Source organism: Cebidichthys violaceus, unplaced genomic scaffold, assembly GCF_023349555.1.
Source record: "Cebidichthys violaceus isolate CVI_PGR_0920_01 unplaced genomic scaffold, fCebVio1.0.p SCAF_5, whole genome shotgun sequence".
Classification (NCBI taxonomy): domain Eukaryota; kingdom Metazoa; phylum Chordata; class Actinopteri; order Perciformes; family Stichaeidae; genus Cebidichthys; species Cebidichthys violaceus.
In genome coordinates this window covers 86,634-153,824 of record NW_027176705.1, presented here as the reverse complement: position 1 = coordinate 153,824, position 67,191 = coordinate 86,634, and the positions used below count along the sequence as shown (strand labels likewise).

Below are 67,191 nucleotides of genomic sequence, written 5' to 3'. Positions count from 1 at the left end.
AATCATTATATAAATGCATGAATAATGTACGTCTAAATAAGTTCTTAAACATTTACTTACACTTTATAAATTATGTTATTAATCATCTACAACTCCTTAATAATTGGTTTGTGATATATATATATATATATATATATATATATATATATATGCTGTACTCTGCTTTACTCTGCTTTACTCCTTTATTGTAAAGCAGGGGTCACTAATCGGCGGACCGCAGTCCAGATCCGGACCCAGACGCCGTTGTATCCGGACCAAGGACCTAAAACCGATAGATAATTGAGAATCATTACATTTTGACGGAGCGTTTTTATTTTAATCGGCGCAGCTTTTACAGCCTTTACAGCCTTTACAGCACTTGTTCAGCGGCGTAAATCACATCACGTGATGCAGCTCAGCCGATCAAATATGGGTATTCTGACAAGTTTCCTGACTCGAGTGAGATGTAGACACACGGGGGAGACGAGGAAAGAGAACGAGGAGTAGGAGAATTATTACGTGAGTCAGAGAAGTTATTTCACATGACGTTCTCCAAAGAGAGAGAAGTGGTCAGAGAGACCAGAGTCTTTAAACAATAATGAGCTGACTCTTTCATAGGTTAATTCTTCCCACGGACAGTTTAAAACCAGTATGTCTCATATGTTCAGAGACCGTGGCGATTATTAAAAGCTGTAATGTGAAGCGCCACTACGAGACAAAGCAAAGAACTCTTTTGGGCAAACGTACTCACTCACATCTGAAATGAAAACACAAAAAATAAACCTAAGAGCCCAATATGATCAGAATACTAACACGTTAATTCACTGACCAACTATAATGTTAACAGAGATAATAGAGCTGAAACAAGTAGTTTACTAACCACAGATAAAGTCCATGCTCACATTTTTCTTGTTAGAAGATGAAAAAAATATAATATCGTGGCTTTTTCTTCACACCTGAATGAACTGAATTTAAAGCTGCCAGGCAATTCAGTGAAATTATTTTAAAATACTAAAATGAATTACTTGAATAAATTTTTAAATGCTACATCAGAATGTCTTGGTTCTCTCTGAATGAAACCTTGAGATGGTCTGCTATCAACCTTAGGTGAAATGATTTTGTATCTATGCACCATTTCCTCTAAAATCCCATCTGAAATTAGACAAATTGTCTCATGATTGTTATTTGAAGTTAGCTCATGCATGCGATTTTGAAGAGCTTTCATTTTGAAATGCTGCATCAGAATGTCTTGGTTCTCTCTGAGTGACACCTTGAGGTGGTCTGCTATCAACCTGAGGTGAAATAATTTTGTAACTATGCAGCATCTCCTCTAAAATCCCATCTGAAATTAGACAAATTCTCATGAATGTGATTTGAAGTTAGCTCATGAATGACATTTTGAAGGGCTTTAATTTTGAAATGTTACATCAGAATGTCCTGGTGCTCTCTGGGTGACACCTTGAGGTGGTCTGCTATTAACCTGATGTGAAATGAATTCCTAACTATGCACCATTTCCTCTAAAATCTAATCTGAAATTAGACAAATTGTCTCATGAATGTGATTTGAAGTTAGCCCATGCATGCGATTTTGAAGAGCTTTAATTTTGAAATGCTACATCAGAATGTCCTGGTTCTCTCTGAGTGACACCTTGAGATGATCTGCTATTAAGATGCACATTTTTTCAAAAGCTTTCTGTTATGTCAGTTATTCTTTAATCCAGCCCTTATTTTACTTGAAATGAGAAGAACATATATTTATGTATTTTTATGTATTATTTATAATCCATCCACTTCAATTTGAAAACTGAGAATAATAATTGTTAAAATATAATTGATGTGTACTTTCTTTATTTGATTTGACAGTTGTTGGCTACACAGAGACGTTGTTATTACTACTAGGCTTCTTGAATATATATATATATATATATATATATATATATATATATATATATATGTATATGGCACTAAATAGCGCAAGTTAGATATTATTGTAATGTTCCGGACCTTTGCCCGAGGAGATTTTCTCTATTTCTCCTTTTGGAATGTTAATTAAATACTCCTGTGCTATACTATGACTTTTTTACGACGTTTTCGACATACTATAGTATAGTATGTCGAAAACAGTCACAGTTTTGTATGCTATAGGTGACTCTTTTGATTTGTTTCTATGAGTTTCCCCAAACTAGCACACAGTCAGTGATGAATGGAAGTAAAAGTGAACAAATACGACGTGAAGAATGAACAAATCCTTCATTTTATACAGAGTTGTGATGAATTTGGACATTTTTGCTTTAACATGATGTTTATGTGGTTTATTATCCAGAATCATGCAAAACTTTTATTTATTTTATTTGTTTCACGATGATCAAAGATGATGAATTTAGTTTGTTCAAATCAAAATCACTCTTTACAAGTTGTGATTATTTTTAAACAGATGCTGAATTTGATCCAGAAAGACTCTTGTTTGACATTCAGAGGTTTTTCTTCACACAAACAAATGTTTCAAGACAACAAAGTTCAATTTTATACACAAAGTAAAACATGTTTCACAGCTTTTCTCAGACAACAGATCATTTCAGGTCATTACATGGACCTCGCTCAGCTCTTTCAGACATCCATCTGCAACACCACAAGTCCCAGAGAGCTCTCAACCCCCCAGAGTCCAGACCAGCTCAGGTACCCCTCACCTGCTCCAACTGCATTTACAACCACTGAGAGATCAGGTTGGTACTAACTAACATCAGCTGTGTGTGATCCTGTACAGACTGAACTATCTGGTCAGCAGAGAGAACGTTTCTCAAGCAGGAGGAGACTCTCCCTCCTCCAGAGAACACAGAGACACTGAGGAACCAGAACTCAACCTGTACCCAGGAAAGGTCCCAAACCCAAACCCAGGATAAAGAGGTTCATTGAATGTAATGTTGAAGGTGTAGAGGTGGATCAGTGTGTCAGAGGAGACTCTGTAGAAGGACAGAGAGCCAGCAGGACAGTCCACATAGACTGCTACTCTACCGGAGGAGGAGGAGGAGGAGGAGGAGGAGGTGATGATGGATGTAAATTTGTTATTGTGACGGACAGTGTAATAACCATCACAGCACCACAGACTACAGACGACCTGATCATTCTCTCCAAACAAACACTCGTTAGTGTCTCCTCTCCTTTTGATTCCTCTGTAACTCACTGATGTTTTAACTCCTCTTCTCCACTCGACCTCCCAGTAACAGCGATCAGTCAGACCAGTTCTACACAGCAGCTGAGGATTGATGTCAAATCTGTCTGGATGATCAGGATATGACTGATCCTCCTCCACAAGTGTCACCTTCCTGTTGTTGTCAGAGAGTTTGAGGTTTCTATGTACTGTGTTTGTGTCGAGTGTGAGTTCACAGGAATCTGATGGAGAGAACAAGACACAATACAGCTGCAATTAGTAATCTATCATCTGTTTGATGATGGCATCAGAGATGTGAATGAGTGATGTCACAGTTTGAAGATGCTTTGTTTTCATGAATCAAATTCAAAGCACACTTACACTTCCTCAGACCTGGTCTGAACCATCGGACTCCAGCAGGCTCCACCCTGAAAGGAGGAGGGGGGTCAGAGCAGCATGGAAACATGAACGTTACATCGCTCTCATACACAGAGCTTTGTTATTCAAGTTCACATGGAGCACTTATTATTAATCAGCTCATATTATTTTACTTCACTGGAGCTTCTTCTGATTGGCCCATGACGACGGCTCATTATGTTCACTTATTCATGATATATTATTATCAGTATTGTATTGACAATCATCATACATTTCAGACTCACTTTCCTCTACCAGTCAGTCAGTAAATCAAATGTTTGAACCTGCATCAATTGATATCATCATCTATAAGACAACATCTGACATCTTATCAGCTTATAAAGTAGTTGTGTCTAACATGATATCAACCAGCTGCTTCCATATCCAGCAGTTACACATCAATGGTTTCTGTAAAAATCATTCAACTTATATGGCTTTACTTTACCTTGTTGATAAAGTTATCTCTGCACTTGGTAATAATGAATTTACTTGCAGTATTTTCATAGCCTTTGATACAGTAAACCATAATATTTTACTGGAAAAGCTGCATAAATATGGATTCAATGACATTGCGTACAAATGGTTAAAAAGTTGTGTTTCCAACAGAAGACAGTTTGTTTGTGTTAACGGTTGTTATTCCAACAAAGCCAGACTAATATGTGGGGTTCTAGGACCTTTACTATTACTTTTTTATATTAATGATTTGTCTATATAAACATGAAACATGAGTAAAACAAAAAATTACAATTTGAAAGATGAGGTTTATTGCATTCAAAGCAAAAGTTAACAAAGGAACTGGAAGTGCTGGCTGATGACATTGCTGATGAAACATTCTGCAGTTGTTGTGAGAGAGAATGCTGATTGAGCTTGACAAGGTCTTTAAAGGCCAGCCAAGAGGCGGTAGGAACTCGTGGGGATGATGGTCGGAGCACTTCTAGGTTACCAGCAGAACACGACATACAGTACAGCGGAACATACAGCATGAATACAATGTACATATAATATCACTATAGGTCATAGTATAGTATGTCATAAAAAAGTCATAGTAAAGAATGTCAAAAACTATCACAAAAAGTTGTAGTATATAAGTCATAAAGCATGATAAAAAGACATAGTACGGTACTTCATAAAAGGTCATAATATAAGTGGTAAAAAAAGTCAGGTATGTCAAAAAGTCATAGTATATATCATAAAATATGATTAAAAAAGACTGTATAGTATGCCATAAGATAGTATGGTATTTCATAAAATTGTATTTAAAAAAAGTCATAGTGTAGTATGTCATAGAATATGAAAAAGACATAATTTCGTATGCCACTATATTGAGGATGATTTCTACAAATTTGGTGAGGCAACGTTTTTCACATCAGCAACAGCACATTTTATATTAAATATTAAAAAATAAATAACAGTATACAATGTCCTAAAATATCATTAAAAAGTCATCACAAATTGTATTATATAGTACATCATAAAATATCGTAAAAAATGAATAGTGTGCCAGAAAATCAGTCATAGTATAGTATGTCATGAAACATCATGAAAAAATACATAGTACAGTATGTCATAAAAGGTCATAATATAGTAAGTCGTAAAAAAATATTTCAGAAAAAGTCATAGTATTGTATGTGATAAAATGTCGTGAAAGAGTCGTAGCATAGTTTTTCATAGAATATAGACAGTTTCGTATGTCATAAAATTTTTTAAAGTACATTGTCATAAAAATTGTTTTTAATTATAGTATACAATGTCCTAAAATATAAATCATAGTAAAATATGTAGTCAAATATTTTATTATACAGTATGTCATAACATATTGTAAAAAATTAACAGAATAGTAAAAAGTCATAGAAATATGTCAAGAAATTACACAAAGTCATAAAATATAAAAAAGTCAGTGTGTCATACAAAATGTCATAAAAAGGCATAGTATATCATAAAAAAGTAGTCCTTTATAAAATATAAATGAACAACTCAAAGTCATAAATACAAAGCGTTGAACTGTCATACAAATGTCCCGGTATAGTATGCTATACAATTGTAATTAAATCATAGTACAGTATGTCATAAAAAAGTCATAGTATGGTATGTCATAGTGCTACGTTCTTATGCAAGTGCTCAGATTAACATTATCGCATGCATGAGCTAACTTCAAATCACATTCATGAGACAATTTGTCTAATTTCAGATGGGATTTTAGAGGAAATGGTGCATAGTTACAAAATAATTTCACCTAAGGTTAATAGCAGACCATCTCAAGGTTTCTCTCAGAGAGAACCAGGACATTCTGATGTAGCATTTCAAAATTAAAGCTCTTCAAAATGAGCTAACTTCAAATCACATTCATGAGAATTTGTCTAATTTCAGATGGGATTTTAGAGGAAATGGTGCATAGTTACAAAATAATTTCACCTAAGGTTAATAGCAGACCACCTCATGGTTTCTCAGAGAGAACCAGGACATTCTGATGCAGCATTTAAAAATGAAAGCCCTTCAAAATCGCATGCATGAGCTAACTTCAAATCACATTCATGAGAATTTGTCTAATTTCAGATGGGATTTTAGAGGAGATGGTGCATAGTTGCAAAATCATTTCACCTCAGGTTGATAGTAGACCACCTCAATGTTTCATTCAGAGAGAACCAGGACATTCTGATGTAGCATTTCAAAATTACAGCTCTTCAAAATCACATGCATGAGCTAAATAGTGAATAGTAAAAAGTCATAGAATAGTATGTCAAGAAATTACAAAGTCATAAAATATAAAAAAGTCAGTGTGTCATACAAAATGTCATAAAAAGGCATAGAATATCATAAAAAAGTAGTCCTTTATAAAACATAAATGAACAACTCAAAGTCATAAATACAAAGCGTTGAACTGTCATAAAAATGTCCCGGTATAGTATGCCATACAATTGTAATTAAATCATAGTACAGTATGTCATAAAAAAGTCATAGTATGGTATGTCATAGTGCTACGTTCTTATGCAAGTGCTCAGATTAACACATGCTGGCCTATTCATTGATTTATAAATAGCCATGTTAACATTTACAAAATGAAAATGAAACATTTATTTCATTCCACTGTTTTCCCGTCACTCCATCGATGAGATTGTCAGTCGATTCAGGCTTCTTAGATCAGATTGTCAAACAGTTGCCTATTCTGGGGTCAGCCCTAGTTGTGTGCTACCACTCTCTGGTTGTTGAAATAATAGAACAGTCGCTCCCGGGGTAAAAAAAAGAAGAACAAATATTTTTAATAATTATGTGTCTTTATTAAGAGGATCATTCCACATGATTTTACAGTCCTCGTGGTGTTTTGAAGTTCATTCCAATGGTTGGCTGAGTGACTTGAAGGTTGGAAAGGCCACCGAAATCCTAAAAGAGGAAGACAAATAAATCAGGATTTAGGGATGTAAGCAGGAATTAGTCATCACAGGGTTATTTATTTCATTAACAGTAATAAGGGGATAAATCCTGCATTCTCACCAAGTCAATATGACTTTATGTTAGTAGTCGACACTTATAATAGATCATCTTTTTAGTTCAGTTACTTCATACATAATGTTTTTATTATTCACTGAAACCAATAAAAAAAAATCTAGGTATCCAGTCTGAGGCCAAAGCTGGAAGTCTTCAGATCAAAAGGTTTGTCATGTGTCACTAAGAAACCAGCAGATTGTGTTGTCCACTGACCAGCATCTTGAGCATTTCCTTTGTGTCTGGATCCACTTCGATGAGCTCCTGGTCCAGAGCAGAAATCTGGAGGAAGAGACATTTAAAAAATAAAAATAAAAAAATTTGCCGTCTGAACTGTGTCTTTTCTAACATGTTCTATTAAAGTAAAACTGGGAAATATAAAATGGGATCAGTCTCATTCATTATCAAAACAAATAACTGTTATTAAAGCAAAGCCACAGATGTCGTGCTGCATGAAACAGTGAGCGGACCTCTGGGACGTAGTTGTCCCTCCTCTCTCTCTCCTCCTCCTGCAGCTTGATGGAGATTCCTCTGACTGGACCGCGCTGGATGCGCTTCATCAGGTGTGTCACATACCTGAGGGACAAACAGGAGCTCATGGTTATTACCTGTATAATAACACAACGATCATATTATTAGTACAAGGACGGTTTACATGCACTATACCAAGCGTGGTCCCTCAGCGGATCAATAAAGGCTCTTCTGATCTACACATTTACAGTAAATATCTCCTGCATAGATTATGCATTATGCATTACTGTAGCAAGTAAAAGTATCCAATATGGATTACAATTTTTTTATTAGTTTTATAAAATGTTTCATTGATTGATTACTTAGTTGTATTAGCAATTGTAAGACATTACTTTGGTAACTTATGAAGAACATTTCTGACAACTCGGTCATAACAATTGAAATATTTACAACACACCGATTGTAATAGAGCAAAACAAAAAGAACCAGCACCTCAGTTTCTTCAGCACAAGCACCAATTAAATAGTTTCTCAATAAAAACATCTATTCAAGGATAACTATTAAAGTTAAATGATGTTGGGTGAAATGTTGAATTTAGATTCATCACTGTGAAATATGGCTGCACTCACTTCCACTGACAACTAACATCTACAGCGGACTGTGACTCCACATTTTAAACTCTGCAGGCTCCAGCAAAGAGAACATTGAATGTGTCGGGTGTCAAAACATTAATGCAGACAGACAGCTTTAAACCACCAGGTTTCCATTCACACGGGTCATATATTGTATAGAAAACAATCTGAACATGAAAACTGTGATGTGGACACTTTGTCTTAAACTAAGTTAATTATCAGACCAAGCAGAACAACGTTAACACAACTACGACAAAATACTAAATATTTCACTTGTTTAATTGACTCGCATCACAAAAGACATCAGCTCCCGCCTTTTTTAAAGAGTTGAATCTGATATAAACCTCATTACATACAATGTTGGGCTCCACAGAACACCGTTTCTGGCCATCATTGGTTCACTGTGAGGACCGTACACTGTGAGGACCGTACACTATGAGGACCGTACACTGTGAGGACCGTACACTGTGAGGACCGTACACTATGAGGACCGTACACTGTGAGGGCCGTACACTGTGAGGGCCGTACACTGTGAGGACGGTACACTATGAGGACTGTACACTATGAGGACCGTACACTATGAGGACCGTACACTATGAGGACCGTACACTATGAGGACCGTACACTGTGAGGGCCGTACACTGTGAGGGCCGTACACTATGAGGACGGTACACTATGAGGACCGTACACTATGAGGACCGTACACTATGAGGACCGTACACTATGAGGACCGTACACTACTAGACGTCCTCTCAAACTCCACACCTGATGAAGACCGGGGCAAACGGTGGCAGAGGAGCCCCTTACTGCCTAATGAAACACATACAAGTGTGAAAGCAGGAAAAGATTTTCTCTGATTATTCTCACTACTGTGAGGGAGGTAAATGGGATCTTTTTTTAAAAGACATACTGGAGTAAAGACAGTAAAGACAGTAAGACGTTAACACACAACGTCAGGAGTCCATAAAAATACACAGAATACAGCTCGTCACATATTGAAGTTTAAGTGCAAATTTAAAAACAATAATAGGGTACAAATCCAAATGACCACAAACAGACAGACAGACAGACAGACAGAGACACACTAACAAAATCAAAAAAGTCAAAACCATGCAAACCATGCATTCCATTACTCATACTACCACACTATTTAGTATGCCAGAAAAACATTTAGTTTGTCCGAATACATAGAACTTCAAATGCAGTACGCCAAAAACACCAGGATGTTCTGCTGCAGCCCTCGTCAATTTCTTTGCATCCTCTTGCTGAAGAAATGACAGGTATCCCATCATGCAATTGTTCTCTGTTGACCCTAAACAGCCTGCATGCTGCTACACTTTCCTGTCACCACCAGGTTTGAGGTGAACTCACAAAGATGAACCAGAATGCAAACAACCAACCGACCACAATCACCTGCGCTGGTCACATCATTAAACACTGACGGGACGGCACCAGCTAGCAGGAGTGCATGTTTCTGCTGTGTGTATACACACACACACACACACACACACACACACACACACAGAAAACATAGCTGCAAACTCCACTTACCCTGCAATTTTGTTACGCAGCGGCTTGCTGGGGATGATGGCGATCTCCTCGCACACCCTCTTGTTGGTGTGGAAGTCATTGCCCAGACGCATGTAGTATTTCTCGATGATGACCCTGGAGGCCTTCTTGACAGTCTTGGTCCTGACTCGACCCTGAAGAGAAATTAAACGAGACACTTCAGTGTTCATGCAACTGAAAGATACAGTAATAACACACACACCATAGGGATAACATGTTAAGTTGCCTAGTTGATGTTCGTTTAAATGTACTTGACTGCGTATTAGTGGTCAAACTGGGGATCATTTTAAGCCAGAATGTTTTTTAGAAATCATCCAGCAATATGTCTTCATCATCAAATGTTTTTTTGTGTCAAAACTATCAGCAAAACTCTTTAGCAGAGACTTAACTGTTACTAACTGTAGAATTTGTCACCACTTCTACAGTTAATAACAGTCTGAACTCAAAGCAGCACATTGCTATTGATCCAATTCAATCAACTTCCTCACATGAAATCACAGTAATTAACGTTACATTTTACTGTCGTTTACCCACCTCGCAATGTAACTAATCTGTTTAAAAGCGATTTCATCACTGAATATTAGGAAAGTCGCACTTGGTGAACCTTGCCTTTCTAAAAAAATAAGTCTGTGACTGCTTACTAACCAGAAAATCATAGCACCAAATAGACAAATTTCAAAAATAAAATGTCGAGCTTTTATGTCATTAATAATGCAATTTAAGATTATTAGTTTTGACAGGATAACTCCAATAAAACCGGAAATAGTTGTAAAATGTGTTTGTGTTACACTCTCGTTATCATACGCTACACATTAGTCCTCTCGCGACGGTTAAACTGGTTGAAGGCAGTACTCAAATAAAAAGAATAACAAACTGAACCAAATCTGCAGTCACAAATACTTGTGTTCCGGTGATATTCTGGTTGTGTATTGGACCGTTTCGTTACCATTTAGCTCGTAACACGGAAACATTTAGTACGTGTTTACGTACATTTAACGCCACTAAAGTGCACCCAATTATAGCGCTAAGAAATATTTGGGGAGTTTACGTGCAAAGTGATACATGTAACCGCTTGGTGGACAGACAGACAGTGAGGATTGAAAAGGATTATGAGGGCTGAAGTGGTGAAGTGAACGCTGCGTTACCCACCATGTTTGACGCGGACCGGTGGAAGAGAGCCACCGGAAGTTCATACCGGAAGTTTATAGTTTACAACTGCCCGTCACACACGTCAACGCGCGGCCGACAGCGATGACTAGCGGCGGGAGGTGAGCAGTGCACTAATTGACTATCTGTACTGCTTGCTTGTAATGTTGAGTTAAATTGCCAATGTTGACATTTTTCAAATAAAATGTTGTAATTGTAAGCTTATATATATATATGATATATATATATGATATATATATATGATATATATATATGATATATATATGATATAGATATATATATATATATATGATATATATATGATATATATATATGATATATATATATATATATATATGATATATATATATGATATATATATATATATATGATATATATATGATATATATATATATATGATATATATATGATATATATATATATATATATGATATATATATGATATATATATAGATATATATATATATAGATAGATAGATAGATAGATAGATAGATAGATAGATAGATAGATAGATAGATAGATAGATAGATATAGATAGATATAGATAGATATATATATACACTGCCTGGCCAAAAAAAAAGTCGCCACCAAAAAAAAAGGTCACACACTCTAATATTTCGTTGGACCGCCTTTAGCTTTGATTACGGCACGCATTCGCTGTGGCATTGTTTCGATAAGCTTCTGCAATGTCACAAGATTTATTTCCATCCAGTGTTGCATTAATTTCTCACCAAGATCTTGTATTGATGATGGTAGAGTCTGACCGCTGCGCAAAGCCTTCTCCAGCACATCCCAAAGATTGTCAATGGGGTTAAGGTCTGGACTCTGTGGTGGCCAATCCATGTGTGAAAATGATGTCTCATGCTCCCTGAACCACTCTTTCACATTTTGAGCTCGATGAATCCTGGCATTGTCATCTTGGAATATGCCCGTGGCATCAGGGAAGAAAAAATCCATTGATGGAATAACCTGGTCATTCAGTATATTCAGGTAGTCAGCTGACCTCATTCTTTGAGCACATACTGTTGCTGAACCTAGACCTGACCAACTGCAGCAACCCCAGATCATAGCACTGCCCCCACAGGCTTGTACAGTAGGCACTAGGCATGATGACCCAGGTGGCGACTTTTTTTTTGGCCAGGCAGTGTATATAGATAGATAGAAAGATATATGATATTTTAGGTCATTAACTGTTATCCTAATATTTGTTTTTACTTAGATCAGCAGCTCTCATGATACAAAAATAAATAAACTTGTGACATGTATTGCTTTAATTTTGAGGCATGTGCAATCTTACCATCAACTGTGACAACTTACTTTGGGGAGCAAACTGCCCGTACTTCAAGATTACCTCCAACACCAAGTAATTTAAAACATTGTTTCTTTTATAGTCTAAATTAAAAGATTTTTGAAGCATTTGCGACACACTTATGGTAACTGTCGAGATGATGTTATGTTCCTAACAAAAGAAAAAAACAACCTGAGAACAATTATCTGTTATATTTGAAATTTCTTTAAAGCGAGAGTACAGCACCTGAAGCAATTAATACAAAATCACTTCACAGACGACATTCCCACAAGGTGGAGAGATCTTTTATTTTACATAAAAAAGGGTGCAAACTGGAGTTTCCCTTTAGGTGTGGAGGGAATAAAAAGTGATTTTATAAGGTTCATGTGTGACATTGTATTATATGAATCCAAGGAGAAAAACAAAACAAAAACAGGCATTTCAGATAAAAAAAAGGACCTTTATCTTTCTGTAAATTAAAAATATGAAACGATAAAAAGAAGAAATTTGGGTCCTTCATTCTTGAAGCCCTTGACTAACTCATTCAAATACATTTTTGAAGTGACATTCATATTTCAACACAATAATATATATTTACAGTTTTAAGATTTCTCTTAATCATAGCTCTGAAAAGAAAAGAAAAACAATGCTGAGGGGAGGATAAACTCTTGGAGCTGTACAATTTGAATTTCCACAGTCTGAGAGGGGAAAAAAATTAAAAAATCAAAGAATACATATTTTATATGGAATCCCAACAGAAAGAACAAAGAGTATAATTGTGAACTCTGTACAATTTACAAATAATCATCACAATATTGCAGTAAACGTCACCCTAAACCTCTCCCTCAAAGAAAACAATACAGTAAATCCAAGACGACTCTACAGTACAGCAACAAGGGAAAAGTGCCAGAGAACCCATAAAGACCTAAAGCCATTCACTCACACTTTCAACTGTCCTTCGCTTTGACACACAGGAATGTGACTTTACACACAACCGAAGCCATGAACACAAGTCTGACTGAAGCGCATCAGAAATGATGGGAACTGAAATGGAATGTGCGGTGAGAAGACATTTATTTTACACGAGGACTGGAAGCCGTAATGTCTCAGTGACCCAACAGTACGTGAGCCCTGCAGGCGAGACAAAGACAGAGAGAGAGAGAGAGAGAGAGGCCGCTCGCTGTCGTCTCCAGGTAAGCCATGCAGATACAAACCACACAGAGTACTCCTATATATCGCTCTGTGTGACGCCCAGAGAGTAAAAAGTAAATACATCAGAGTAATATATCTATATCTACCGTTTCAGCCGGACGACCCACACTTTAAGGAAGAAGCAGATGTTGCAAAGACAACCAGTTGCAAAGACAACCAGCCACAAATCCAACTGTAAAATAATAGAACTTGGTTGATAAATTTATACTGGTTTCAACAATAATAGAAAGAAACCAACAGAAGCGACTCATAACCCCCCCCCCTTCCCTCCCGACAACACTTCCTGGTACTGAATTGGGCCATGTTGCTTTGCAATGTTTCCAAAAATGACAGTTGACACGAGAAGGACACACGGTGGAATGCGATGTTCAAAAACACATTCAAGTTCATATTTTCCTGGCACAGGTAAAAGGCATGGGCTCGTAGTAGTCTCAGGAATGGCACTCTGGGACCTCGGGGGGGAACGTTGAAGGCTAAATAGTCTGGATATCCATCTCACTACACATTGAATACTTTCAACTTTTCTCAAGAAGCTGGAATGAAAACAGTCTGGGTGTCGCTGACGCTCTGTGGGGAGAATCACAGATGTTTGGTGTCTGAACAGCTCACCGACAACAGATCAAAATACATCACGGTGAACGTTTCACGGACACTAAAGCGCGACTCCAACCTCACAACCAACATCTAGCTGCACCTCCTCTGGGTGAAAACATGAACCCAACACTAACACCAGCTAGCACAGGACTCCACAGGCGAGTCCGACACCCGTCCAACACACTCAAGAGGCACTAAGACGTCTCAAAGAAATGAATACCTGTCATTCAAATAGCCTGTTCTCCCGCCATTCCCCCTCAAATCCAATGTGTGGACTTACTATGATAATGACCAAGAACCCCCCCCCCCCCCCCAAAAAAAAAAAAAAAACAGAAAAGGTCCCGTAGATTTTCATATTCAAGTACTTTCAATAACACAATAACTTAGACCCCAGAGTATCTGACGTGTCAGGGGTAAGAATAAACCGAAAGCTATACAGTGTAAATACACGCAACAAGCAGGTTTACATACGGAGTCATTGAGATAGTTTGCAACATCTACAACATTGTATTTCTAAAGATGATGGAGAAGGTCCACAAAACGGCAACTCTAACACTGCGCTGAGAGTTGATTCACCTAGGACTGACACGTGTGTGTGTGTGTGTGTGTGTGTGTGTGCGCATGTGTGTGTGTGTGTGTGTGTGTGCGCGTGAGTGCGTGCATTTGTGTGTATGTGCAGAGAGGGAAAAAAGGAAGGTTGAGGGGGAGGAGGATGTAATGGCACAAAAATCAAGGAGTAGGCGGGGATTAAAGTCGATTTAAAGTGTATTCCCTGCACCCTATAGGGAAGGCCTAGCGCACGAGGCAGCTACAATTAAAGTAATAAGCACGATTAAAGTACAGTATTAAGAAGGCAGGGTCTCGTCAGGGAAAGCCGGGGTCAACAAATGTAGTGCAGTCATGGTCTCAAGCTTTTTTTGTTACCCTCTCTTTCCCCATAAAACCATGGCTATTTGGAATGGAAAAAAAAAATAATTGCATTCAAAGAAATTCACATTAGCAAGATATAACATAAAAAAATAAAACACCTATGTACGGTAATTCTCTGTTAGGAGGATAGGCAAGGTGACATATCGAGGATATTGTTTCAAGGCAGTCCTCCATGACACGAAATAAAAATAAAAATGGTATGGACATGTTCACTCATCCGCCTTCGCCCACGCCGTCGTTCCTCTCTCAGCGTCGAGGAGAGGAACCGAGTCGTCCAAACTTCAAACGTCGCTTTGCAGCGCGGGGGTCTTCAGAACGGACACGCAGGGGCAGGGGCGTCCTAACACCGTTACACCGTTATTACACCAAACCTCCTCGTTTGGCATTGCTCTCCTCACCGTTACAAGGGAAGTCATTAACTGCTCCGATACTAGCTGGGGAACAGTCTGCAACTTTGGGCTTCATCCTACAGGTGACCCCAAAAAACTAAAAAAAATCATCATGCTGCCAACTCGTTCATCCCACTGGTGACGTGACGTGGAGGTCGACGGGTCGGTTGGTCGGGGTTAAGGCATCGGACAGTAGCGTCGAGAGGCTGTGATTCCATTCTCTTGTCACTCCAAAGCAACATCCCCCAGTGTCTACTGGTGAAGAGTCCATTGTTAACCATCACATTATTAAGAACATTTAAGACCCTCCCACCTTTTAATCCACTTAGTTTTGGTCTCACTTTTTTTTTTCCCCCCGTTCTTAAACATTGGTCTTAACTCCTAAACTGCAATTTCCTTCCCATGCACATGACAGATTATATAAATGCTCCAACGTAATTTACATTTCTGTCCATACATTCAGTGTGTATGTTTTAGAATAAGTAAGAAAACTGGTGGCAACCAAGACATAAATAGCATAAATAGCATGTTTTTGTTTTTTTTCCCAGCCCCATGTACAAGTGTCAGGTCGCTGCTCATTATCGCAAAGCCGACAGGAGCAAAACTGCAAACGAGACTGTAGTGTGTTTGACGGCGGCGTGGTTAAGGGGAGCGCTTTAACCAAGCAGCGTGAGCAGAAACCGTCCTCAGAGAACACAGTGCAGGAGGCGTCTCTGGTCTCCTGTTCTCTCAGGCCCCGGGTCCCAGTGCCAGGGTTGACCTCTTTGGAGGAAAAAAGTGCAGGGGCCAAATGGCAGACTGATGCTCTTTGTGCCTGGTGATGGGCAGTTACACTCTGGGCTCCTCGTGTGTTCAGGTTTACATTCAGTCCCACGCCAGGAAAGACCAAAAGGGCTTGGTGTCAAAATGAGTTAACTAACGAGGGGCAAACCGCTTTGAACCGGGACTTGACAGAGGGGAGAGGGGGGGGGGGGGGACGAAAACATGATTTTGAGAGTCAAACAAAGAAATCATAGTATGCAACAGGCCGACGGTGGCAAGCTTCCACGGGAAGATCTGTCTCTTCCTTTTTGCAATACCACAGAAGAGAAACAGGAGCAGAAAATATGCCAAAAAAACAGAGGGAAAAAAAATAAAATACAAATGCTGTGTCTTGGGGAGGAAAAACAAAAAGATTATCCTCTGCAAAATTCCAACAAAAAGGTTGCACGTTCGGACGACTGGCCTGCAAAACATTTCCACACATGTTGGAGGGGAAAACAAAAAGAAGAAGAAAAAAAAACGAAAAAGGACTCCCATCAAAAGACACAAGCGTCTTGTACATCTCAACAAACCACTTTTAACGGGTCCCTCCAGAGAGCAATTCAATCAAGATCTTTCAGTTGTCTCCCGAATTTATTCTGAATGGGACCTTATTGATTTCTGAAATCACAATCAACTGAGCCGGACGCGTTTGGGGCCGGTGGCGGAGGATCATTTGTGCCTCGGCGTGTTCTTCTTCCGTTTTCTCTTGAAGAAACAGCAGCACCTGCGGACAGAGACACAAATTAAACCGATATGTAGATGAGAGAGGCTTCAGATGAAGCAAAAAGAAAGAACAAACGACGAGCGGACGGCTTAAATTGGTTCGGTTAAATAGCTGAATTGGGAGTCTTTCAAATCTGGACAGATGCGTGTTTCTGGGATCACGTTAGTGAGAACTGCAGCTGGCAACGGGTTTTGATTAGTGGAACATTAGCATCAAGGACAAGACGGATGACGGTGCCAGCCGCCAAGTGTTTGCATGCTTATTCACCTCCCACAGAAAGATGACAGCGGGGACGTTAATACAAACTGCTGCAGTGAAGGCAATATTTCTCTTATGCAAAAAAAAACAACAAATGGAGCAGTGCACACAGAGCACGAGACACGGTCAATAAAAACATACAAAGACAAGAAAAAAATAAAAGCTGTGGATCGAGACATTGGACAGTGACTGGGTACTCTTAGACTGATTAGTAACAAAACATGGGGCACCATGCAACAGGAGTGTAAAGGCTTTTCATCTGAAGCCAAACGTGCTGCTTAAAGAGGGATATCCTTCAAATACTACAGGGGCTCACACTAAAGACGACTTCGTTCACTTTTATCAAAGCACTGATTCTTTCTGACCTGATTTGACTCGTTTTAAGTCAGTATGCCTGCTCACACGGCAGCACTGCTTATAATATTCTTTACTCATCCGTCTCTGCAACATCAGGCGATGGTGCAGAGACTCGATAGTGCACATATTAGACCGTGTTCTCAGGGGTTTACGGCCCTACTGTACCAGTGAGAGTCTAGTTAAAGTTTGTAAATAACAACTCCACTGGGCCCCAGCCTAGGCTGGTCCACTCCCTGTCCCATGAGTCTGATGTGGACTAGCAGAGAGGGACTCACCACAGGTTGAGCATTTTCACGCAGCTACAGCAGAAGAGAGAGAGGAAAGAGTGTAAAGAGAAAAGGAAGATAGATTAATACAGAACGACCAGGATGATGGGACTGGGCTCATGCCACACAAACATGCACACAGACACACCAACAGGACACCAACAGGACACCGGTGGACACGGAGAGGGAACGTTTGAGAGGTTAAAAAGGAGAAAAGATCACAGAATAAGGTTACAGAACATCGACTCTGCAGCCATTTCCTCCTGTGTTAGTCTCCTAACACTGTTACTTGGCTTTATATTACATTTGTAAATGTAGGTATGACTTTGCTTTAATTATACATACATATAGAGAAAACATATCTACGGCTGGGTGATAATTAAATATAAGTTATTCTTTCAACAGAATCGTATTTTAATGAAATCATATTTTGAGATATTGTGATAAACAATCACAGCATCTAAATGGCTGATAACAAGAAAATATTAACTCTGTAATTCTGATCATTTTGCACAAATGGACAAAAGTATTTAATTCAAAAATAAACTTTTGAATATATTCATATATTATATCATATTGTGATATAATGAATTATTTATATAATATTATAAATAGATGAAAGAGCCAACTGTATACGTGGCATTCATTCACCGTGGGAACCTGAGATTTCCTTAAAAAGGCAAAACATGAATTAAATTGCATCATGATTTGCATCCATTACTTCATGTTCTGATATCAACCGTAGACTTGTCTGACGAGGTATCAAAGAGCCCGGCAGTAAACGCGGCAATCATCACATCAAACAACTGTGTGAACGGAGACAACAGGAGGAAGATCTGATTAACGTGAATGAAGCTCTGGAGATTCATGAGGAGGCTCAGCAGAAGGGAATCATGATGAACTCTGATGGGAAAGATGGAAATAAAACCCCTGCAATATGATTTAGTAACTGGACTCATGACTGAACTGAAGCTAAATGCATTGAAAGATATATTCTATGTCAAGATATACAGCATAAAATGTATTAGGATGTATTATGTAATAAAACACAAGGCACCACCTTCAAATATCTCAGCCTGTGTAGTTTCCAGTACTTTTGTAGCTTGTAACTAAATCTCTTTATTTTGGAGTTGACTTTCACTCCATTTTTTGTTTATTCTTTTACTAAACAAAAAAAAAATTTGGCTTCACTGTTGTTTGCTGTAATATCCAACAGCCTCTAATCCCAAATGCAAAGCACGGATTATCCCCATCAACATAAATACTTGTTGTCTCAGAGAGTTGTGCGTCTCAGAAGAGCTTCTCTCAATCGGCTGAGCCTCGTGACATTCAGGCAACAGGGCAGTTATAGCGCAGTTATAGCACAGTGGGCGGCCAGCCATGCAGCATGGCGTCATTCCAGCTGCTCGAGACTTAACACCAGTAGCCGTTTAGCCGGTGTTACCAGCTCTCAGATCAACCGGATGGAACCAATGTTAATGATCGGGGTTTCCATGTTGTTGTTGTTGTTTTTTCCTCATGATGTGACTGATGCGATGACATAATCTTTGTACGTGTGACTAAGTCACCACATGGACAATCTGGTGTGATCTCAACTGGCTGCGACCACAACACACCGACAGAATCTGCTTTGCATTGACCATTGCCGATGCTGTTAACGACGTGAAGATCAGGGTAATCAACGGTGGAGTATTTCTTTAAGTTGGTCGGGCTGCTAGAAAGTAAAGCGCAGCCTGTGTCAGGGGTGGACAGCTCAGGGAGACTGCAGGTATGAGAGGTTGAAGTAGCGCCGACAGAGTTAAGTTAATCTACATCTGCTTCCTTTAAAAAAAAGGGAACAGATAGGCAGCAGTCGAGATCAAAAACCCACACAGTCAAACAGAAGAGGGGCAGAGTGACAGCTGGGGGGGGGGGGGGGGGGGGGGGCAAAAGTGGTGAGAGAGAGAGAGCGGTAGAGAGACAGAGAGAGGAAGAGCGGGAAGGAGAGGAAGCGACAGATGGACATGGAGGAGAGGTGTGGCGGGTGTATGACACATACTTGGCCTCGTCGACCACTTCCACCTCTGCCTGAGCTGTAATGGGAGCGTTGGAATGAACAGCCAGTGGATCGTCTGCATTCAGCTCCCCGTTGGTCGAGCTGACCACCTGCGGCACAGACGGGTGTTACTTCAGAAAACAGTGACGACGTTGGCCACAATAAATGTGAATAACCGCTCCTGCTGTGATGGAGGTTGTTTTTTTTTTTTTTCTGGTTGCATGAATGCTGCTTTACCAATTCACTTTACTTGCATTGCCTCCTCTGTGGAAACACAGCAGCAAAGAAGAACACATAAATAACACAAAAAGCACATTCATGTGTTGTGTTAACTCCTCTTTTTTTTTTGCTTGCATTTCATATCCATAGCCACTCTTTCATTTATGGTACGTTTCAAACATATAACATCAGGAGCTAATAGGACTGTCGATCTATATGAAGCCTAAATCATTTTATGTTTTCGTAGATCACTTTCCAGCTCGTAAAGAAGAATACTTCAAAATCATAAACACACAGACAAACATTCAGACACTAAACAAACAAACTGCCACCGACAGACAAATTACGGTACGCAAAGAAAAGCTATTGACGGTTGTCCCGGTCACCTGTAGAAGAAATGGCATTATAATTATTGTACAGATGAGAGTTTTGTGTGCATAGGTTCATACAGTGTACACCTTTGTTAATGTCAGCCACCGTTCAATTCCATTCATGGTGCAACAGTGTGGAAAAATCTCCGGGAGATAAAAGTAGCCAGACGCAGGAAACTGTTAAAAATTAAATTTAAAATTACTGCAACTACCACGACCCATTCAAGATGAGGGTCACATGACTGCTGGAGGTACTGGAGCTACTACAAGCGGGCTCTTCTGTGTTCTTACTGCCAGCAAACCACAGTGTCTGTGTGAGCCATGGATTAAAAGACCTGTGCCCCACCTTCACATTTTATGAATGAAAATGACATTTGCTCTCTTTGGACTTCGGCAGCATTGTGTTTGGGAATCGCCTTCTTCATTAACGTCAATTTCCCCACAAGATATTGTCAACAGTGTTGGTGTAAGTTATTTTTTTCTGGATGACCCACACATTAGATTTTGCTCATTTGTAATTTGTTGTTTTGTACTTTATTGTACGACGCGTTTTTGACTTAACTTGCTGCCTTCTGGGCCTTGTAACTGAAAAATAATCTTAGAGTAGAACAGAAACCGTGTTGCTTTAAAAAGATAAACAGCATATGTTTGGATTAATATCCATAAAAAGGTCAAAAATCATTCTACTGTGTATAGAAACGTTAGCTGATGGTGTTTGGTAAGCTGACATTGTAACAACTAGGCTTGCTAGCATTAGCTCTGCTACCTCCATTGATCTTTTGGTCATCATCTGGCACAGTGAAGCAGATTCTCTTTATTTGTGCACCGAGCGTCCAATCAGAGCTTGAGAGACAGAAGTTTCTGCCAATGGAAAACAACCAGGAGACCAGGTCCACGTATTAGAGTGAATGAAACACTGAATGATGCCTTACAAGCCTCCACACGGTTTCACCATGAATGGCTGTATATTACATTTAGTAGAATAGTCAGAGATCTAATAAAGCAGACGCTGTACACACCTATGCAAACTGAGCTTGTTACAGTCAGAGACAATCTTGGTAATGGCAAGAAGACAAATTATACCAGGATGTTCCTTTAAGCATAATGATCCTTTACGACTAAAGAGCATGCACTTAGCCGGCTGAGCCACGGAACTCTGCCATGCAAGAGGCTTCTTGGTCTTGCAAGGAATGTCTAAGCGCCATGAAGCAGTGTAGTACCTGAGATCAACCAGGGCTGCTGTTTATAAAGCTAAAGTCCTTTTATACCATCTGGGGTGGGTGGCACCAGATGACATGCATATGGTGGTGCAGAAAAATAACATTTCCCAGCCAGGGGTAAAGGGGTGGGGGAGGTATATGGTTGTAGATCTGTCTCACATACAAGGCTAAAATACAAAATAAATGGTCTGTCCTGGTAAAATGTCTGCTAACTACTATTGAAATGGTACCGGAAATTAGAAATACCCATATAATTTTGGAAATATCATATTTTCAGATCAATTGTGAGCCGTAATTTCATTCCGTTTTCAGGAAAATAATAACTTTTTTTTTTTTCTTTTCTTTTTTTTTTAAAAGAGTTGACAGTGCAGTTTTATATCGTTATATCTTAAAAATGCAGAATCACCATTTGTCAATGCCAAACTTGCCAGTGAAATCTGGTTAGATTTTTAAATTGAAATATCTGCATTAGATCCTATGAGACAGATCTGACTCCATAGAGATTGGGGTGGGGGGGTTGTGGTTGATCAGGTGAGGGGTGTATACCTGCACTGAGCCCCCGTGCCTGTCCGCTGCCAGGTGGGAGGTCAGATAGGAGGAGTTTGCTTGGCGTGTGGGCTGCACCTCCCATGCTCCTCGTCGATCTGAGACCGCTGTCTGCTCAGGAGTCGGGGGGGGGGGGGGGGCGTCGGTGATGGGAGGGGAAGTGGGGTAGGTGGGTGCGATGGGAGAGGGTGGCGGGTGGTGGTGGGATAATCGCGTTAGGAGAGATGGATATTTGGGTGTGCGTGGCCAGGTACCATGCAAAGCAGCATGAGAAATGGAGAAGAAAAAAAAAAAATGCAACAAAATAAAAAAGAGTGAATCAAAATCAAAGCAAGGCTTCAGCCAAAGAACTGAAATAGAAACTAATGAGTCTGAAGCCAAATGGAGGTAAGCTCTTACATCTCAGACTTTGGCCTCAATCTCATCACATTTACATAACACACAAATTAAACCTAAATCATCTATGAAAGAATCTGTTTGTTTGACGGGTTGTCTTCGTAACAGCTATTAACAATATAAACCAAAGCAGTTCACACAAACACGATAAAAAGAACATTCAGCAGAGATCGCACTGAAAAAAAAGTTATTGTAATCCTTGACTGGCAGAAACGTTTCAACGTTCTTATTCTCCCCGCACCATATCTGGAGCAAGACGAACTAAAACGTGTGCGGGGGGAACTGCAGTCCCTTGAGAATGCTGGCCAGGAATACCATTAATTAAACCCGAGCACATTTTTCTAACGGTCTCACCTGTTCCATCGATCTGGTGAAGAAATCAAATCCTTCACTTTCTCATTTCAATTAGAGCTGGGCGATAAGTCTCCTGTCATGATACAGGTCATTTCAGATCTTGGTAACGATAGAGTCACCAAATAGCCTGTTTTCTGGTGGATCAATACATGAATAGTGTATTTGGAAATAACCACATGGTGAAGCCAATTTAGTTTTCTCCTGTGTGAATGAAATACTTGACAAATCAATTTAGATGACGCAATTGTGTATCACGATATATGATAGAATCACAATAATATTCCACTGAAAGACTACAAATCATCATATAATTATCGCCCGGCGCTAATGTCAATGTAGTTCAGTATGTGAATGACTACAAAGCATCATCTCAGTTATCTTTGTGGGCTGCTGTCAATTCTGTTGACAATTCATTTCAAGTCAACCAAAACAGGATTATAGAGATAATTGGGATTAATGGTGTTTTGACAAAGATGTGACAAATCATTCTTATTGTAAAAAAAACCCAAATACAATACATCTTATCAAAATAGTTTTCATAAAAGCTTTGAAACTCTGCATGCACATGAGTCCTGATAGCTGCAGAATCCTGTATTGTTCAAGATCTTGTGTTAGTTTCCTTCATTCAGAGGTCAGATGTTGTGTTACACATATGCAAGCAGGGGAATAGGTGTTGTACCTCATACACACACTTCCAGTTGCAATGCACTGCCTCCATTGGAACAAAAGCCACACACACACACACACACACACACACACACACACACACACACACACACACACACACACACACACACACACACACACACACACACACACACACACACACACACACACACACACACACACACACACACACACCAGAACAAAACCTGGCGTACCTGATTTCTGATTGGTGGGTGCTGTGAGGGCCGGTCTCTGTGAGGATGGCTCTCTCTCGTCACAGCCGACGCTCCAGAGTCTATATGGACGGACCCCACTGGTGTGGGCTGAGGGGAATAACAACCAGTTCAATTCTGGACCGTCAAGCAAGCTCACTAAAGAGAATTGTTGACCGACTCAAAATGTATCTGGGCGTTACTTACTATCTGCCTGCCAACCCAGTCGTAAGTGTAGTCGAAGGTGTATCCTTTTCGCTCAAACAGTTCAGTGAACAGAGTCCGCAGATATTCATAGTCTGGCTTTTCAAAGAAGTCCAACCGTCTCACATATCGCAGGTAGGTGGCCATCTCCTCTGAATTAAACAAAGTATTTAAAGACGGTTTAACCTTTAATATGGATTCTAATTATATAGTGGGATGACATTTCAAAACATTTCATTTGGAAAGGTCTCGGTAAAAATTACAGTTTATCTCTATGTGACCATTTTCAAGCTTTACAGCGTGATCCATAATAACATTACAGCCGTCATCAGAGTACCTGGGAAGTTCTCACAAAGGACCTCGATGGGAGTGTTTCGTTTTGTGTCTCCAATCTTCTGGTATCGTTCTTTCAACGTGTCGGCCTGCAGGAGAATCAAAAACGAACCCACATATGACCCGATTCTGAGAAATAGATCAAAACTAGTTCCTAATATGTTCTTATTTCTTAATGCAGGCTGGTCAAACTGTAAAGTCTGCTGGACTGTGCAAGTAACAATTGGCTAATCTACTATTCATACCATCACGTCTTATTTCTCTTTGGTTGTAGCAAAGAAAACACCGATAACTAACGTCTTAATATTCACATTTTCTCACATGAACTTAAGACTTTTAACACAAAACAGACTTTCAATCCATTCTCAAAGTGTTCATAAAGAACTGCAAATAAAACAATAATACTGATCTGACTATCAGATCATTGTATCATGTCAGCGCTCAGGTATTTCTTTATTGATGCATGTTTTGCTACATAGGACAAGACTGATGTTGTAACATACCTTTAGACCTTGCCATGGTAGACTCCCACGGAGGAAATACATGAACATGTGGCCTAAGGCCTCCAGGTCATCTCGCCGGCTTTGCTCTACATTAATAGATTTGATAACATTTCACTGAGAAACTTCAAGAATAAAGCACCAATCCACATGACATGATAAACACGTCTGGACAACACAACAGAACCCAAAACAAAAGCGTTGAAGCTCATCTTACCTTTGCCTAAATGTGTATTGATGGACATATATCGGGCAGTGCCGGTCAAGCTCTTATGCTCCCTGTATGGAATGTGTTTTTTGGTCTCGGGGTCGATGTACTCTTTGGCCAAACCAAAGTCAATGATGTGGATGATGTGTTCCTTTTTATTCCCTTGCCGTCCGATGAGGAAGTTTTCAGGTTTCACGTCTCTATAGATGAGGTTTTTAGAGTGCACATACTCCATTCGAGAAATCTGATGAGAAAGAATACAGCGGAGTCAGCAAAAAAAAAGCAGCACAGGCCTTAAAGTCAGCAAAGCGTAGTCAAGATGTCAAAATGTACTCAAAACCGACTTTTTAAATGAACGTTGACTGCTGCAAAATGTCACTCTTTTCAAGAGCATCATGACATAGAGTGTCAGCGTTTTTACACATTAAAGGGGAACTCCACCGATTTACCACCAATGATGTCCTCTGTGACTCTGGAAGGAGTTTTCGATCTCAACAGACTCATTTTAACGAGGAGACTACAAATGGATATCAGAAACCCTGCATTGCTCACTGGGGTGAGAAAAAAAAAAAAAAGTATGCTGATTGATTGATGATTAATTCACTATTTGCTTAGACACTATGCTGCACAGCTACCACAGTGATCCATGACATCACACAACAAAAGCTTCTGTTGATGTTGAGCCAGAATTTCAAGCCACTAACTGAGATGCAAAACCGTCCTGCTGGGACTTAGGACTCTGAAAGCACCAGCGATTAGGATCTGAACGACAATGTGTTAATTAATGTAAATCTAAACCAAGAGCTCAAAGCGGTTATCTTCCAAACGGAGATTTGTACGATCAGCTCAAACACAATGGGAAGAATAAGTTATGGTGTGAGTTATCAGACGATTTACTAGGGTTTGATCTTGTAGGATCCTGAAACAATCGAGAGAAAAAAAAAAACTTGGGTAGGAGCTCACTGCACTTATTGTGGGATCACTCACTTGTGCCAAAAAAATAAAGAAGGAGACCGACGTCACAAACACTGGGGAGAGATTGGCGGAGGCGCAGGCTGAGGCAACTCTCTGTTCTGCAACATCGTGCTTATGTTGTGCTGTTTTGTAGGTTTCCTTAACAATTTGCAGGGGCTATCTGCATTACAAGAGCACTGCAGATTTTGTGCTGACAAAATGAAATGCTAGAAATTTTGAGATGTCTGAGGCGACGAAAAGCTGAAAGACCACCATCTGAGCTGCTCAAACCTAATGAGATTCAGTGATGGCTTTGCTCTTTTTGACAGCCAACCCGACTCTGACCAATAGTGCGTGTGTACTGACAGACTGCTAATTTGCAGACTCTGCACTGGTAGCCCACCTGCTCCATGGACCTTTGTAGACATTGTGCATATACAATCATGTCTAATTTGTTGTAACTGTAAAGCAGCAATACAAGCAGTTTATTAAATATAAAAAATTTATTTGTACTAGGCATTCTGGGACACATGTTCAATTACTGTAAAATCCCAAATATTTGTTACCTTGATTCACTTTACAGAGAAACAGATCATCATATTTAGCCTCAACTCTAGGTCCACTTACTAGCTCTTTCCAGAGCTTTCAACTGCATCTCACTTTTTGTTCAGTTGTCAAATGAGTAAAGTCCAAAGAAAGACTGTGAGATTAGCTGTAAAGCTCCAGAAAGTTAACTGGACTATGTGCACCTGTTTAAAACCCACATTTTACCGATTCAGGGGGCAGAACCCCTTCAAAACCCTGGAAGGCTTTCATTATGAAACATATGCAGGAAGTGTTGGGTTTCACACTCATACGAAGTTAAGGCGAAGCTATTTTAAAAACAATTTAATGTGTAAAACTCACCAGCTGAATCGCTATCATTAAGACGGTCTTCAGTGAAAAGGTCCTGTCACAAAGGTCAAAGAGGTCCTCTAGACTCGGGCCCAGCAGCTCCAGAACCATGGCATTGTATTTCCCACATGGCCCAAAGTAGAACACCTGGGGCACGCCTTCAGCTGAGACACAAGCAGAAAGAAATTAGGTCGACAAGAACATCCCAGCCCAGTGGACACAGTTGAACGTGTCCTCATGTTTGTCTTCGTAGTCCCACGTCTTTATTGTTTAACTAGACATTTACAAGTACATCTAAGATATTCAAGATGATTTTTAATAGCTTAGATAGTCAAAAGCAATCTGTTGAAAAAAAGAATATACTAGTTAGTAGGTGGTGGAAAAAAGTAGAATATGCCTTTCAGGGTTTTTTAGTTGTATATACAAGTGGGGATTCAGAGAGTTAGGGTGGCAAAAGTGTGTATTATTCTTGTCTCCCTTGACTAATGATATTTCTAAGTTGGGTCCAAGGTGAACCATGAGAGGCCTCAGACTGGTCTGATAGGGGGAGGGGCACCACAAGGTTACTGAAGACATAGAGCAGAGAGAGCTGCTAGGTAAACATTAACCCTGAAGTAAAACACAACACGGCGCCTGCAAATTAAACTGTGTCACTCCTCTAGTGCAGGCTGAAAACTAATCTCTTCACTGGCTCATCAGATCACATCCTCCCAACTGAATCATATCCTCTCTGCTCTACTCACTCTAACTGCTCTAAAATCCCTTCCATCTGTCACCTCGGCTCCTATCTTACCTCGGCTCCTATCTTACTTCTTGTCACCTTGGCTCCTATCTTACTTCTTGTCACAGTGCAGTTTAGCGTTGTGTGGTCCAATGCAACAGTAATAATAGCAGGGCCGGTGCTCTGCCACATATACTCCTTCATATTATATTCAAACACATGTTTATAATGCTGGCGATGTGGGAATTAAAGCTCCTTTTATAGCTGTGGTAATAAACTGAAGTATTAAAACTGCAATTTTGTTAATCCATCAGCGTGACAAGGCTCCGATTATGTTTTCTGCTCTGACCGTTGCATGTTGGGAGTTTTTAGGGTAAAACTTTTGGTACAAGATTTCACTCCTCACTGTCACTTTTAAAACAGCCGTCCAATCGCAGTGGAGGAGGGGCGGGACAAATAGCACAAAGGCCAACTGTCACATCCTACATGCACACGTGGTGAGAAACAAAAACAAGTGAATTGTGAAATAAATACAATTTTTACTTTAGCGGATATGTCGTATCATTGCAACCAGACGCAACCAAAGCTTCCCAGCTGAAAAAAAGCGCTTCGCTTCATTGCGCTTCTGGGTTCTTCATTTAACAAAAAACAAGTTCATTTGTTTTAAAATTGTCATTTACAAAGTAACAATATACCTAATAAAAGACTAACAATAAAGCTTATTTATATAGCACTAAAAATAAGGATAAATAAAAAGTGATTTGCAAAAGCAAAACAAATATTGCATATCATGCGTTTGAGCCAATCATTTTCACCGCAGGAGAAAAGTCTTCAGCGTGACAGCCCTAGCTCCTTGTCATGTTAAACGTCTAAGTATGTGAGCTTGAATCCTAAAGCTGTAATGAAACGGGATGACATGGTGCGAACTGTTCAGAGGTTTCCTTTATTCCAGCAGGTAACAGTAATAAGCGGATTTCTAAATTCATAACAAAAGCCGGATTTTGCAGGATTTCAAGTTTTATGCACATACAACTCCGATTGATTGTAATTGTTTGGAATTGAAGCGATCTGAATTCTTTTTAATCATCTTGACCACATCCTGAACTTAACTTTCAGAGAACAGGAAATCAGGTCAAACTGTTAATTGCCTTCAGGGGATGAATGATTCAAGGTTTGCCCCTGCTTACTGCTAGCCAGTCCTATTAAAAAAGGTCCCCTCAAGAAACTTCAAAGAAATGCTTCAATCATACAGACCTTGCTTTATCAGACTGCTTAAGCTGTGCTCAGTCCTTGGAAATAATATAATTGCATGATCGTTAAAAAGTAGTGGGGACGTCCTGATTGCCTCTCATTTCCCCGATCCTAAAGCCAGTACTTTATCTGCAGTTTCCGAAATGACAAAATGTCTTCTGGAGATCAACGTATCGACATACAGTCCCCACAATCAGGCGTTTATATTTAAGGAGCCTATAATCAATGATCATTTTACTAGTTTCAACAACTGAAAAAAAGCTTTTGGAAGGACCCTTTGAGGTGGTTCTGTCGAACACGATGCTGATTGTTTGCTACAGCATGCATCGTCTGTCAATCCACACGGGAGTTTACAAAGCTAAGAAACATGAAGCATTGTAGCTTCACTGTGATCATGGACTAAAAATTGAACATAGGAAAAGATAGGCTAGCGTATGTTGAATGAACCTGGTTGACCCACTGACATCGGGCAAAATTTGAAATTAGCTCAAAGTAGCTAAAAAGGATTGAACTGTAACCGAAATGCTAAACTGATTTCAGAACTAACGTTAGTTGCCGGGATGCTGACGGTGCAAGTTGCTACACTGCATTAGCCCTGCTGATTGGATTATTTGGGATGTTGTGGAGGGTTAATCCAAGAGGTTAGGTGGGTTAGGAGCCTCAGAGTATTACGTCTCTTTCCAAGTTTGCTCCCCCCATATTAAAACATAACCAGGTGCCAATGAACACAACATTCACATGTTATCACTTCACAAAGTTGATATGAACATATTAGTTGCTTGGCCCGTGCTTTACACATCCTGCAACACAGAGCGGCATTAGAAAGCAGAGTCCCAATATTTACTTTCTTTCTAGGGTGTGAGAGTGAATGAAAACATTAAGTCGCCGGCTGTAAGAACCCAAACAATAAGCGGACGTTTAAGACGTTACAACAGGAGAACTGAACTGAACTTTGTGGGTCACTATGGGCAACACCTTTCACATTATATGTAATAATTTCACCCATTGTAAACATAAAAATAGTGATCCGAGCCGTTTTTAATAATAAACAACTTGTAATTCCTTTTAGTACCTCCCTATAGAGCTGGTACATGTTGTTTCTGACCCTAACAGCGTTACTACATCTCAGTCTATGTACAGGCCTGAAGATGATTTGTTTTCCTTCTGCACACATACAGGAGACAATGATGGACAGGCTGCCTGCAAACAATATTTTTGTTGTGCTGTATCAACAAAAGTTCATTCATGTTTCTTGTGACGACGACGGAGCCAGATCTCAGTAATAAGTTGGCACAATCAAGTTTAGTGAAGAGACCAAACTGCCATCACAAAACGTATTATTGTGTTGAGAAATTTAAGAAGAGACTGATAATCAGAAAGCTAAATATTAATCCTGAAATATTCATTTATACTGAATAACGCTTTTTGACTCGGTAATAAGAAGTACACCGCAGCTTGAAAGGTGGCGTGAATGCTGTCAGCCAGCATATGGGCATGTAGGAGTCATGCTGTGCTCCATCTTGTGTTTCTGGACACCATCATGCAGTTCTGTGGGTTGCTAATTGTACCATAGGAACCCCGGGTGCCTGTGGGAGGCCTAAAAATGTGTCAGATTGGAGATGTGCTGTAAATAAATGGATAAACGGTTGTTCAATTGAAAACGGCAGAATGGTTAGTCAAGCTTTTTACTAGCAAAAGGGAATCTCAGAGCCTTCATTATCTACAGCAAAGCGGTCCTCAGAAGAGAATCTGTGTGTCCTGTACTGTAGAGTGTACTCTAATTGTACAGGAAGACGCAAACATTGATGGAAGCTACCACTTTTGACTCCTCTCATCCACTTTTCTGAAACATAATGAGAGCTTTTCATGGGTGGAGCTCCGACTTGGTCTTCGAGACATTTCTAGATTGCCGCAAGTGAACGACACGTGGCCTGAACTAACAAAGACAGCGGCTGCAACAATAACTCGACTACAGTACGCATTGGATTTTTAATCTAATTTAGTTCACGCTGGGGATGATGTCTGCTCCAAGCTGACAGACCGACGCTCCATTCTCCACAGACATTATTGAAATAGAGTTAGCTTTACTAATGTAATGGACTTAATGTCCTTCACAAGTATATAATACGCAGTTTTATTTAGTGGTAAAACACACCTATTGGATCAAGATATTTCAAATACACTCATGGTATTAATCAGAGGAACAAGTCTGTGATCCAAAAAGAATAAAACATCGGCATATAAATCACAACTACTACGGTTTTATGCAGACTTTCACAAATGTATCAGTCTTGTCTTGTGCAAAAGAACAAAAGAATACATTTTCATATGCATTACCGACATCTAATAGAGGGGCTGGCTGCAGTCCTTTACAACAAAAAAAGAGAACAAGATGAACTTGATGGATGTGTGGTGAATGAATAAAACTGATTCTAAGCCCGACTAAAAAGGCATTCGCCCAAATGTCTCAGCACACGACTTTCTGTGTGTGTAATCTCTGAAGCAGCTGTCAAAGAGCTGTTCTTTCTCTGGACTCTGGTGATGAGGCCAGTCCTGAGCTTGGATGCTTTATTGTGACCATCTGGTAGTCGTTGTTCTGTTATTAATAAATGATATGTCACTGTGTAAAAGAGGGTTGTAGAAACTCATTCAAAATGGATTTTTACATCATATATCTTGTAACCGTGTTTTACGAGACGCTTAATGCCAGAGCAACACCGTGCCTCCTCCCCATGGAGATGCTTCACAAAACGGTAATGTTGCATAAAAGATTAAAAACGGCGATTTCTTTGTGTGTGCCGGCACCATCATGTGCGGGGTTTTTTTTTTGTTTTGTTTTTTTTAATGGAAAGAAAACATCACAGAGATGATGTGTTGGGATGACTGTGTGGAGTTTGCATGTTCTCCTCGTGCCTGTGTGGGTTTCCTCCCACAGTCCAAAGAAATGCTGGATAGGTGAATTCGTGACTCTGAATTAAACTGTAGGTGTGAGTGCGTTTATCATATATACGTCATCATTATTCTGGGTAGTTATCAAAGCTTATCAAAGATTCAAACAAAGCATACCTTCAATGATCCAGTTACATTTTCATTTCACAACGTCAACCACGACACATCGCCAGGTAGAGACACGTGTGCTTTAGCTAGCCAACGTTCGTCCTGATGCAGTTAGCACAAGAAAAAAAAAAAAAAGCACCAAAGTGTGTGTGGAGAACAGATATGACCCTCTATACTGTGACGGCCCCAGGGCCTCTACTGTGACTTGTGTGTGTGTGTGTGTTGTGTTGCTGTCTGTCTTTCAGTGTTCCTGGTTGGTCGGAGCGTGAGGCCATCAAGCAGATTGGAGGCAGCCGGCCACTGCCTTCAGCCTATAAGACCCGCCCACCCTGGGGGAGTAAAAGCTTCTTTCCTTCCTGATACACCTGGGGCTACGCTGGATGTTTGGTCTCAAGATAAGTCGAACTGGCAGCATGTTTGCCTGCCAGCATTCTTTATTAGAACGCTCATTTTTGTTGCATTTGGTGAAATGTCCTGGCCTTTGTTGAATAAAAGGTCTTTGTTTGGTTGATTCCTTGCCTGAGATTCCATGTTTTTGCTATGGTTTTAGAGTCAGACCATAACAATACATTAAATTTGGATTCATAATGGCAGTAGCATAACACATTTACCACCTAGTTAACTTTTTTCTCTTTGGAAAGGTGCTCCTCACATATATTTTAACAAACAGAAGTGGGCCTTAAGCAACAAAAGTTGGAGAACCCCTGTTCTAAAACACTGCTCTCTAGTTCCTCAACAGGCCCTATTTTTTTTTTCAAACTAAACAGTGCTCTGGGAGAACTTCTAGTCTTGACAATGATCCAAGTGTTCACATCAGTGGGAACAAACATCCAGGGTAAGACCTCCGGCCTTTCCTTTACATGTTTGTGAAATCTAGTAAGCTGTGTCACTGTGGGAAATGTTTACTCCTCGGGATTGCAACGGTCACAGAGCTGGTGTAGAGTTTCATGATGAGGTCCGACTGCCAGTGCCCTTAGTAAGAGCTCAACGGTGTCCTTGAACAAACCTCCTCAGCACACTGATGCCTCACAGGCTGCCGTCATGTAAAACCAAAAGCAGCGATGGAACCTTAATTGACTGCACTGATGAATATTCTCACACGGAGAATATGTGCGAGGAGATGCTCAACTCCTAATCTAATCATCCTCATTAATATCCAGTGACAGTTGGTTATGCACCAGATACGACACCTAAACGAGCATCTGAGCCGAACCACATTAATTCATAAAAGACCCCCGTCGCACAGACACTGTGACAACCACATTGGCGGAGAGGAATGTGGCACAGCCAAGAAGAAATGAGGTCACGTTCTCCCATCTGGAGGAGAGGACAGAGGCAGGTTAGCGCAAGGAGAGGCAGACCCACTCTCTAAATATTTAATGAGTTTCCGCACAGTTGGCCTTTTCCAGCCCTTGCCTTTGCAAAACAATAGCCATTATATTCCCAGTCTGGTTATCATATATGCATGTAGGCCTCCAAAAAAAAAAAAAAAGCACATCAAGGAGTCGGACCACACATCACAGAAAACGTGGCTTTTATCTTCCGTGCCAAACTGTGACCGAGACCACCCCTGATCTGGAACAGATTTAACCGGTTTAAAGAAATCCGTCATTCATAAATTGAGAAACAACATGATCAAACGTATCTCCTATCAATTACTAGCTCTAGTTCAGGCGTATTTATGTGACCATCAGTGCAACGTTAACACATTATTATTTCAACCGTTTTACCAGAAGAGCAACGCACAACTATTAAAAAAAGATTTTTCTATTGTTCCATTGTTTCTAGCGGTCCCACCCATTTCCTCTCGTACCAAGACTAAAAAAAAAGAAAGAAGTTTGCCCTTCATTTATTTCTCCGTTGTAATCATTTCATCTTCACACGATTCTTGTCAGTGGTTGCGATAACAAGGATTTGTCAGCAGACCTCGACTGATCTCTTTAGACAATCTGATAAATTCTCAGGGGAGCCGAGTCAAAAGGAAAAGTGGTTGAGAAGCAACTCTTAGTGTATTGTCTTTCATTCTGAACACTTAATAATGAAGTGTAAAGAGGACGGTTCTAGAAAAGAGAAGAAGAGGATCTGGAAAAAGACTAACCGAGCTACTTCAGTGTTTGTACGGTTAGAGTTGACGTCACTGTTCAACACCATGAACCAGACAGTGTAGATAAAACTGTCACCATTGGCTATAATGTGTGCAAAAAGAAATGATAAAATCTAGAGTTACCGTCTCCGCCAATCAATCATGTTGAGGATTACATCCACGTCTGTCCAAAATGTCATCACTTCATCATTTGATGCAAGACATTTGTGTGACATTAGCATAATTAGCATAATAACTCTTGAGTTATGATAAGGTTTGCAAGGTCACAATGATCTTTTGACCACCGGACTCTAATCAGTTCATCTTTTCAATCCAAGTGGACGAATGTGCCAAATTTGGAGAACGTCCCTCAAGGCATTCCAGAGATATCGCTTTCACCATAATGGAGCGGACGTGAGGTCACAGCGATCTTGACCTGCGGCGACAAAAATCTATTTGGTTTGGAGTCACTCGGGCTCGACTGATTGCAGACAACACCAGAACTAATGCAGTGTTAGATTAGACGCACTAAAATGAAAATGATCAAATCAATAAAAGGTGATGATATGTCAGTGTTGTGTTCACGGCTTCTTTCCACTGCCAAGTGCCCAAAAAAAAGGGTTGTAGGTTGAAATGAAATGCCCACGTTTGAAAAGCCACAGGTGTTCACGAGATAAACATTTTCCAACACACCCAGACCAGACCCACACGAGTCACTGTGACACACCGAATAGTTACCATGAGCTCAATCAGAGATGGACATTGGACACACGTGCATGAAGTCTACACTGCACTGAACAGAAGTGACATCTTCCTGCACATTCTGCCTCGACAACAAGTCTTTTCAGTGGATCAGGGGGGAATAAATCAGCTGCTGCATCTGCTTTGCGGGTGTATAAGAAGCATTATGTCACCACCTTTCATATTGAAGCGTTACAAGCAAGGTCAGCACGCTCTCTATGCACGTAATCATACTCGCGCTCGTGGACACAGAGTCCAGGAAATTAAAAAGAGTTGCTGACGCAGCTTAAGATCAATACGTAACCTGAGTGGAGTAATCACTTGTTGTGGAAATGATGCAATCTGCTGGACTAATCTTACAAAAACAGTCAAATCATTGTGATGCAGTCATAAAAAAAAATAATTAAAAAAAACACCACCACGAGGAGTAGCGAACACATCTGTGACCTTACCTGTGGTTCCCAGTGTTTTGTAGAACCGGTACTCTAAATGCAGCTGTGGTGCCCTCGACTTCACTGGTTCCTGTACAGTGGACACATTCAAAGCAGCACGCGGTTAATGACAAGAACCTCACAAACTGGAACAAAACAGTCAAAAGAAAATACAACAAACATACTTTACATCAGTAAAAAAATATATATATATTGTGATGACTTATCTTGCACTTAAGACATACACAAACATGCTATCCAACGAAATGTGATAATTTGAGATGAACCAGGAAAACCCTCAGTGCGTTTTGCACAAACATCACCAGCAGCTCCTCAAACACGAGTAAATAATGTCCTGAGATTAAAAACGTGTCCGTCCTCTCCGTTAGAGGAGATGGCGGGCTACTCCATTATCGGGGTCACCCTAAAACGCTAAAATCAGTCGCCATTTTGAAGGGTTTTTTCCCCAAGCTACAAAGTTACACTCCACCCAAACTTCCCAATTGATAGTGTAGGAAAAATGTTCAATAATAATCTAGTCACAGGGACAATCCAGTCACATTAAAAGCACCCAAAGTGTGAAATCTCTCCCCCGTTTATTGATGTTCAGAAACTCAACACACATTTATTGAAACATTCCTCAATTGTATAAAATCAGTGTCCGGACACCATACAGTACTATGAGCAGCTGAGAACTATCTGCTTTAGCAAACGTAATACTTTAGTGTTGTAATTTTGTGTTTACTACTCTCTAGTGAAACAATAATAAAAGCGTGAGTCAGGAGTCATGACTTCCAGTCCAGCAGCCGCTGGAAAGACAAACCTCCTCACTGTGACACCCGAGCACATCCTGAGAGTCACGTTTCTGGAAATCAACTGGCAGTGAAGAACATGCAGCCTGTGTCTACTTGAAGCTTAATAACAGCTTCCCTGTCTGAACACAGCATTGACATGATACGATATAATTTCAGGAACATTTTAGACGCATCACTTAAATAAAGTACGCCTAGTGCTTCATTGTGCACCAGCATAACAGTTTGTAATCCATCATTTTGCAAGAGATTGTTATATCAGCAGAGGTATGGAATCAAGCAGAGAGAGAAAGTGTTCACTTACCAGTTTAATAGCTACATACTCGTTGGTGTAGAGATTTTTACCTGGAATAAGACACAAAAGATGGCTTTTAGAAATTAAGTAGACCACTTCAGGCTTTACAAAAGGTCCACCGGGTAACAGGCAACACTGTAAGTGATTGTGTCTGATTGAGTGATGTTCTTTTTAAAATTTTGGAAGATCCATGTAAAAAAAAAAAAAAGGTCTATAACAGAAAATGATGTAATTGTGCTCCGTTTTTTCCCCAGCTCTCCTTGAATATACCCAGTAGCTGAGTACACCTCACTGAAGATGATGCATTCTAATACAACAGCCATGAAAACTGTTTTGTCATGGAAGTTATAAAGGTTTTGGTTTAACCCTTTAAAGTGAACCTCCCGCTGGTTTGAATGATCCCGTTTATAAATCGATCTAAAATAAGAAAGATAATGTGTTGAGCAGGCTTCTGTCTTTTGGTCATCACGTTTTACACTCGTAATGACATCATTACGCTACGGACAAAATATTAGAAACATCTCAGTTTAATGCAATACAATTTAAAAAAGCACCACAAACTACAGCCTTCAAAATAAACGTAAAGTCAAATCTAGATCTCTCTCAAACGGTTTGAATTAAAAACTGAAAAACGTTTGGGTTCGGTGTGCCTAACAATAGCTCTGTGTGTAACTACACTTAGTCAGCAGTTTAAGAAGTGACATAAAAACTTCCAAATTCCCCCAGTTGCTCCGCTGTGTGTTGAACCATTTCACACAAGATTAACACTCTACTCACCGAGCTTCAATTCACCAAAGTTTCCACAACCGATCTTCTTGCCCACACGGAAGTTTGGCCCCACCATGAGAACCCCGGAGGAGCTGGAGGAGCCAGATGGTCGGGACGAGTGTCCGCTGCGGCTTCCCTGGGAAACTTTAGTGCTCCTGGCGGGCCGCTCGCCATATTTATCTCTCTGTTGATCCATGGTGTGAGCAGCACAGGTCAGCGGGAGCCTGGAGTGATGTACAAAAAGGCCTCCTGGGCCGGGCCCACCACAGCCACAGCCCTGGTCACTGGCAGTGCCTGGATGGCACGGTCACTCTCATGAGACAAAACCTGGCGGAGTTGAACCGGCACTCCTCCCCGTCCTCGCCCGGTCGCCTCTAACAGCTGTTGGACAGGCTGATGTCTGGCCTCAACATCTGTCCCAGGAAGGAGAAGGTGGAAGACCTGCAACGAACACAGAGAGAAAAGACGTTAGCTTTCCACAGAGAGCATCATATGGAACATGGAGTTGTCTCTCATGTTAATCTGATGAAACCCAGCAAATTAATTGGGTTTAAAAACACAACTACAAGATGTAGGCTGATAGTTTCCAGTGAGCTTCTTCTTTCACAAAAAGGTAGGACTGTACGAATGTCTTGTAGGCTCTTAAAAAGCATAAAAACACCAAGCACAAATTGATGACACTCATAATAAAACACAAGCACATTGAAAACACTTTCAATTTAAAAGAAGTTCTGCATTGAGGACATTTTAGATTAAAAAAAAAAAATCATGCCTTCCTGCTTTAAGAAGTGAAGAAACACAACACAATAAAGCAAAATAAACCAGAAATTGGAATTGAAAAATATTCAATAATGATCCAGTGCCGGGGGGCAAGTCATGCACAGTGAGACATGGTGGGGCATTTGATTTTAAGAATTGAGAAAAGGCTCTTACAAAAGTTTTTAAAATGAATTATCAGGACCATGTATGCAGTCACCAGTAATCACTTCAGTGTTTCAAGGAGATTTAAAACACTTGAATCACGTTTTCTACATTTTAATTCACCATAAGATTGCCAGTTTAACTCACATTTGCGGGTCATGACTCATATAAACGCTCACTGTTTACAAGCAGACGGTGCTAAATGAGGACAGGACGGGCTTACTGTAGAAGCGCCGCCGAGCTAAAGAGATAGTCATCAAGTCACAGCAAGCACCAGTAAATAGTTTGAGCATCAACACAAACCGTAAGTCATAGTTTGCGATCATGAAGAAGTCTGAAGACTCTCCACCACCCACAGCTAAAGCCTGGCAGACAATGTCAGCGGGGAATATTATGTAAACAATTACATAAAGCTACGTCTGCTAGCAAAAGCACTGGAGCTCAACTTTATGGACACGGGTCGGTTTTCGTACACAGAAAAAAAAAATACTTTGGGTTCAACCTACCTCCTCCTATCACGGGCAAGAATTATGCACATATTAAACTATGTGACTATAAAACATAAAGGCATTCTGGTGTATGACATGACATCACTGGGAAAAAAGACGTGAGATGTTTATCAGGCCCAGGCCTCTTTGGGGACTTCCTATTCTGTTACTCCTCTTCAGAAAGTTAGCGTACTGAAGCAAGCTGCAGACAAATGTTGCCCGCAAATCAGGCAGATAAAGTTAAATTATATAACCAAAAAAAACACATTTTTAAAAAAAAAGTACCGCTTCCCATTAAAAAACAAGTTTTTCTGCTTTCAATAAAAACATTTTTTAAAAACAGCCACTAATGTTTGCATGACAATGCTGTGATTCCTGAGCATGGAAAGGCTGCTGCCGAAAAGTGTGTGTGTGTGTGTGTGTGTGGGCTTCCGGATGACTCATGCTCAGTATTGCCTGCACAGATCTCAGCATCAAAGACAGCTAGTTTTGCTCTCAAGGGCAACTGTGCACTGTTGCTATTACATAAAAGCATGAGCAGAACAACATGGCTATAAAACGGGTTTGTGGCAACGACAAACGGCGAGCTGTAACAGTTTCCATTGTGCAAATAATCATTTGTAAGCCACTCCGATCCCGGGTGCAGCAGTGTTTAGATTAGCCCGGCGAGGTGTTTCTTCTGATTGAAGACTATCAGCGCGCGCGCACGCGCGCACACACACACACACACACACACACACACACACACACACACACACACACACACACACAGGATAATAAACACACACATACTCACTCACTGCCCAGAATGCAACACCACCTCACAGTAAACTACAGCATTATACCTGGCCTTGTATTACTGCTAAGCACAGCTTTGAAACTCTCGGTTTATTCCAAGTTGTTACTACAATAATAAGATTCAATACGATTGTAAAGTTGAACTGTGGGTATTTGTTTTAAAAGGGAGAGATTCCTGATTGGTTCCAACTGGTCAGCAGACACTGAGGCGTCACGCTGCCATTTGTTATTGTGGAAATCAAGGCAGAAACTTAATTGATTTCCACAATAATGACGCTAAAATCTACGGTGTATTAAAATGTTTTTGTATGAGACACAAGTTTATTGTTAAAGATGATAATGCAATACACAAGACTGACACGAGGCCAGTTTTAGTCCAGTTCATTTGGAGCAAATTATATTCAAACTTTACTATAAAAAGGGTTTTTTTCACATTATAACAATATCACAAAAGTGAGTGTGAAGTTTCTTCGGCTGATTTATGCATTTGTAAATTGTATTACTGGTAGGATTACTACAGCCACGTTGCAATTTAAACATGTCCAGACATGCCTTACTGGAGGAGTAGGATGGGGAAATAAACATTAAAGAGGGACAACAGAGTAACTCATACTGGCCTGTATATGGCAGCAAAACTACACCTCACGAAGGGCAGCAAAGCATCCGCAACCTTTAATTACAAAGGCGTATCACACCATATGCTGTAATCAGCGCCTTGGTTTTATTTTTCTCCTTTTACATCATTTGCTCTGGATATTGATACACACATCTTATGTGCTTATCGTTATTAAAATGTAATGCAATCCACTATTATAGCCCCGCAATACCTAATGCATTTTGTAAGTATTTAATTTCAGATGAAACTGTGCAACTCTACATTATTATAGGACGTTAAGTGGCAGTGTTGTTGTGGTGGATTGCATTATTTCAGAGGATGCCCATGTAGATTTGTTCACTTTGTGTGTATAGTGGACTTACAAGATAAATGGAATGGAGTAGGTCTGTTTACATTCACATCAGCCTAATTAATAAAGAAGAACCAGCAATCCACCGGACTGTTAAACGTTCTGCGGTCTCTACAAATGGCTTCGTTGGTTTTGATGTGAGGTGGGGAATCCCCGGCCTTAATCCCTGTGGAGGCGCCACGTCTCCCGATAGAAGAGAAGAGGATGTGTTTGAGGACACACACACACACACACACACACACACACACACACACACACACACACACACACACACACACACACACACACACACACACACACACCTACCTTTTGGCATCCTATAAAAGTAGTTTTGTGTCTCACAAGGAGGATTGTTATCGATACAGATCCCATTACAGATTAAGCTTATTAACCCTTTCTGTTCCAATTTGTTCAACAGTTATTTTTTGACAGCATGCATTGTTAACAAATACTTAAGTACATGTTGGTTCAGGAAGGCTTAACATTTGTTCTGCAAATGTAGCATTTTAGATTCATTTAGTTTGGTAAAATCTGTGCAAACATAAAAAAAACTCCTAGTGAAAGCAATGAGCAGGCTCTAATAAAGGGAATTGATGTTGTCAGAGCTGTATGACTACCAGGAATCAGACAATTCAGAAACAGTCTTAAATGATTCACGTCCCTCCTTCTCCAGGTGAGAGAACGAGCGACGCCTTCGGAGAAAAGCTGAGGTCGTGTTCAGTTGTCGCTCTGCGTTTTAAACGTCGCGGTCGAGTTTCGAAGTGGAAACTTTAGTTGGGTTCGTCCTGGACTAAATGAGTCTGCCTGTTTGATGGTGAAGATTTATGAGGGCACCGCCTGATGTTTGATATAGTGCTCATTTGCATTAAGGCATTTCATTACTTTGGCTCGGCCTTCATGGGTGCTCAAGTAATAGCAACATCATTAAGCGCATTGATTAATGAACCTATTTAAGATTAAATGCAAGACATGGTTTACATTCTGAAATTTGAACTTCACTCATTTTGCTTCCTGAAAAATTGCACTTCAATTTAATTGATGAGCTAACCTCACCGCGTACAAGTGGCTAAAAACAAAAGAAATACCCATGCAACAATACCACCGCATATGTTTAACACTGTTCAAGTTAAGCTGCTAACTGCTTTACACCTTTGAACGAAACTCTGCACAGAGAAGAAATGGGTCACGTTACCGACGAGGCTCTCTCAATGGAGCGGTCGTGACTACGATCAATAAGTTCTGCTGATCTCACATCTGTGTCACATCAGCAATGTGAAAACATCAGCTTATTTAATGTTCTAGTCTCACTGGAAATAATGAAGCAGGGATTATACAGAGAAGGTATTGTGACAGTACTGTTTTCACAATCCTGTAACTTACAATATCCCCGTGCAACGTGGAGGACGCATCAACACAGACACATAAACTGTTTACTGTCTAATCACTGGCACAGCGCCAAACAGCAAGCCTGACTGACGAAAAGAGGCAATGGGGTTTTTCCGATGTTGCAGGTAATCAAAAACTTAACATTTCAATAGTTCAACAAAGTTGATGTAATTGTTTAATAGCTGGTTTTTCAAATCCAGCACCATTCACTGGTACATCTCCTTCAGCAACGCACTAATGTGGCAATGAAACATGTATTTAAAACCTTGATTAGTCCATAAATGTGCCCCGTCAAAAATAGCTGGGGAAAACTGAGATGCTTCTAGCTGATTAGCATCTATTAAAAGTGACTTATCTGTTGACATCTTTTCATTTTTACTGAAACATAAAGACTCTGAGTGGAGTGATTAACCTTCAGTGGAAAGATCAGCCTGGGAGGGGGGTCTGCCAACAGTGCAGACTCCTACTGTGGCAGTGCCAGCTAACAGCTGCCTCTCTCTCCTTAACGCCAGCTCTTATGAACTATAACTGGGGGGGAATTTAGATAACATACAGTCTTCTTCCTCCTCCACGGATTCCCAGAGAACCATACAAATGGATACACACATGGCTGTTGTGTGCACCCACATACAAGACGACGATCTAATGTTTCCACCTAAGAGTTTGATCTAAAAAATAAAATAAAAAGTCTTACAAATACTGCATGATCAGCAGAAATATATATTCTGTTTTGTAAAGACAACTTATAGCTTACTTTGACTTGACTGAGGTGGTCTACGTTGTGTAGTAATTAACTGCACAGACGGTAAAAGGACGAGCCATTGACCACGTCTGTCAAGTAAATAGTTACCTGTTCGAAATAATGAGGGAAATGCAAATGCCTTTAAAGTTGTTTTTCTTAAATGTGGATTTTCCTAAGTTGAAGCCTGTGAACAGTGAGGTTGTTCAAGCACACATTTAGAGAAGTTTGACTTCATCATGACTTTTTAAATAAATGCAACACAGAAAGTGTTTTATAACCAGCCTTTCCCTCAGTAGGGCTCTTTTAAAAGGATGCCAACAATAATATATCATGGATCCACATGGCCCTAATTTGGGTAAATGCCCAGCTAGTAATATTTCAATAAAATGACTCCAGAAGCGGTTTGCACTGCTTTCTTTAAAGCACTGTGTTACTTGGTGGAAAATGACCTACAAACCAACTATTCTACTAGATGAATGGTAACTGAATACTCTATTGATTCAATAATAAGACATCTATGCAGTTTAGCATGGAAGAGGTGCATTGAGACGTCGAATTGGTCAACGAGCAAAGAAAACGTGCACTTTTACCTCGACATTTAATGACTCCTAACAAAAGTCACAATAACTGGCACCAGTTAGCTTCAAGACAACTGTCCCGGGGCCTTGGGAAACGTGTATTATTCTCATACTCTGTGCCATCCTGTCTTTGCATCCGTTATCTTGCCCTGAGCAGCAGTGGTGACACTTTGTATGTGAGGAAGTGTTTTGTGGGGGCAATTGAGGCTAATATAAAAGATAAATATAAAGATGAAGTTTCCTACCGAGGCGGCCTCAAACAAGGAATCAAAACAAGGAAGCGAGCTGGCAGTGGTACGCCAACCTTTCACGGACAAAGACTTAACATTTGTGATGGTCACATCGATTAACTAACCGTTAGCCAAGTTAGCTTATCAACCTGACTAACCACAAAGCTAGCGTTAGCCAAACATTAACTTAGCCATATAGTGGCTGCTCTGGTTTGAAATATGTCCTCCGAATAATCACTACACATGCATCTTGTTACCAACCGTAACATAGGTCTAGTTAATAGACTCATTGCTGAACGTTAACGCCTTAGATATCACCTCCTGATGGCTAGGTGACAGCTGGACGGAGCGCAACAAGGAAATTAGCTCCGTTAGCAAACGAAAATATTAGCTAACAACCAAAAAAAGCTTCCTATCAAATGTTCATCAAACAAACACGACAGGCTCACCTTCGCTGTGACACAATCCAGACGACCAGGACACGGCTTTGGTTTGTCACGACTGCCCCGGAGCTTAACGTGCAGGTTTTACTCGGTGTTACTTGTTGTGTTGGCTGATGTGTTTCACGCTAACAGCGGAGTGTCGTAAGCGGCTCTCTCTCCATTCTTCGCTGCTCGTGAAAGGTTCGAACATACCCGGATGTACAAAAAAACGGCACCGCCCGCTTCACATCGCACACGTCCGGGTCAGGACTGACTCGGGTCTAATTCATTAGTGTACCATCACACCTATGTGTGCACACGTTCATCTTGAAAGCGGTTCACCATAAAGTGTCCCCCCCGTGTTAAAGAATATAAACTGGATTCATTTATTTTTCTTTCTGTCTTTACCAAAGGGTCTTTTATGTTGTGCTTGGCTAGAACAATTTATACATATATATTTATATATATTACATGTTGAATCATGGTGGAGAATAACAAAACGGAATTTCTGTAAAATACTTAAATTATTTTAGGTGCTTTTTTGTATTAAACCACGTTTTTTATGACAACTCACCTATATGAACTATACAACTACTATATGAAAAACTACTGAACATAATTCATGCCTTAGAGTTACTAGAAGAGACCCTTTAGCTATTTGATTTGTCTTTTATTAGGTTATAATTATACTAACGTAGTAGCTTAGCTACTGATGATATATCACTTGCTATATATGTTATATATATTGTTATATGTCTTGTTGGAAAGTTGAAGAACTCAGTTAAAAGAGAAAAATCAGTAGAATCAGATGGATTTATTGCCAATTTTTTTCATACAAGGTATTTGCTTTGGTGTATTGTTGCATAGAGAAGTAACATAAATATAAAGGATGTCCTGATCACATCTGTCTTTTTTGCTCCTGATCCCCACCAGTCCTTTTAATACTCCGCCAATACTTCAAGACAAGCAGAGCAATTTACATATCGAGCCTCAAAGTTCATTCTTGACCTTGGAGACAGCAGTCAACAAAACAATCTGAAGTCAAAGTCCATTCCGTAGTCGTATTGGAGCCTTCGATCATATCACAAGAACCTGATTAGCAGATGTAGTCGAGGAATTGTAAATGTTCCAATTTATATTTTTTCCTGAGCAGGTTTTCGGTGTGCAGCAAGACCCCTTTTTTGACAAAATGAACAAAATACACCCTGTGCCCTACATTATTAAGTATAGTGTCTGAGAGTATAGGTATAACATGTGGACCTATCAACGGCATGAATAAATTACTGATGTCCAGTCGTAGTTTTCACCAATTACCGAAAAGAAAAAGAAAAAATTGTTACTGAAAAAAATGATCAGCATCACGAAAGGCCCGTAGTTTTGTAATTCAACCATGATAATGAAGTGAAGTGGGACAACAAACAACATGAAACCAGTCCCCAAAGCTTAACCAATCATATTTATTTTGTACATCTGCCTGTTCAGCATTTCCAGGAACATGTGTGTGCCAATGAAAAGTGGTTACAAAAATAAAGCATGTTCTTACGTAAAGATGACATGACAGAAAAAACTACACCTACAAATGCTGAATATGAAAATAAGTGACAATTACACTTGAATGTCTGTGCCTTTCAGTCATCGTTTAACAAATTTATCAAAAACATGTATGTTACTAATAATATCCGACAGTAGTTGTAGGATTCGATTCAAGTAAATGTTTACATACATTTTAAAAGTCATCTACGGGCAGAAAACAATCTCTGCTGCGGTTCCAGATGAGTTACTTTGGACTTAAGTACTTAAAACTGTAGTGGAAGAAATCGATTAATATAATAAACACAATTGGAGCAAATACATCATCGTAGAAAAAACCAACAAATCAGTGATTGCATTTTCTCAACCTGCACTCACTGTAACCTTAACTTTCTTTCATCACATTTGTAACAACTCGGACGAGCCTGTAACCCTGTCAAATCTTTGAGTTTTCATATGATTTCTAGGATCTACTGAGCATTATATGATACACTAATAATGCGCCAATACTCTTTGTAAATGACCTCATTCATCAGTAGTGTGTTTTAGTGTTAAAAAAAAAAAAAACAGCTTTTCAAAATGTACAATTCATTTTAGTGCATCAAAACATCTGACATGCATTCATCAACATAAGATGTTAGAGACTGGAATGACTTACATACGCCTATTGTCTAATGTAAACTATACACAATGTTACTCTAGGGCAGTACCGTAGTGTTAACACGTTAACATACTGGTTTAAGCGGGAAACATAAATACATAGCCCACTGACATGGCAGTGGGCTTTACAAATATTACGGCCAGGTAATCTGCTGCTTTATACCATCTTTCAGCAAACAACAGAAAACAAGGAATTATGCCAAAGAAACGTAAAATGCGGCAGTTTATCATATCAAAGAACTGTACAAGTTAAGAGAATACACTATGATTAAAAAGAGAAAAAAGATGGATGGAAGTTTATTGTGTGTTTCAAAATTTGTCCTCTCAGTTTGTCGTCAAGAGGTAAAGTGTTCGAAGGCAGTTGGGGTCTTAAAAAAAAAAGTCTCCCTCTTCATTAAGCTATTGCCTTCGCCTCAGGCAGGAACGCCTCCCAAAACTTTACAAGCTGGAATATAATCAGAACCAGAGAAAAAAAGACGATTAACATGTTGTGATCACTCAATATCTTTCAATAAATACAAATATGTTTAGTTAAAGGAACACTTTGGTAGCCGTGAATAAAGCGTACAAAGGAATGTGTACATGATGAATGTAACACTTGATGTAGTTCAATGTTTACCCGTTGTTGAGACTGCAGCATTGCATCCAAATATTTGACTATCTGGCTCCTGAAGTCCTTAGCTTTTTCTTTCTGAAAAGACAAAAGTGTTGACATGTCTCAAGGAGACTCCTTGTGAAATGTAACTTGCTTCTTGGTGACCCTGATGAAGCTTCTTGCTGAAATGTGTTGGTCTCACACTACAAGTGCCAATGAGAAAGCCCTACATTTCCAGAAGATCAAGTATACAGTGCCTATGAACAGTATTCACTTTTCATTTTGAATGTTTTATTGTCTTATTACAATTCTGGATGAAAGAAGATTTAATGTGACGGACAAACTTAACGATTCTAAAAACATAAACATACCTCAAACCTGAGAACCTCCTTGCGTACAGTCATCCCGATCCTGTCGAAATCTCTCTCGTACTGAGTCACCCTCGCCTCCCACTGACCACAAACAAAAACAATAAAAAAAAAAACAGAAATGTCTCGGTATTTTCCAGCTCGTGATATAAGAACATGACACTTATTATTCTTCTAAACAAATTCACATTAGCTGCTTATTCTGTCACACAGGATGCTCTTATCTAAAATACAGTAATCTATCTAATCTGAAGACATCTGTAAAGAAGTGAGAAACACTTCTATTGAGAATAAAGAATACAACAGGTACGTAGGTGCAGTGTTGTCAGAATTGTGACGGTGCTTCTACATTGTGCAGAACTTGATTCATATCAAACAGGTTACATTTGCAGTTTTTAAAAGAGGGCTACAACTCATTTTTCACTGTCAATTTATCCATATAGAATTTTTTTATGAATCAATTGATGGTTAAGTCTTTAAATTGTCAGAAACTAGTGAAAGAGGAACATCACAAAGCCCATGGTGACCTCAAATAACTTGTTTGCATGGAAACAAAAGACATCCGTAATAAATATCCTTAATAAAGACGTAAATAATGAATCAATTATTAAAACAGCCAGAATACTCTTCTCTACACTGTGTCTGTCACCTCCGTGATGTCGTCTTTGGCCTGCTGCAGTTTGTCCGGCTTGTTGGCCCACAGCAGCTTGGCCTCGGCCTCCCTCTTCTTCTGCAGCGTGCTCTGAGCCTCCTGCCATCGCTGCCACGCCCGCACCCGCTGGTCAAAACACCCCTGTGGACATCCGACACTTACCAAACAGAGAGCAGGTAGCACACACTGAACTAAAGACACCGCTGTCTTTACGCTGCTCTGACAGAATGCAGTATCAGCATTTTAATCCTGGTATCAGGAACAACCCGAGCTTTACTCTTCTCTGCTTCTGAGGAATCTCTATTACTGTAAAACCACCATTCTGCAGCGGTGAGCTTACGCGCATAGCACCCAGCAGGCGGATGTAGTCGGCCAGCAGCTCTGCGAAGATGAAGAAGTCACTGGCTGCCTGCTCCTGATGCAGCTGCTCCATCTTGTCCTCCACCTCTGCCAGCTGGGACAGGGCCCGCGACAGGGCCGTGTTGTCCTCAGAGTTTCCCAACATGGCCATACTTTTGGCAAATACTGCCGTGCTCCCACACAGTTCTGGGAAACAGAAAACATATTCAGTCTACTTGTTTCACCGTAAAAGACCAGGGAGCTGGACTGTACTCTTCTGTTTCCTTAGTTGAAACAATTGAATTAGAAATGTATTGGGCAAAGACAAGTAGAGGAAGGCAGAGGCAGCTCACCCTTCCTGTGGTTGACCAGGGAGTCGACCACCGCCTGGAGCTTCCTCAACTGCTGCTCCTCGTTCTCCACCTCCTGGAACTTGTCCTCAAACCACTGAGGCAGACACAGAGTGAAAATATCAAGAAAAAAAATACAGCAAAACAACCTCATCATGTCTACAACGGCTCGTTTGTCTTGCTCGAATTTCTAGAAAGACAGGGATTATAAACTTAAGAACATTCCCATATGTCTATGTAATCCTGCAACAGTGCCATTTATAAACTGTTGTCACTTTATCTGCACTCTTCTGTTTGTGTGAAGATGATTACCATCTTCTATACGTTTACTATTTTGCATGTTTACCAGCTTTTATATTTTGCTTATTGTGGTAATTTAAAAAATATGTTATTATATATTTTTAACTGGTATTGTGTTTACTCAGCTATTTCTTGTACTTTTACTGTGCGCTGCTTAGGAGTTTGACGCAACAACATTTCACGAAGCGTACTCGTATGTATATGTGACAAGTAAAATGATATCCATTATTATAAAGTTTATCCAATAGTGGACTTTTCAAATTCTATGACAAAGTCATTAAATGCACAACAGTCTCCTGAAAACACTTGATCTGGATTCCCCTTACAGTGTCTGACTCATTCATCTTGATGGTCATCTTGTTGACAGCATCTGATGCCTTATTGATCATTTTGAGGAAGCCAGCTCCACTCAGCGCCTGGGTGCTCACTGCTCTGGGTAGCTGAGAAAACAAACAAACAAACAAACAAACAAACAAACAAACAAACAAACAAACAAACAAACAAACAAACAAACAAACAAACAAACACGCACGCACGCACGCACGCACGCACGCACACTTCAAAAGTCATTCCCAAGAATCTTAAGTCATTATCCAGCTCATTGCTGCTGGAACATCTTTTTATATCCTAAAAACCAACCTCCTCTCTCTCCAAGAAATCACGGACGTCAGGATCTTGGAGTAACGACGGGTGAGACACTACTCTCTGAAGATACCTACAAAAAAACAAGGCAAGATAAAGTGAGTAAGAAGTAGTACTGCCCAAAAAGTAACACATGAAATATGCACACAAAAGCATGGGCATGTGTAGAAATATAGTTTTAAAAAAGGCCCAAACATGTATGGATCCTTGCCTCTCCAGAGCTGCTCTTCTTCTCTCCACAAACTCCACTGAGGACGGGTCGTCCATTCCCACCTTCACTTTGGTCATTCCTGTTGGTCCACATCACAGTCACCGAAAGGGACACAACACCCCCCCAACAAAAACAAGCAGAGCACATACTTAAGACCCACCTACAACACTTTTCTCAGGCGGTGGTGGAATGATGCAGCCATGGAGCGACTGCTTGACCGACAGCTTCTCATAGAGACCCAGGAAGTCACTGTAACGCCTCCGCACAGAGAAGGCTTTACTCCTGAACATGGCCAAGGAGGTCTGAAAGCAGAGACACAGAACTCTAAAAACTGAAAACTGAAAATGTAGACATATTTACAAATTTAGGAGCTATGTAAAAAAAATAAAATAAAAATACACAAGATATAAGTATCAACACAAGCTTTTCTACAGACCCTGGTGGATACTTTGTAGGCCACATATGCGTTCATGCCATCTCCTAGGAGGACAGAAACATTGGAGATAAATTGAAGATGAGATTAGAAATCAGTCTGAAATGAATGTGTCAGTGCATTTAAAGTATTGAGGTTGCTAAAATGAGACATAAACATAAAAGTTAAATCTATACAGTGCTATAATTCATCAACTAGTTCCCAAAAAAATAACATCTGAATATTGTGTAGATTACAGATCGCTGTATTATAGATTCAACAAACAGACTGAATGAAAAAAAGAGACTGACCAACTTTCTCAGGGTTGGTGACGGCAACATCCACATCAAAAGTATCCTTGTCCTCTTCCTCCTCCAACTGCAATCAAGGAGAAGAACACAAGTAGTAGCCATCACGAAAAACATGCATGAAACTAACTGCTTTTAACAAGAAGCGCAGCTCAGCTCAGCCGTGGCCCGTACCTGCTCCAAGGAGGTGGGCTGCATGGCTGCAGGGCTCTGAGTGAAGGAGGAAGATGGAGGCGGGCCAGAGGAGGTGGAGAGCTCCTTCCTGGACGTGGACGTGGACGTGGACGTGTCCGTGTCCGTGCTCAGCTTCACGAGTGCCTCTGGGAAAGAAAAAAAGACATTTTATTATTGGATGACTCCCTTCATTCAAAAAGAAAAGAAACACAGATGACTAAAGTGCACCTGATTTATCCAGAACTGCTGATTTGTCAATTACTCCCATACTTACATGTACATGAGTGATGACTGATGCATTTTGTCCACTTTATGATTAATTAAGGATGTGTAGGAGACCTTTTTAATTCACTCACTTCATATAGATCACAAACCTTTTTTTTTGAATTGCTATGTAAATGTGAGTGGGACTTGTTCTATGTTAAATGACTCAGTGATTTATTAATTTTTAACTGCTGTAGGTTGTTGACCTCGTCACAAGAACAATATTTCAGACTTAGTAATAACTACGGCTGAGTATCAAACTTAAGAGTTTTTGGGGAAAATACCTTAAATATGTCCACAGCACTGAGAATTTAAATTATAGTAATTCGTATTACATTTATGTTCAGACAATTAAAGCTGGGTTTGGCAACATTGGAGAAAGCAGCACGTAAGCTAGGTTTTGAAAAAAGCAGCCCAGTGTTGCCAACTCTTTTGAAAGTAGCGAGCAGCACGAGCTCCAAAAGTCACTAAATCTAGCAAGAAGTCACCAAGTTGGCAACACAGACAGCCCTCTCCCAAAATCATCAATATGAATGTAAAGATCTTTACTATTGCTATAGTAAAGATCGTTTCCTTATTTTGGTCAGAGCATTTGATTTATTGATTGCTGTCGGGATGTAATGAGATTTTCATCAAATTCAACAAAAAGGGTTTCTAAAGTGCATTATCTACCCTTTAACTTATTCTGACCTGAGAACAAGTTACATATCACCATATAGGTCATTTCATAACTCGATAACGATATATATCACGATACAGCATGTTTTCTGATAATTTAATAAATAACTATGAGAATAAACACAGGTTTGTATACTCTTGTTTGAATTTAATACTTTACAAATAAAGTATGAAAAGTAATGAGTATTTTCTCATTTAATGAAGAACGTTAGTGGAAAATAATCAGATTATTTAGTACGTGTTTAATAGTTTGAAATGCTGAGTGGTGTTGTGTTGCACAGACATTCTTTTAAAAATGTAAAGTAAAACTGATGCAGTAGAAGCAGAGATATCCTGACTTTAGGTTCCGAGTATGGGGTCAAGCTCCAAAAACACTGGATCCTACATTTCCCATAATGCAACTGAAAAATTTATTTCATTAGACTTCCCCTGCCGAGTAAACACCCACATAAAAACACACCCTGTTTGTAACGCAGTCTCACTGTCACACATTTGCAGCCTCCAAGCTATTGCTAAAACGATTCCTTGATTAATAGATCAGTGAGCTTGATGTGTTAAATCAGAGGAATGACCGTTTCAAATCTGAATTAAAATAGTCAAGCATGACCTAGGCTTGAAATAAACCATTTCACATGACTTTAAATTCCTTTTTAGGAGCCAAGGCTCTGCAAATTTGAAGTAAGTGGGATGAAGACAGTCAGAAAATGTCTCCTTACCAGCGAACAGGTCGTTGTCGTCATCAGAATGAACTCCGTTGGATTTGGCAGCCGTGCTGCTGGCCTCCTCCTCCTCCTCCCCACTGAACCCTGGAGGCTCTGCGTTCACATTATCCGGCTGAGAAACTCCTCGACTCACAGCCACAGGGTTCCTCTGCAGACGGGAAGCACACGGTTTATAGATGAGCCACAGACACACATGGTAAATACCAGGGGTGGAATGTAACGGAGTACATTTACTCAAGTACTGTACAAGTTATTACAAATGTGAGGTGTTTGTACTTAACGTAAGTCTTCTCTTTTTGCACCACTTTATACTTCTACATATTCAAAAACCACAATATTGTACTTTTTACTACTACATCTGTTTGTTTGTTTTTACATTAAAAAAACCCATATGACTACTAATATACCCAGTAGTAAACAATATAACTAAAATATAACATCAAAAACAATCTTACATGATCTGGTTAGCGTTAGTGAGAAAAACAGAAAAATATTGGCTAATATTCTATAATAATATTAATAATATAATACTGTGGAAAGGAGCCATACTGCATAAAGAGTCACGTTACTTTTACTTTTGACACCTTAAGTAGATCTTTGTACTTTTAAATAAGTAAAGTATATGAATACTTCTTCCCTCACTGGTAAGTACACAAACATTAGGGGCATTAGATGAGTGACAGTTAACGTTAGTTAGTGGTTGTCTCACGTCCGTTATAACGGTTTAACGACACGGATAAGGAGGGATAAGAAAATGACGCGTATTCTTGCTAGTTACGACTTAAAACGGCTCAATTTGTGCTCACACCAAATTCGGCTAACTTTCTGAATCATATTCGTTTCTTTCTACACAAACCATGACCTAGTTTCTCGCCTCTTTGCCAGTTAGCTGCCAGTTATCTTGGCTGCCATGAATGCAGGTCAGATCAGATAAAGAGGCTGACTCCTAGCCTCGTTCACTTCATGCAGATGTAACCGTCACAAACACCCTGCGATGAACAAGAATGCGCTGTTTAACGCACGTTATTGACGAAGATGTCCTCTCCCTCGTCGCTGTCCCCGTCTGCCATGTCACCCGGCCCGGCTCCCGGTTCCTCTGTGTCAGGGAAAGGAGGAGGAATTCGATCCGAGCTGGCCGCCATATTCCGTGTTGTGAGAGGGAGTGACGTAGGCGGACGTTGAAGGAGCGAGGAAACGGCTGCAGCGACACCTGCTGGTCGGCGAGCAACACGACAGAGCTACTTGAGTTGCGGTGCTACTTGAGCTACGGCTTTCACAGGCGGGTTTCCAGAATTTGTACACTGTTAACACTTTCAAGAAAAATATTCTTTTATTCATATTTAAATCAGACAACCTTTAGTCCAACAAACCATAATTGTATTCCTTATATTGCGAAGACGTTTTTTGAAACAGCAACTTCAGTATAGAAAAAAAATCAAAAATAAATATGAATGTAAAATTGTATTTACTTTAGACATATAGCGGTATATGTTTTTGTTAATGGTGTAGTTTTACTTATTTTTTTACATTTACTCTGGTGTAATCTTTTTGTTTTATCTGGTCCGTTTCTTCTGCTGCTGTAACACATTTATCTACCTGGAAGTCAAACAAGTGTTTTCCTTTTTCATAAATATCTCTTTGTAAAGTTTGGATCATCATTGATTTAGAGCTTAGGTTATGCAGGCATGCCACATTTGTAGATGACTTTGTGTTCATGTTAAAACATCTTGGTGTGTTACTGATAATGGAGGTTAAATCTTTTTGATAAACATATTCAAATGCTGCAAATCAGAGGAAGAAGGTACGCTGATTTGTTTGCCTTTATCGTTCCTTGGCTTTGGTGACTGTTGTTGTCTGTACTTACAGCTCTTATGGAACAGCAAATTAGGAGTCAAATTGAAATTTAGGAACAAGATAATACAGTATTTCTATTTTCTTTCCTTAGTTGACCTTACCTTCATTCACAAAGTCTGCTTCTCTGCAACTTACCTGAAGTGACCGAATATCTCTGAATCTACACAAGATTTAGCTTTTTATTGATTATAAAATAATTGAATGACTATGAAGTCAAAATGGTGGTAAGACTGCATGAGGACAAAAACCTAATATTTACTTTATCAATACTTTTCACAGTGTGGTGAGGTGAAGCCATCTCAAAGTCATTAACTTTTTCATTTCTCGACATAGAGCCTGAGATGATTGTATACAGCAGCACACTGCGGTCGTGTGTGATTTGATATAATACTACACTTCAGAGTAGAAAGTGACCGTTTTCAATTTTAAGGTGTTTTTAAGCCAGACTGGATAACCCCCCCAAAAAAGCCCATTTTGTAACCTCTAAAACACTCATGTTACACCAGGATGCCACATGTATCCCAATAGCGACAGGAAAAATTTATTTTTGTAAGCCGACGTGAAGAAACCGACTATTCTTTTACTACAGTATTTCCAGAAATCTTTGTTTACTTGAAATCAGTTATCCATGTCAACATATTTAAATATCAGTGTATTCAAATGTGTTATAGTTCAATTTAATATCCCGCCAAACTATATTTTTCAGGTGCATCAGCTTAAAACTAACACCAACAATCAGCCAAATGCTGAGTGAGTCAGTCCCATCAGCCACTCGGGCAGAAAGCTAGTTTTCTATCCAGTCTCACATGATGATGATGATGATGATGATGATAGGAAGACTAAAGCTACAGATCTGATCAAACGATTGACTCACCTTCATGCTGCAGTGCAGATAGACCTACAAAGAGCTTAGTTAATCCACTTGAGAGAAGTCTAAAAAAATAAGAAAGTGAGATGGGAATATTTCAGCTGTAAACTACAATTATGAAATTGTCTTTTTGATATTTCTGACTATACAAAGATCGACTCACAAGCTGAATAGTCACTATCTGAATACATCTGTGTAATAAAAGAGGCTTTAATTCTTTGACTACGTGAGGCTGGAAAGGTTTCATTGACGAGGTTTCACATTCAAGGCTATTTAAACCAAACTCAAGCACGCAACCCTCGACTTTAAGGCTCGATTGACGATTATTTTCATTATTGAATTATCCGGTGATAATTTCTCAAATCAACAAATTGCTTGAAAGGCTTGATTTATAAAACATCAGAAAAAAAGTGAAACATTAAATTATTTAAATTCCTTGTTTTGTCTGACCCACATCCAAAAATATTCAGTTTAATATAATAGACAACCAAGAAAACCAGCTAATATTTGGTATTTTTCCTAAAAAGTTGCTTTTCAATATTGTTTCTGAATAGCTTTCTGTCAATTGACTATTTAATTTATCATTTCCTCTTTCCCAGTCATCATAAGCCTTCTAATACTACATAGTTAGATACTGTTGGGTAACAATACACTGTAGATTTTGTTTATTACCAAAAACAACCTAATTCTTTACACTTCAGCAGTGGTGGAAGAAGTACTCAGATCTCAAAGTAAAAGTAACAACACCCCAGTGGGACAATACTCTGTTTCAAGTAAAGAATCATGTACAGTATATTATTATAATACGTGATCATTATACACAATGCTGCATTAATGTGTGCGTATAATGTTGCAGCTATAACGTGAAGCTAATCTAAACCATTGTTGATTCTATAAGTTGATTCTTATTTTCTATAAATAATCTGAATCTGCAAAGTAACTACTGTTAACAAATGAATAGTGGAGTAGAAGTATAAAGTACCATGAAATAGAAATACTAAAGTACAGTACAGGTACTATAAAATTGTACTTCTAGAGTAAATGTACTTAGTTACATTCCACCACTGCCCCTAATACGTGACGGGCATCCTGATCGTGTTGGATGAAAAGAAGACGAGCGGAAACATTTACTTTGTTAGTATTCATAATAGTTTGTATACACAATGTATAGGAGCACCAATAAAAAAACATCTTTTTTTCCAAACTTTTTTTTTCAACATTTTTTAAAAAGCCACAGATTTTTTTTCTACAGAAAGCAGAGAAAGCTCTGTACATGAACAAGCAACAACATAATTCCTCATCATGAGCTGCAAAGTAAACAACTCGGCTGCTCAAATTCATTTCGAAGCAAAAAAAAAAAAAAAAATAATGAACATAAAAAACAAGACCAGCTGCCTGCTGCTTACCTAGGACACTACGTTACACAAACAGCGTTTGATATTTAAAACACAAGATATGTAAGAAATGTACTTTTCAAAAATTGTGAAAAAGTGCAATACAGGTTCAACTGTTTACAACTCAATAGATTATTTCCCAAATGGAGTCCGGTCCTTTTTCTCCCTCCTTTGTTTTCAATCATGTTTTCCCCAAAACGTGTTCCTCGTTTGTATCCATAGTTAAAATCTCTTACAGTTATATTGACATTCATGACGATGTACATTTATGAGAAACATGGTATTCACAAAAGTAGAGCAAATTACTATGATTGCAAATGACAAATTTCTTTGGGTAAGAGGGTAATGAAAAACTAGTTTCTTAGATGAACTTTTTTTTTCTTCTTTTTACATCAGATTTGTGTATAGAACAAGCTTCTTCTTTTTTTCTTCATACAAAAACTACCATGTAAAAAAAAAAAAAAAAAAAAATCTGGGAGTCCCATTCAAACGGCCATCTTTTGTAAAAGAACCAGGGCATTTGATGAAGAACAGCAGGGGGGGAGGGGGATAAAACAGCAAACACACGCCGCTGCGGGAAAATGCACACGTGGTTCCTGCAGTACGCACGTCTGAAACCAAATATTGGTTTTTGGAAACGACACACACATTCGATCGAACTTCTCGTATAAAAGATAACTCGTCTGTTGCAGGTGATTGATTGATTGATTGATTGACTGACTGTCATGTGAGTTATGTTCTGTTTAGGAGGGGTTGGTGGGTGGGGGGGTCAGCGCCCTGAGTCCTTTAGGTACCCCTGACCTGTGAGGAGGACTGCAGAGAAGTATGTATGCATTGTATGTTTCCCCGCATACAAACACGTTGGTAAGGCTTTTTAAAAACGGAGCTCCCACGACAAACAGAAGACTGAGAAAGAAGATGCTTTAATGTACAAAGGGGGGGGGGGGGGGCAACACAATGCCAGAGGAGAATGTACAGTAAAACACATCGGGCTTCTCTCCCCTTTTTGATATGAAAACTGAGCTTCAGGACTCGCTTGTAATCCCACTTTCATCCCAAATAATAACAATGAAACAAATGGGAAAAATCAAAAGAATGAGGCAGTTTAAAAAAAAAAGTAAAACACACACAACATATGTACATGTTTATAAGGATATGTGTGTAAAAAAAATAATAATACAATAACATAGAAAATAATAAAAAGTCATGGCACAATATAAGACACAAGGGGGTAAAAACAAGGTTTATGAATAATGTGGGCTTGTAAAGGAGGGGGGGGCTGATATCCAATGTTCACTTCACTGAAACGGCCCAATAGATATACAAAATGCACAAAGAAAACACTAATCAAACAAACACTGTGTGTAGACTGCGCCGCATGAGCACCAACATCAAAACCAGCATATTTTTGGACTTTCTCCTTTTGACTTGACATTGAATCAACCGCCGTCTCATCGCGGGCGAACGTTCGCCACGAAACAAAAACACCCCGCCGGACGTGTTTTTGCTGAGGAAAGAATTCACAATCTTCCGGTTGAAAGCGACCAATGTTTTAAATGTTCATTGTCTCTGAGAATGGTTCTCCATAAAAAGATGAAGCGCGTCACTTTTTCCTCCCTCTCATGGCAATCTCCTTCCTGAGACTGAGCAAGGTAAGCCGAAAAAAGTTCTGAAGTTTCAGTCTGGAGTTTGTTTGCTTTTTTTTTTTTTTTTCTTTCTCTGCGGGGGGACGTGAGAGTTTTTCTTGGGCACAAGAAGCCATTTTGTGTCCACCAGCCTCTGGCTCCCAAGGTTCATGTTTGGGCGTGTTTGTTTGACTTTAGAGTGTCCGTCTTTCTGTGTGTACGAGTGGATGACAGAGAGAGAGAGTGTGTGTGTGTGTGTGTGTGTGTGTGTGTGTGTGTGTGTGTCTGTGTGTGTGTCTGTGTGTGTGCATGCTCATGGCGCTGTGGTGATGGCGTTCAGGTCCTTCATGAGGCCCTCGAGGTGGGCCATCTCCTCGGTCAGCTCGTCGGGCTCGTAGCTCTGAGGGAGAGGAACAGGGTTACTGCGAGGGGCGGGGGAGGGGCAGGGGGGGAGGGAGGCAAGCACCTGGAAGGAGGGAGGGAGGAGAAGAGAGGAAAGGAGAGGAGGAGAGGGTCAGTCAGGGATCTTTAACAGAGGATGGGGCAGTCGTATGGGTGGGATGAGGCGAGCTGGGGGGGGGGGGGGGGGGGGGGGGGGGGGGGGGGGTCAATGGGACTGAAGCGCAGCAAACAACAAAAACAAAAAAACGGCAGCAGACAAAAGCAAAACATCCAAAAGAGAAGCCGATGTCAACAGATGGTCCACAGCCAATCAAGGGTTAGGAGAAGAGTTTGAATGGTAAAAAACAATAAATCATTCCGTTTATGGGTTTTGTAAAGATCGGGTGTCAGAAGTTAAACGAGTTGATCAAAAGCCAGCCGACAACGCCACAAAGAAATGGTGAGATTGAAGTTGGAAAGAATAAAAAAAAGAGAGAAAGAACATACAGAAAATGTGGTTAAAACCAATGTCCAGTGGAAAGTAACTGTATAATCCAGTGCCCAAAGAAAACATGGATTTGGAAGGAGCGTGATTGTGTGATTGGTATCATTTTAAAAGACAAGAATAACAACTTCAGATATTCACTGCATGGCTACAAGCAGCCAGTGGGGGGCGCTGTACTCACGCTGTCGACGTCTTCCAGCATCTTGCTGGTCTCCGGCACGTCAACGGTTGGCACGGTGACGACCATCGGTGTTCGTGTCCTTCCTAGTGTTCCGATAGAGGCTGTTTTAACAACATGGGGGTGAGTAGGAACCCCTGAACGTGACAAACGCACAACAGTCAGTGAAGGCAACAAATGACGGTGAAATGGAGAGTGAATACATCGAGTCCCTGTCTGCTGTTTTTCTCAACCGGACCCCATTTATCCGTCACATTGTCCCGTAATGTGAATACGTTTTCATCTCGGAGAGATTTTTCAAACTATGTTTGATTTGTTCCCACAAGTTTTATCTACTAAATCCCATGAAAACGAACAATGAAATGATCAACAAGTATTGTAGGTGCATTCAATGTCTGATACATTCTCCTGTGCTACAGAGCTCCTTTGTTGTCCAAACACTATTAAAAACATCAATGAGCCGCACTGGGTGACACATACACATACACACACACATATACACACAAAGTTGCTTAATGTGACACGTCATTTGTATTTGTTGAGATTACCAATATCACAGTATTTACTTATTGTTAAACTTTGTAATGGTTCTACTTTTAATTACAACTTTTTCTTTAAAATATCTGGATCAATAGACAATTACAAATCATCTGAAGCAAGTATAACATTCTTGATGCAGATAAAAATATATTTTGAATGAAATGCAAACAATTGAATCTCTGTTGGTCTTGTAGTCTGGTCTAACTGTGTGTGTGTGTGTGTGTGTGTGTGTGTGTGTGTGTGTGTTTCTGCTTACCGGTCTGAGCGAGCAGGGGGGTGCTGGGCAGGGCAGGCGACTCGTACGTCGGATGGCTGGTGGTTGGGATCGCCGGCACGCCGAAGCTCTTGAGCGGGTGGGCGTGGGCATGCGGGTGGGCCGAGCGGTGGGGGGGCAGGTTGCTGGAGTAGCTGGGCTCCTCCTCGGTGGTGGTGGAGCCGTGGTAGCTGCCCTCGGGGTCGGCCATGATCTCCGAGGGGCAGGAGGCCTGGGAGGAGGCGGTGGCTGGAGGGAGGGGCTCCGAACTCGGGGTATTCCTCACCGACTCTGGAGGAGGGAAGGGGGGAGGGGGGGTAGATGGGTTTACAACTTTGACTCTCCCAGGGAGCAGCAACCGTCTTCATACAGACACACTCAGTGAAAGGACTAGTGGGCTGAATTACAGGTGATAATGTTAATATTTCTGACGTTGGAAACTTTCCTCTCTTTTTACAGGTTTCTTACACTTTTTGCAACAAGAGTACAATGCACTCGAGCAGAAACAATAAGTCGATTAATCCACCAACAAAATAGATAATCAAGTCATTTTTCCAAGTAACAAAGCCGAACATTAATAGTTGAATATCAATACACCAGCTGACAGGCCAAACGATTGACCGAAAAAATACCCAGCAGATTTAATAATAAAAATGAGTTGGAGCCCAGCAATGCATGCTAACTATATTATGATTGATAACATTATGATTATATCTTTCTCAAACTAGCTTAGCAGAAATGAATAACCACCATCACTGTTACTCTTTCCTCAATTTAGGAAATGCAAAGTCCTTTCTCCCTCAACAATCGAAAATACTTCCTTAAGATGTAAAAAAATATTGACAAATATCTATCACTTATTTAATCAAAACTCCATACTTTGTGTAATAACTAGCCAAACGCAAGTAAAATATCACAATGTTATAAAACTCAATTTAAAAAGCAGGCAAATCTTCACATTTATCAAGCTGCAGCTGTTAGTATTTTTTACTCTTTGTTTACTTTAGCAGAAACAAAATGTCAATCAAAATGAATAATCCACATCTTTTGCCAACTGAACATTTCAAAGTTGAGCCTTCAGCTGTAACTCAACAACAGACTGCAAACAGTTGAGATCATTCCAGCTGGTAACGTTTTGTTTACTTTGGTCAAAGTTCAGGTGAGAGGAAGAGAGCGAATCAGAAGGCAGGGAGGTCAGAGAAGAGGGGTTAGTAACACTTCGGAAAAAATAAAACATAAAGCCACAAGATGGCAGCTGCATGCGAATGAACGAGCAACCGATAAATCAAATGAATGAACATGAGCTGCTGCGACCGTCCTCCTCTGTGCGTCTCCTGCTGTCCAGCAGGTGGCAGTAGTGTCTCACCTGTGGAGTCCACCCTGTCTAGATGGGAGACGGGGGAGGAGCAGGCGTGCGGGCGTGGGTGCCCGCTGCCCTGGTGGTAGAGGTAGCTGCGTGTCGGCGACGCCAGGCTGCCCATGTGATAATGGTGGTGATGGTTATCAAGGGAATGGATGGGATGAGCACTAATCACAGCTGTGAATGGAAAATGGACATGGATACACAAACACAGGACGAGATGTTTAACCAGCTGTAGTAACGATGAGGGACGTGGAGGTATTGCTGACGAGACACACATGCAGTTTCCTGGAGTAAACACACTTGAATATTCTCTGTCTGTCACTCTGTCACATAAAAATGAATATTTTTGGAGAAGCATGATATGGATTTTTTCCCTTGATTAGACAATTATTTGAAAATTGGTAATTTGTTAAAAAATCTTCTTGCTCTAACACATTTTATGTAAAAACTTTCCAAACTGATTGCTCCCGATCGGTTATCTGATCATTATCAGTCACACACACACACTCACTCACACACACACACACACACACACACACACACACACTTACGCTGAGGCGGCTGAGCGTCAAAAGGCATCATCATTTTAGGCCTCATCCCTCGTCGGCCTGCTAGTGTCGACATGCTGTCCTCTGACTCGTGGCCTAAAAGGTGCGGTGGAAACCAGCCAATCAGAAAGAGCCGCTACTCTGTGTTTCTTAGTTTTATATCATTGTTTTTTGTTTTTTTAAATTGCATTTCTAAATATCATCATCACACTCAGCATTCTCAAGCTATGAACCGATTAAATCGAGTGGATTTACTGCAGGCGCTGAAAGTTGTAGCATCGGCAGCGGGTGCTGGCAGCACTGCCGTGATGACGTAAGTGATATGTATTATGTATGACAAGCGTGAAATGTTTTGTGCATGATAATCACAACGGCAAACACAAAAAGTGAAACAAATAAGAAAACACCACAATATCTCCGACGCTCCTAGAAGAAACCCTGGCAGTATTGACACATTTCCTACCTGAAAAAAAAAAACTGTTTTCTTAGTCAAGCTCCCAAAATGTACTTTTCCTGTCTGCCAACCAAACTCTAGAAGTTTGCTCTGTGTTATTATGCATGTAAGCTCAAGCAGCGAAGGTGACATTTCACTTTGATCTCTTTCCCGTAACATTCAATTTGAAGTCTTCCGCCCTCGGGCGAGACTGACCACGGTAGGAGTTGCGCCGCTGCTGCAGGTGGGGGTTGCTATCCAGGCCGCTATCAGCCGGCGTGATGTCCTGCGAGCTGCGGGGGATGGGCGTTTCCGTCATGACCGGGTTGGGATCTGGCGACTTGTCCATGGGTTTCAGTTCCAGCCTCTCGTGGTGAATCCAAAGATCCGGCGGCTTCAGGTCTTTGGAGTTCCCCTTGTATTTGTGGGAGCCGTTTGAGGACTTTGAGGCCGCTCGCTTTCTGCAGGAGAGAACAAAGAGATGTTTAGAAAGAACACGGAGAACTGCGAAAACAAAAAGGAGGACCAGGAAGTGTGACTCAGCCTCTTACTTTTTCTGGTGGGACGTGGTGCGCCGTGTGCACAGGAAGGCCCCGACCACCACCACAATGATGGTGAAGGCTCCCACTGAGATGATGATGACAATGACCAGGATGTGACCTTCGCTGTTGCCTCCCACCCCTGATTTACCTCGAGAGGAGAAAGACTTGATTAGACTAGATACATTATTAAATACCTCTTCAAAAAGACACCTAACTACAGCAAGAATAAGGACACAAATTGAAAATTGCAGATTTCAAAAGAGAAAAGAGACACAATCGCATAATGATTTTGGTTCTTGTCGTCGCTGACGGCATGATAGCTGAGGATCTGTTTAAGGCGGCGGGTGAGAGGAAAATCTTACCAACTGGAGTTCTGGGGTCCTGTGGATGTTGGTTGCCTGAAGGTCCCGGTTTCGGTGGAAGATTTGAGGCTGATTCAAAACGGAAAAAAATGTTTTACTGAAACTTTCCGCAAGTGTTTTCATGGCCTTTTCTACCGTCACATTTAAGCCGCTGTCTAACATTCACGGGATACACAACAATCTGAACATTTCTACAAGCACGAATAGATTTTGCCGGACATGCAGGCCAAGATTTCATCAGCCCAGAAGACGGTAATCTGCAGAGTCAGCAAGTGAAAGAGAAAGTGTAGAGGGGGAGTTTACCTTGGTCATTAGCCATTTTGTCAGAGGACTCAGCTTAACAGGCCAAAGGAGAGCAGGGAGGGAGAGACAATAAAAAGCAAAAAACAGGTTAGCTGAAAAGAGCCGCGTGGGAGGCAGAAATAAAGCGAGAGAGGGGGATTGTGAGGAGGAGGAAAGAGGCAAAAACTAGAAGAATGAGAACCAAACAGTGAAACTACAGACACAGGCAAGGAGACATTAAGAGCAAAGCAACTATGTAAAGATACAAAAATGATCCTACACACACATCCTAAACACATTTCAAGAGAATAATTTGTGTCCCACGAGTAAAAATGGCCCAAAAAAGAATGCAGTTCTGTCAAAAACATTCATATAAAAAACTAAACTTGTTACATTTAGAGTTGGATGCAAATTTGCTGACCAGACTTTGCAGTGATTCAGTCGTCCCCAAACAATCGACAAGGCTTTTGGGAAACATCTCCGTCTCAGCTCTAAAGAGACTCTCACAACAACTTCGTCAGGAGAACTTGTCTAGGAAATGTATTTAAGGCAGGACGTCATGCGGCAAAGCGCTGCGTTGGTCAATCGCATCCGCAGAAGCACACATTCCTGGTGGATTACTTTGTAATGTGAAGCGTGTATTTCAACTGTTTTCCTCGCGATGAAAGATTTGAAAGATTAATACCGCTGTGATGACTCTTTAGGGCTGTAAAAGTCCTGTCTGTTGTGCAGTGTTTTGGCATCTGATAAAACCTCTAAACGCATTAAATCTATTACTCCAGCTGGATTTCCTGGATTGCGTTTCAGGGTCTCACCAGTGTCTCAAACCAGTCATAACCAAAGACTGGGTCGGGACCCACTGGTGGATCGCAGGAGATGTTATTACAGTTGCCAAATAAATTAGCTGAATTTCTTCCACAGTCTTTTGTTTTGCGCTTAAATCTGCAATTCGCCTATGAGACACACGAGGGAGCCTGAATGTTCCTTTTGTTCTGATAATTGCAGCCTCCTGTAGTAACATTGAATCGAACATGAAAGGCTAGTGAACATTTGATTAACTGATGAGAGGAAAAGAATGAGACCGCCTTCTAACTCTGCCTGAATCCAATTATTTGGTCTCATTTATAAAGTATGTAACATGTAACGCTGTGATTTATTAAATGTACATGTATTTAAAACGACTGGTTTACATACAAGTTGATGTTAAAATGGTCATTAACGTTTATTTACGCACCCATTCGCTCTTCCCATGATTTAGAGATGAGGCCTGTTGTGAATTGGTTCGCGATGGCCCCCAGAAACACTGCCTTAAAAAACACGCCCTCGCCAACCTAGTTGTAATGCTCCTGGTCTGAATCACTGCTAATGAACCTCTTATGCATTACGTTTCAGCAAACACGGAGCAAAATCAAGATTTATTTGGAGTCGTGCTGTTGGCCACCTGACTAATATAAATCCAATACTCATTCTCTCTCCTTTTAGCTCTTCTATGCTTCCACCAACACCAGAGAAAGAACAACAGCTCTTTAAGTTCCTCTGGGATTCTAAACTTTTACGTATAAAATCATTTTTAAACGGGGCAAAGCGGTGAACGCAGTTTCTTTGTACCACTTGTCCTTAGCGTGTTTTCGTCCCACTGGTTTTCCTAACTTACTCTTTGGAGTGCGGAAATGCACGGCCTCAGACATGGGGCCCATGCCCTTTGAGTTTCGGGCCTGGATCTTGAAGTAGTAGGTGGTGTCCAGCGTCAGCTCCTGGATCTGGTGGGTCAGGCGGTTGCCCACCACTGGTTCAATAACCCAGTCGTGGACCTCGGCGTTTACATCAGTACTGTAGTAGATGATATAACCTACAACAGGGAGGGATTGAAAGAGAGAGAGGCAAATACGTTAAAGGGACAGTTCACCCCAAACTATTTACCTTTACCCACAGTTCCTACATGAAACTTCTTACAACAAGGTCTGTGGATTATCTTGAGATGATTTCTTGAAAGAGACATTCATGTTGACTTTTTCAAATGTATTTATTTTTTTTGCCGAGTATCATATAGTCCCAAAATATTGAAGAGAAGGCAGACATCTCTACGGCCGATCTCTCCAACACTCTGCAACTCACACCACAAAAGGTCTAGAATGATAAATAGCACTACAGGATGTCAGATTTTGTGGTGAACTGTTCCTTTAAGAAAACAACCACAATGTTTTTGTGCTACTTCTTCCAAGTCAAACTGCAAAATCAAGGTCATGTACCGCACTGTTTATTAATATAATTCAATGCATAACATCTCTTTTCTGAGCACTTCTGCATAAAACGGCTGATAAATGCAAGGACAATACATTTTCTTTGTACATTTTAAATAGAGAATCTTTTCGCTTGGATCACTTCTCCACCTAAATGTGATTTCATTAGTCAATGTCTTGTGGAGAGAAAAAATAGAAGAGGAAAAGAGGTCAGAAATCTGACTTTCTACACTCCATAAACACCAGATTCTTTCATTGCTAGAGAGGTTGAACCTAAATCTAGATTCATCGGTGAGACCTCAACATATGTAACACACAAGAGAGACTTTCAGACTCACCGGTGATCTTTCCGTTGGCCTCAGAGGGAGGCTGCCAGTTGACTATTATGGTGCGAGGTTTGTTCTCTTTGCTGACCACGGTCACGTCTTTCGGGGAGGAGCTGGGAACTGTGGGGGTAAGAGGTGATTGAGACAGGACATTCGTCGTGTTGTTGATAAGTCCAGATAAAAAGGTAAAGATGGCACAACATTTAGTATAGTTACAAATTCAACTTTAGTAACTTTCACTACACGGTATGAGTAAACTGTGTGTGTGTGTGTTTGCATGTGTAGCTTAGCACACATTTTTTGATACTGAATGTGCATTTAATGCATCTATGTGTTGTGTGTATATATTGTTAGTGCTTCTACTGCCCTCAAAACTGATGACCTGAAGTTTAGGACTTTTAAATGTTTAGATGTGTGTGTGTGTGTGTGTGTGTGTGTGTGTGTGTGTGTGTGTGTGTGTGTGTGTGTGTGTGTGTGTTTATGACTTTGTAGATAAAATCCACTTGTACACTTGTGAAACAAACCCCTGGCTGGGCAGAAATAATAATAATAAAAAATGTCTGTTCTCCTCACCTCTTATAAAAAGCAACTTGATTTTTTTTTTTTTAAAAGTCCAATAAATCTCAAATATAAAGAGGCCGTTTCAAAGGAAATATGGTTTCGTTTTTAATGCACGGTTTATTGTCAAGCAACTTTTAGCTCAGCAGTTACAACTTAAAATGAGGTATGGGCTCTGACACTTTAGTATCTGCAGTACGAGTTCGCAGCACTGCCCGAATCTAAACAAATACTCGGGGGATTGAACAGAGTATTTTTAATACAGAATGGCCGATGGATATAAAAGCCCTCAAGAGTCATTTTAACACCAATACACTCAATTTATGCAATTTAGATGCAGCGGACTCAGGGGAGACAGTAATCATTCACTGTCATCCCTCAGATACTGTGTCACGCAAAAAGGTAACATGAAGTTTAGCAGTAATGAAATAATAAATCCGGATAAGAACGAGGAACCAAAACAAAATGTATTTTGTTTTATGAGCTTGAACCCATAAAAGAGTCAGGTCTTGGTTTGCTCCTCAGGCTGAGACACCTGGCCAACGGTCTGCAAATCAAGAGAAACACGTGAACAAATAATTTGCTTTTAACTCAAAACTGTTTTTGCATTCTTATGATTATTATTGATTCATGATTTGTCCATTTGCGTATTTCGCATTGAAGCAGGGTTAGTCAGAGTTGCTTTCAGTGAACAGCAGAGCAGTGTTCAAATTATATTCGCCAATCACTAAAATTTGCTGCACGTTTTCCTCAATTTCACTTGCAGTTAGTTTGAGATCTATTGATAAATACCTTCGTCTTTATATAGATTATATTATAAAGTGCAGTGACAGCTTGACTTTCCACGGGTGTGTCCTCTCCTTCCATTTGGGCTGCAAAAAGTAAAATGTTACTCCTAGCCAGACAGGGGCTCGTTACACTGGACATGTTGGTTTATGTCTATGTGATGGTGTCCATTTTGTGTGTTTCTGCATGCTTATTTGTGTGTGTGTGTGTGTGTGTGTGTGTGTGTGTGTGTGTGTGTGTGTGTGTGTTTGCTCCTACTGGTCTCAAAGGTGGTGCCCTGTGCAGTCATGCTCCATGTGCTGGTGCGGCGCCCTTTGGTCACCATGACGGAGAACTCGTAGAGTGTGTTGGGCTTCAGACCGGTCACCATGTGGTTCAGGCTAGTGGTGTTGGCCATCTGTGGAGGAACAGGCAAACACGCAACAACACTCTCAATAAACAAGAATTCAGTCTATTTGAGG

The 67,191-nt window shown here is 40.2% G+C and overlaps 4 protein-coding genes across 7 annotated transcripts in view; all 4 read right to left on the bottom strand.

Annotated features, from left to right (window-relative positions):
• Nucleotides 1-6,797: 6,797 nt before the first annotated feature.
• Nucleotides 6,798-10,885, bottom strand: LOC137887835 (small ribosomal subunit protein eS17-like). The gene is made up of 5 exons (XM_068731066.1): nt 10,846-10,885; nt 9,679-9,830; nt 7,495-7,600; nt 7,241-7,306; nt 6,798-6,922 (listed from the first exon to the last, which is right to left on the bottom strand). Exons 1-5 carry the CDS (start codon nt 10,846-10,848, stop codon nt 6,845-6,847), a joined length of 405 nt encoding a protein of 134 aa, XP_068587167.1. The 5' UTR covers nt 10,849-10,885; the 3' UTR covers nt 6,798-6,844.
• A 1,556-nt stretch (nt 10,886-12,441) lies between these two features.
• csnk1g1 (casein kinase 1, gamma 1) lies at nt 12,442-43,690 on the bottom strand. 4 transcript variants are annotated; one of them, XM_068730135.1, is made up of 14 exons: nt 43,515-43,690; nt 36,967-37,398; nt 36,199-36,239; nt 35,104-35,173; nt 26,811-26,962; nt 24,960-25,194; nt 24,746-24,831; nt 24,247-24,331; nt 23,913-24,061; nt 23,709-23,816; nt 22,078-22,188; nt 19,725-19,831; nt 17,696-17,719; nt 12,442-16,805 (listed from the first exon to the last, which is right to left on the bottom strand). In XM_068730135.1, the coding sequence occupies exons 2-14, from the start codon at nt 37,151-37,153 to the stop codon at nt 16,751-16,753; spliced, it is 1,410 nt and encodes a 469-aa protein (XP_068586236.1). In that variant the 5' UTR covers nt 37,154-37,398; nt 43,515-43,690; the 3' UTR covers nt 12,442-16,750. The 4 variants fall into 4 exon arrangements, with proteins under 4 accessions (XP_068586236.1, XP_068586237.1, XP_068586238.1 ...); XM_068730136.1 differs by lacking the exon at nt 17,696-17,719; XM_068730137.1 differs by lacking the exon at nt 22,078-22,188.
• A 1,235-nt stretch (nt 43,691-44,925) lies between these two features.
• LOC137887776 (sorting nexin-1-like) lies at nt 44,926-52,865 on the bottom strand. Its single transcript, XM_068730979.1, has 15 exons — nt 52,715-52,865; nt 51,687-51,840; nt 50,029-50,174; nt 49,858-49,924; nt 49,571-49,614; nt 49,295-49,436; nt 49,135-49,213; nt 48,921-48,996; nt 48,608-48,721; nt 47,985-48,078; nt 47,633-47,838; nt 47,290-47,433; nt 46,644-46,724; nt 46,297-46,368; nt 44,926-46,122 (listed from the first exon to the last, which is right to left on the bottom strand). Exons 1-15 carry the CDS (start codon nt 52,832-52,834, stop codon nt 46,072-46,074), a joined length of 1,590 nt encoding a protein of 529 aa, XP_068587080.1. The 5' UTR covers nt 52,835-52,865; the 3' UTR covers nt 44,926-46,071.
• Nucleotides 52,866-57,491: 4,626 nt separating this feature from the next.
• The window catches only part of neo1a (neogenin 1a), a 73,728-nt gene continuing 64,028 nt past the window's right edge, over nt 57,492-67,191 (bottom strand). The window contains exons 17-28 of the mRNA XM_068730297.1: nt 66,989-67,127; nt 65,399-65,506; nt 64,475-64,669; nt 62,842-62,874; nt 62,539-62,607; nt 62,186-62,324; nt 61,851-62,095; nt 61,205-61,297; nt 60,657-60,827; nt 59,294-59,581; nt 58,501-58,634; nt 57,492-57,899 (exon numbers count right to left, since the gene is read on the bottom strand). Of these exons, the coding sequence (XP_068586398.1) occupies nt 57,747-57,899; nt 58,501-58,634; nt 59,294-59,581; nt 60,657-60,827; nt 61,205-61,297; nt 61,851-62,095; nt 62,186-62,324; nt 62,539-62,607; nt 62,842-62,874; nt 64,475-64,669; nt 65,399-65,506; nt 66,989-67,127 (1,767 nt within the window). The 3' untranslated portion in view covers nt 57,492-57,746. The remainder of the gene's footprint in view (nt 57,900-58,500; nt 58,635-59,293; nt 59,582-60,656; nt 60,828-61,204; nt 61,298-61,850; nt 62,096-62,185; nt 62,325-62,538; nt 62,608-62,841; nt 62,875-64,474; nt 64,670-65,398; nt 65,507-66,988; nt 67,128-67,191) is intronic.

What these genes read in the sequence shown, in the direction of transcription:
- LOC137887835 (XM_068731066.1), bottom strand. An exon ending in GGGACAACTACGTCCCAGAG is followed by an intron (nt 7,307 to 7,494) that starts GTCCGCTCACTG and finishes CTCTTCCTCCAG; the next exon opens with ATTTCTGCTCTGGACCAGGA. An exon ending in AGGAAATGCTCAAGATGCTG is followed by an intron (nt 6,923 to 7,240) that starts GTCAGTGGACAA and finishes TTCCTCTTTTAG; the next exon opens with GATTTCGGTGGCCTTTCCAA.
- csnk1g1 (XM_068730135.1), bottom strand. Translation starts at nt 37,153, where the DNA reads ATGGATCAACAGAGAGATAAATATGGCGAGCGGCCCGCCAGGAGCACT. An exon ending in CAATACACATTTAGGCAAAG is followed by an intron (nt 24,832 to 24,959) that starts GTAAGATGAGCT and finishes CTATTAATGTAG; the next exon opens with AGCAAAGCCGGCGAGATGAC. An exon ending in TACCATGGCAAGGTCTAAAG is followed by an intron (nt 24,332 to 24,745) that starts GTATGTTACAAC and finishes ATTCTCCTGCAG; the next exon opens with GCCGACACGTTGAAAGAACG.
- LOC137887776 (XM_068730979.1), bottom strand. Translation starts at nt 52,834, where the DNA reads ATGGCGGCCAGCTCGGATCGAATTCCTCCTCCTTTCCCTGACACAGAG. An exon ending in CGACAACGACCTGTTCGCTG is followed by an intron (nt 50,175 to 51,686) that starts GTAAGGAGACAT and finishes TTTCTTTCCCAG; the next exon opens with AGGCACTCGTGAAGCTGAGC. An exon ending in AGAAGAGCAGCTCTGGAGAG is followed by an intron (nt 48,997 to 49,134) that starts GCAAGGATCCAT and finishes GTTTTTTTGTAG; the next exon opens with GTATCTTCAGAGAGTAGTGT.